The following is a 71,743-nucleotide window of genomic DNA, read 5'->3' as shown; positions in this document are numbered from 1 at the left end:
GCAAAAGTTGAGGAGCTAATTAGAAGGATTAAAGATGTGGGTTATGTTCCTGATACTGAGTTTGTATTGCTCGACGTTGCAGAGGAAGAAAAGGAGCGGGCTCTTTACTACCATAGTGAGAAGCTTGCAATAGCTTACGGGCTAATTAGTGTACCATGCCCTTTGAAAATACGGATCATCAAGAACCTCAGAGTCTGTGGTGATTGCCACAATGCAATTAAGTACATATCCTGTATTACTGGACGGGAAATTGTTGTAAGAGATGCAAATCGTTTTCACCATTTCAGAGATGGAAGTTGCTCTTGTAAAGATTATTGGTAATAACTGTAACTGTTTTATTTCTTAACCTCTTCATTGATAATGATTACTGTAACTTGTTGGCTTTTTCTTTCATGTATTCTCTTCTTTATTTCTTCAATATCTGGTTTTCAAGAAAACAGCAATACCAGTTATTACAATTAAGAAGATGCCATAACCAGAATTTGGTTGAAAAATTAGAATATGTGCATTTTATAAAGGAATAATTATTAGATTGTTTCCCCAAGTCATCAGGGGTTTGCGTGGAAACGCCACCCTGTGTTCGTGATGCCCTATACAATAAACTCTATGGTTTACAGCAGGGTTTTAAAAAACGCCGAGTAGAATCGGACTCGCCCGGTTCTGCACATAAAACGGGAATCGCTCGTGTCCAGAGAGAACCGGGCAATTCCCAATAGTAGACTCGTGATTCCGCCCGAGTCAGATCGAGTCACCCGGAAGAACACGGGCTGCACAGTGTTCTTCACGGGATTTCGATTTTTTTTGTCATTTTGTGATCGATTTTCAACGTTTTCAGCCTTATGAACGAATCTTACAGACTTTAATTCAAATTTCGAATCATTTTCACTCAATAAAAAGAATTAAAACTACTGTTTTTTATCAACAAATTTGGATCGAAGAGTGAGTTTTAGGGTTTCCGCCATTTCAGTGATTTCAATCGAAATAAAGCTTCATTTTTTGTAAAATTTCAAGCTGAGTGATTGTAAGAGTGTTGGTCAGAATTTTGTGTTCATAATTTGTGATTATCGTGGAGGAATACATATCAATTTTGAGTTTGAAGGCACGGATACACGAAGAACAGGTAAAAACTCTTCTTTTTTTTTCCACTATGCGATCAAATCAAGTCAATATTTTACAAATCATGTATTAAATTTATAGGGTTTTGATTCTTTGTAGTGTTATTTATCATTAGATATATTCAATTAGATTATATTTATTCAATTGGAGTTGGATTTTATAGAAAATAAGAGTGGTGTCTGTTTAAAAAAAAGTGGACTGTTTTTTTTTTTTTTTTTCCGCCATTTGATCAGATCCAATCAATATTTTACAAATCATGTATTAAATTTATAAGGTTTTGATTCTTTGTAGTGTTGTTTATCATTAGATATATTCAATTTGAATATATTTATTCAATTTGAGTTGGATTTTATAGAAAATAAGAGTGATGTCTGTTAAAAAAAAAGTGGACTGTTTTCTTTGTAGTGTTACTTATCATCTCATGTATTCAATTTCATCTGACTTATTCAATTTGAGATTGATTTTTGAGATTGAATGACTGATGTCTGTGAAGAACTTTGTTTTTTTTTTTTTCCCTCAATTCAATCGATTGTATTTAATATTTTGATAATAATGTGTTAATATTATAGGGCTTTGATTCCTTATAGTGTTGTTTATCAAAACATGTATTAAATTTGATGTAATTTATTCGATTTGAGGTGGGTTTTTTAATTGGAATGACAGATGTTAGGTTGGTCTGTGAAGAACTGGGTTTTTTTTTTCATAATCAATTTTTTTGAGAAATCGTGATTTTTCGAAAAATTGTTTTTGATTATCATGAGGAATTAAACAATATTTTTAATTTTTATTGTTAAATTTCTAGTTTAAAAAATTGCATGTTGATAGATTATTTATGCAAAAAATGCATGTTATTATATTTTTAATGCAAAACTGTATTTTTTAATTTGTTGTTAATGCAAAAAAATACATTAACAAATACATGCTAATGAATGTTTAAACGAATTCAATCAATGGCACCTGCGTGACCAAGAAGAAGAACGACGTCGTTTGTCATTTTATTTTTTGATCGTATGTTACTAATTGTATGCTTTATTGTAGTTCTTGTATGTTGATATACTTATTCCATGATAATTCTATATTTATCCTTTTGTGTTATGTAAATTAAATGGTAAACAGTAGTACGTGCAGGGAAAGAACCTATCAATATTCGCATATTCATGCAAAGAAATGAAAATTCTTAATGGAGTAACCTCATTTCTTATTGAATTCCTAAAAAATAATATTTATAATGAATTTTAATAATTTTTTTTAATTTTTTTTAAGCTTTAATCTGACCGATAAATCCTATTTTTCGATGCGGATCGCCGATTCGACGATCCGGATCAGTTTTTAAGATGCCCGATCCAAATCACCGATCCGCTTTTTAAACCATTGGTTTACTGTCTAGACGAGTTGATACTTAACTTTATACTTTAATAAAATAAATTGAACCATTTAAGACAGAAAATAATGATTGGATGGTCAAACCTTCAATGTGGGCCGACAAGTCGGCCGATGCCACACATTGGCAAGCAAATATCTTGGGGCACCACTTCATCGATCCCACCATGCCCGGACCTTTCCACAAGTTCCTCCCAACAGCAATAGTGGTCCTCGGACAATCCCACTCAACCGAGGTTACCCCACTGATGGCTTTGAGCCTATGTACTATGGTATGCAGTGATTACCACTGTCCCATCAATGGATTGGACGATGTAGGAGGAGATGGTATACAATTTTGAATTGACGAATTGTATGGCTTAATTCTATCTGCATGACCATCTAGTCATTTAATTGGACAACTCTAAGCCTTTCAGTCATGGTCATCAGCATCAATGCATGGATCATATTATACTTTTTGAAATATTGAGAAAGAGAAAAACCAAACTATGAAGCCATCTCATGAGTTAAGACCAACAAGGGAAATTTGGCCATATGCAATTCTGGTGGTGCAGGAGTTGGTGTTTTCGAAGGGGTTTGTTACTGTCAGCAGGCACTTTATTGAAAATATTTAATTAGATTTTAGGAATTCCAACAAACTACACCTAAGATTTGAACAATTGCACATTTACAACCTATGCTTCTTTTATCTAATTTTGAATCACTGGTCATTCTTTTGATCGAATTTGAAATATCATTATCAAGTGACACGTCAAAAAAAGTTTTGAAATTTATCGAAGTACTTACCCAAATTTTTTTTTATCAAAGTGCACCCGGATAAAATGTTAAATAGATCAAGTTCAGGCGTGTGATAAATTCCCTTTGTTTGTCAACTGTAACAAGGAAATGATTAGTAAAGGAGATATGAAGGTTAGCAGTAAGAAATTTCCTTTTATATGTTTCCCCTTTTTTCTCCTTTGTCTGAATTGTGCATATGATCTGCTCATTGGTTAAGGATGAGAAAAATGTCCTTTAACTCCTAGCAGGAAATAGGCAATGGAAAGAAAAGCGTATAAGGTCGATTTACATATATAGAAAGGCTATTTTAGCAATTCTACCTAATAGCAATGAAATTAGTGATTAAGTTCGCTTATGCATGGGAAGTCCTTAGGACTATTTTTCTTTCTTTTTCTTTTTACATTTTCTTTACATGTTAACAGGATAGGAGGAATTATTGACATCAAGGTGTTGCTCTTCTACCACCTAGAGTTTATACAACTTTGGCATCGGATCAAACGAGGTTAAACTATCGTGCAACACTATGGATTGGAAGAAAATAAGGGCTTTTGAATTTAGTTTTTACTCGTGGGAGAGAGAAAAGATGAAAATGACAGACAAAAACTCTTATGTAGTAGAAAAAGAAAGAAAAAAAAGGTGATGCAACATTTTAGAGTTAAAGTGAGAGGGTGTTCCACACCATCTAGTTTAGTTGGACGATCTATATCTGACTTTTCTTTTAAGGCAACGTTATTAAAAAAAGTGTTACACCTTTGAATAACTGAGGATGATGTAGATGAGCTACAAGGATTCATCCACTTTCCCTATTTGTGTGTCCAAAACACTAAGACCCAGGAAATATTCCAAACAATTAATCAGATTTCAAGTTCGAATAAACAGAAATAATTCATAAAAGAACTATGATATTATGATTGAAAATAAAATTAAAGCTAACAAGCCTATCTATAGCTGCTTTCCAAGCTCCAACAAATTCCTAAAGAATTATGTTTGGAAGACAATAATTCACTCTAAATGAAACCCAGCTACAATTCCTATTTATCGAATTTATTTGGACTCCCTAATCCTAATGTGATTAGAATTTCTAATCATTTTAACCTTTTTTGACACTTTCGCTTCTAAGAAAAGAAAATAAGATAGACTATTCCAAAAAATAACACTAAAAAGTACCCCTAATTTAAGAAAGCCACGACTTTTCACTCTGATGCTGAAATTGATATCTATGATCCCATTTCAAAAGTGGCAGCATAAACTCTATAATAGCAAAACCAAGTGAACTAGGCTGAAAAATACTTCCCAAGGTCCTGATATCAGCCCTGAAGTTTGCTATGTATAATCAGCCCATATCATATATAAATGATCATACACTTTCTTACTCAAAAGGGCATTTTTTAGTAACTTAGCATTTCTAGTGTGGCATTAAATTTTTTTGACACTAATGCTAAAGTATTCAAGGACGACTTTTCCACATTTTATACTAATAGTGCCCTCCATTGGGACCTGATAAAATTGATTCTATTTACCTTAATGGCTTTCTTCAACAAGTTTTATGTAATCAAGTATTCTTTTACTTAGGTGTTTAGGCTCTAATTTTGGCAATTCCTCAAACATCAATAAGATTTGGAATCTAACTTGTGGCATTGACTTTCAGTTATTATTTTTCGAATTGCATCAAACCACTTCCAGTTTCCAAGACGTCCTTCCATTTTCCAAGAACTCCTTCAGCTATATTGTCTGAATCATAGTTATCAAGACCAGATCCAACTTGCCGATCCCACCCAAATCCTTACACGATCTTGTCTAAGAAGAAATAGGATTTTGGTTGAAAATAAGTCAAAATTAACTTTTGACTTTAGTTTAAAGAGTTAAGCCTCTTTTTTTTTTTTTTTGGTGTTAGGTATTAGCAGGATTAAAAACCACAACGTGGTAACTAAGTATGGGGTTACTACCAGAACGATGCAGCCGTCTATCTATTTGATATTTCCTAGCAAATATCTCAAGTATCCGAAAATAAGCAACAAGATATTTTCCTGATATTCAAATGTGCAGAGTGGTTCTTTAGAGGCTCACTAGCTGGTGTTTCGTCCCACTCTGACAGTTCTGACTCTTGTTTGGTGGATTCTCTCTCTCTCTCTCTCTCTCTCTCTCTAGTAGGGCTGGTTAAGATAATGAAGTGTAATGTATGATCTGACCTTGAGCTCATTCTAGAGTTGTATCGGAGAATGGCCAGCTTCCTCAATTATTTGGGAGTGCAGGCTACAGTTTTTAACGTTTGTTTTGTATGCGGTCCACACTTGAAACCCATGACTTGATACAAAGAGGATAAGTAGGTTATGTATATTTCGGAATTTAGTTTTCGTCCTCACAGAATTACTGCCGGTGTTTCAAAAAATCAGACTCGGGCCCTGTGCTTCAAAAATTGCAATCCGGCCTTGAAACGTTGGATTTGTGATTCTTTTTTCTTTCTTTTTTTTTATTTTTATTTTTTATTTTTATTTTTTTATTTTTATCGTTTGTGTAAATCAATAGGAAAAGGGTCACCCTACCCGTTTCATTAATCCAAGAAAGTAGACAGTAAAAAAAAAAGAGAAGAAAGGTCAGCTTTGTTTTGGTTTTTTAGGCCCGGACCATTCTTTGATTTATCTATGTCTAACAAAAATAGTGAAAAGAAAATTAAGTGATTCACATACAGATCTGAAAATTTTACCTAAAATGCGAAATGGGGTAATTTTGGGCTAAATTTATGAGAAAAGTCGATTAACCAACAATTTTTTTTTACTTTCTCTAAAATTGTCCCACATTTTAAATTTTTTTTATTTTATTTTTTCTTTAGTAGGGCAGTCCCTCAAGCTTTAGGGGCAGTTCTCAGGCGGTCTGAGTTAGAATCCTCAGACTGCCCTCTAGATTGAGCAGGCCTCAGTTCATGAGCAGTTCGAGGTCTCCATCCTCAAATTTTTTTTTTATTTTTTGAGAAAAACAGCAATCTAAGGTCCTCATCCTCGAACATCATTTTATTTCTATTTTTTCCAGAAAAATAGCAGTCCCAGGATGGAGTCCTCAAACCACTCTCTGCATTGAGAAGAACTTAAACCACGCTTTATTTCTTAACTTTTAAGAAAAGCAACAGTCCCGAGATAGGGACCTCGGACCGCTCTACTATGGTTTTGCGGTGTTCGCAAGGCGGATGAGGATTCTAACCTCGGACTGCCTAGGCACAGCCCCTAAAACTTTGGGCACTGCCGTACTAATACAAAAAAAACTAAAAAAAAGAGTTAAAAAACAGGTTGACCGACCTTCCTTATAATTTTTACCTATAATCGGGTAGTAATTATTTTGTATGTAATTTACTCAAGAAAAAATTAACTAGTTTTTGAACGACTGCACTCGATGCGAGGCCTCCATGGCATTTTAAATCATTGGCTAACCTCCATGGCATGTTAGGTTCTCGAATAATGTTAGATACATGAGAACCTTGGAAATTCTGATGCATTATGAATGTCCTTTCTCCTTTGTGAGTGCTTTTGGTGCTTGAGTTGTATACTATCTTGTTAATTTGCGTTGCCCTTTGAATGATATGTACTTCCATATAAGTGCTATGCATGAGGGAGAGAGAGTATGCAATAGCCTCCATGTGCCCACTTTTATAAGGTTAGCAACTTAGGATTGCGATTGGAAATATGTATTTGCTACATAAGAAATCTAGAGACAGATCTTCACAAATTTAGAACTAGAGGGAGTTAAAGAGAAAAGTTTAGGGCAAATTACATATATTTTTCAAAAGGACAACCTACCTACCCCCAACCAAGTTTATTTTTAGCAACTTTTCTTTCAAATTGAATTTTTCTAGCAAACACCCCCGAATCAATAAATTCATTTATTTTTTTTACAAAAATACCCATAGAGCCGGACCACCCTCATTTTGTGTCAGATCGCATACCCAAAGTGCCTGACCGCTTCTATTTTGTGCCGGACCGCATGCTTTCTAAAAGCAAAGTGTCGGACCGCCCATTTTGTGCTGGACCATATGCTTTCCACAGGGTATTTTGGTCTTCAATTTACCCTTTTTTTTTACTTGAGAGTATGAGCTAGGCAAGTTAAAATTGGGATAAAAATTACTTAAAAAAAATAAATAAATAAATAAACTTGGTCGGGGAAGTTGTCTAAAAAGTATGATTTTGGGTAATTTTTCCAAAAAATAGAATTTATGGGTACCCCGAAAATCCGCCAAAAAGCTTGTTGCGTTGATGTCGGATGACGTTGTAGTTGACCATCTCGAAATGAAATAAAAAAGAGTTCCAAGTCCTACATGTTTATAAGAGAGAGAGAGGTTTTTCAAGTTTAAAAAATAGAACAACTTGGTGCACATTGGGCGGGCCTCGTAAGAGTAAAATTGGTGTAATAATAGAGGTAGAGAGGGAGAGGAGAGGGTGTTTTGGGGAGAGAAAGTGATAGAGGGGTATCGTGGTCAGGCTAGAATCTTAGGGAGCTCTAGAGAGAGAGAGAGAGAGAGAGGATATCGTGGAGAGACCAGGATCGCCGTTAAAAGGAGTATGGGTCCATGTAGAGAGAGAGGGAGATTAGTCTTGGTCATGTGGCTAAATCATTTAGAGAGAGATAGACTACACTTGGTCGTGTGGCTAAGTAAGTATTTGTAACCTGACACGTATTCGACTGACGTAACCAGTGTCCGGGCGGTGGTCCTCCTCATATCATTTTATCTACATCACAAGGCCAAGGATATCTCTGCCTCATCCCCTCTCTCTCTCTATATATATCTTTCTCTCTCTAAATAAAAAATATAAAAATATCTCTCCACCCCATGACACGAAAAGGATATTTTCCTAGGATACTTCCTTTTAACCAAAACCCTAGAAAAAGATATTTTCAAAAATTACCTAGAGATAATTTTTTTGAGGTAATTTAGAGAGAGAGAGAGATTATGGGATAGAGAGAGAAGGGCATAATTTAGAGGAGCTACAAAAGAGAAATCCTCTCGTTTCTTCTGCAAATTGATAATGTCAAAGGGAAAAGGTTTCTTTTCTTAGATATGAGTGAAAGCTGAGGAAGACATCCCTACAAGAAACACTAGAAAAGGTGATGGAGAACACCACTTGAACTACTTTCTAGCAAAAACCTAGAAAAGTATAACTTAAGAAAGTTAGAGGTTGGAAAAGGCAAAAATCAATCATGGAAAATAAGGGGGTCTCAATCACTATTTTTTGTGTTCAAACTTAGAAAGCCATGCCCTAGAGCTACATGTAGAGAGAGAGAGAGAGAAGAAGGGAGAGTATTTCCATGGAATTTTGAGAAATCATTATATACCCAAATGAAATATTACTTGGAGAGAGAGAGAGAGAAAAGGAGAGAGGTATTTCCATGAAATGTTAGAGAAATCCCTAATACCCAAATGAAATATTACTTGTGGGGGAGGAGAGAGAGAGAGAGAGGGGAAGAAGAACGGAGAGTATTTCCATGGAATTTTGAGAAACCATTATACCCTAGTGAAATATTACTTGGAGAGCGATAGAGAAGGGAGAGAAATATTACTTGGAGAGAGATAGAGAAGGGAGAGAGGTATTTCCATGGAATTTTACTTGGAGAGAGAGAGAGTAAAAACATCGAGTTGGTTGAAAAAAAAATGGAGAAAACAAGATTGAGAGAGAAAGAATAAAGGATGGAGAAAGACAAAAAAAAAAAGACAGACTTTCTCACTCAAAAATCTGGAAATGCTTATCATTTTGAGAGCAATCGATTGATTATCCCCTCCCCTCACTAGGTTTTGGTCTCATCATCAGGGATTGATGCCAAAGTGCACAACGTATTACACTCGTAGGCCACACAACACAACTCCAAACCATGAAAACTGCCTTCTCTTTCTCTCTCTAAACTGTCCTCTCTTTCTCTCTCTTCGTATTCTTCCTAGGCTCACGTGAAAACTCCGCCATCCAATAAAGCGCAAGCCACGTCAGTCTAAAAATCGAAGCTAACCAATAACGATTTGACACGTAAGCAGATATCAAATCCACACCCTTAGCTCCCCAAATGGGCTTATATTGCAGGGGGTATGGGCCATGATTGTCTAATTTACTATAATGGATGGGCATTGGCATATTGACTGTAATGCCCTTTGTTATAGGGCCCTTTTGAGTAAGTTAAATATTTAATCAAAGAAAAAAAAAACTTGTTTTCTCTTTTCCAAAAAAAAAAAAAAAAAAGGGTGCATGTTTTTTCTTTTTTCTTTTGGAAAAGTTAACTTTGTAGATATTTGCTGTTGTTTCAGTAGCGACAATTCATTAGTGTTTGAATTTAGATAGTTTTGATTGCTGATGCTATCAGCTCATCAGTTCTGATTGAATCCGTCTAATTTATTTTAAAATTTTAATTATTTTTTTTAGAATTTGGAATGTCCATGCATCGAACTAGGCGTCAATAAAAAATTAATTCAAATTAGAAAATTGATCAAAATACCTTTGAAAGATTAAAAATATATAGGTTAATATTTATTTAAAATATTTTTATTTTTATTGGTTGTACCCTAGTATGATGCACAGATGCTCTAAATCTTATGTGAAGAAGTTTTGTAAAAATAAAAAATTTAATTGTGACCGTCCAACTGCCCTGGTTCAATTTGTGTAATATGAAATTTAATTGCGGCCTTCTAAGTAATTTAAATTCAATTTGATCGTTGGACGTACAAGGAGAATTGGCTTATTTAGAGTACCCCGTTTCGAATTGAGCAAAAGTCCAATTTGGATAGGCAGTTTTTAATAAGAAAATTGAAAGATTTTAAAAATTTTTAGGAGGTTCAGCGACCATAAGTTATTCGTTTCATAGTCCCCTTGGTCCAATCAACTTGAGCGATTTTAAATGGGCTTGACGATATTTAAATCATTGGTTTTGTTGGCCATGGTATACCATCTAAACAGATATGTCACTGAAAAATGTTGGATACAGATGATTTCATAAAAAATTTAGAAAGATTCTTTTCCTCAAAAAAATGTGGTGAAATTATAAGAAACTTGTGAAAATTTACAAAGAATTTAAACAAGCATAGTTAAAGAAGCAGGACAATCTTTAACTTATGTCATTTTCGATCTGGATCGCCAATTCGAATGAGAATTGGTTGGGACTGAATAAGTTATGGGATGGTTTGGTCTCGGCTTGGCTACCCCAGAAAACCCCTTTTGTATGATTTTTGCTTTTTTTTAAGCTTTTCTAATATTTGGTTAGGTCATTTTAAATCTCCACCCTATTAACTTTTATTATAATATTTAGTTATTTTTTAATATTTTTTAGATCAATAATTTAGACTGATACCGATCCAACGACGTGACACATATTTGTGGATGAACAATTCAACCCAACCATCCAAATTTTGAAATACTGAGCAGGAGAAAGTGCATCATGCCAGCCGTTTGCCGTCCCCAGTTCACATCCGACGGCTTGGGCGAGGTGTTCCCTCTCATGAAAAGGAAAAATCCCCCAAAAAGATGGAGGTGTGGACCGCCGCTTTACTCTATTTGGTAAAACCACTGCTCAAAACCTCACTCAATGTACAATTTTGGCCTGGGAGACCCTTGTGATGGCATGCAAAACTAACTCTGCCAGGTTTTCTCAAGCGGGTCATGCCTGCCCCAAGCTCGGAGAAAGGTTGAGAGTTGTGTTATGTTGGCAGGTGGTGGAAAATTTTTACTACATCTTTTTTATCGACTTGATAAATTGCAATGGTGGATCAATATTCGTATAGCCGACCCTAATTAGTTGGGATAAGGCTCGAGTGATTATGATAATGACCATGATCAACCTAGAGTTCAAAATAGTGCCGAAACAGCGGATCAGTGATTACTTAAAAGAAATGTTCCCAAAATGTGTTGCACAAGAACCATTTTTTAGGGCTTAGTCCATCATTATCAAGGTCAAGAAAAACTTACTTTTAGAGTTTTTTTTTTTTTTTTTTTACAGTAGAACCACTTTATAAAACCATAGAATACTCATTTCAGAAAAAAAAATAAAAAAAAATAAAAAATAAAAAAAATCTTTAAAAAAATAGAAATTATCATCTTCATTCCAGCTTTATCTTCATTATTTGGGTTTGGTTCTCAAGGAAATAGAGATCACCATTAGTTTACTGAAAAATAGCAAACCGAATGTCCATCCTCTTAACAACGCAAAGGATAGGCTTGTAATATCTTAGGCAGGTTGGGGATAGATCTGTAACTTTCCTTTCTACTACCAAAAAAAATGGTGCACTTTTCCCATGATACAGATGCATGCATAACCAGTCCAAGAGGCCTAGCAACTAAGTGGTCCCTGCGAGCTTCCACAAACCCAACCGATGAAGCCAGCTTTGTCACTTCTCCTGTCTGCCTTTCCCTTTGATTCTTTCAAGAAAGAGAAGGCAGAAAAAAATAAATGATAAAATCAGATAAATAACAGTAATAAGAATATGAATTATACTATTTAATGCGGCATTTCCCTGCAAATTCAGACCTTTTTGTACTGCACCCCCCGTGAACATACCCAATCTTTTGAATCCATGTATTTCATTCCCAATTTGGCATTATTTTTCTCTAACTTCTCAGTTCTCACCACAAGTGTTACAGTTCCAAGAGTCTTTCTCTAGAGCCAAAGGACTCTATTGGGCAGTTTGTTTTTGTGCACTTTGTATTGGGTTTCTCTCCCCTGTTTCTCTACCTTGAGTGCGGAATTTCAAGGCCTATTTGTTAGGGATGCATCAGATGCTTCACAAGTAGAGTGAGATTTTTGGTGCTTTAGAGCCAACATTCTTTAGGTTTGTTTTTTATGTTAAAAGTGAGTTCCCATTTTCTAGACACCCATTTGGGCTGGTTTGAATTTAATAGTCTGATATCTGAGTTTTCAATTTGTGGACCCTTGTATGTTCTTTGGCAACATGAAGCCTTAGATTTGAGCTTTCAAAGTCTATTCTAATTCCCCATGTTGGGTTTCTTGAGAACCCGAGGTTTGGTTCTGTACTTTTTCATTGTGCTATTACTTTGAGTTTGGTTTTGTAGATCCAACTGCAGTTTCTGGTTTTCTTCCTGGCCGGAATCCGGTGAAGGTTCAAGATTCAGACTTTCTTCAACTGTGGTTTCTATGCTCTTCTCAATTTTGAAAGCCCATTTAGAATACTGAATTTTTTTGCCAAGAAGCTGGGTTAATTCAACATTCATTCTGGTTCTACTAGTATTTGTTCCCCTGTACTTGCTCATTTGTCCCAATTTAATACTCTTGTTTTGAGAACTGGTGCTGGTTTTAATGGTCCCACCATCCTTCAAATTGGCTTCGTAAAACCCTGGGGCATACTGAATTTCATGCCAAGAAGAAGCTGGGTGAATTCAAGATTCACACTGGCCCTACTTGTGTTACTTCCCTGTGCTTGGTGTTATGAAGCTATTTCTCATAATTCAATACTATTAGTTTGAGAACTGGTTTTCTTTCTGATACCTTTCGCTACTTAGTTTTGAAAACCCATTTGAAATTCTGAATTTCCTGCCAATAGAAACTCTGTGAATTCGAGGTTCATTCTGATTCTACTAGTGTTACTTTCCCTATACCTGGCTGTGGACCCTTTCACATAATTCAATTCTATTATCTTGAGAATCGGTACCCTTCCCAGGTTCGGCTCCCATCACTAGCCTACTCCACTTCAAAGAAAAATCTTGAGAATTTGGCACCCTTGCACTTGAAATTGAAAAACCATTTGGTGTTTCTGATATTCCTGGCACTAGGAATTACTGAAGTAGATTGAATTCGAGATCTAGATTGGTTATTATGATGTTGTCACCATTTCTATACTTGGTTTTCTAGATCCATTTTGTTAAATCTGATACTAATAGGTTTTCTAGATCCATTTTGTTAAATCTGATAGTAATAGGACGTATTTTGGTGGTGGTTCCATGGTGATATCAAACTTGTACTTGGCTCTCTAAACCCATTTTTAACAGAACCCATTAGATGTCTTCCTGCATAAGTGGAGGCAGCCGAACATATGGATTCGAAAGGGGGCGCCCATCTCCCCTACAAAGCATCGCAAAAGCCCCAGTTTCTTCAAACCATAGATCCCCTTCATCCTCCTCCTCTACGCTCTCAGACTCTAACAATGCTACCTCCCTTACCATCTCCACAAAGAAGTCTCGAACCCCTCGAAAAAGGCCTAACCAGATATACAATGAGGCAGCTGTGCTTCTCTCTACTGCATATCCAGCCATCTTCTCTCCCCAAGCTCATCGACTCCCCAAGCTTTGCAAACAACCCAATAGGCCATTGGTTATCTTAGAGACTAAAGACTCTGAATTGCTAGATGAGCCAAGCCCTCGACCCTTCTCTGATTCATGCTTCATCCTCTTGACACCTAACCCACCTGAACCCGATGCCCTAAGTCCATGCCCAAACCCAGCTAGCTCGGGGTTTGAGTGCAATTTCACCCCGAACCACAATTCTTCAGTTGATTCCCCAATGTCAGTTGGTTCAGATCCCGAACCCATATGCCCTACTGTCCCTGAGCCCAAGAGCTTGTTGAATTCTCACAGTGAATCGCACTTTGAAGGAGATTTTGATACTGAATCTCTCTTGGATGAGGAATTGGGGTGTGGGATCGATAGTATATTGGGAGAAGCCCTATCTCACTATGAAGATGAAGACAGAGACGAAAACTGCAATTCTAAGTGGTTTACTAGCTACAACAATCAAGTGGCGCAGTTTGGGTGGTATAATCCAAGTTGGTCTGACTGGTTTGAGGGGAAGATGAATGCGGCACCTCTTAGGCGTGGAAATGGAGTGGAATTCTACCATTTTGCGCCTAGGCAGAGACTAGTTGATAAGATAATGGCAGATCAAGAGATGAGTGCATTGTCTTTTAGTTCATTGGAGTGGGTTAAGAGGGATGAGAGCCAATCGAGGCTGTGGTTAAAGTTAAACCATGAGGATGTGTTGAACACATGGTCAGACCAGGCGCCACTCTATGCTGATGAACAAAGGGCCGAAGCTGCAAATGCTGAGTTGCCAACATCTGCCGATGCACTTGTATGCCCTTTTATCTTAAACACCCCTCTTGGTGTGCATGTGCGTGTGTGGGTGTGTGTCAAGAGAGAGAGAGAGAGCATTAGTCATGTTGAGTTTCATTTCAAGAATAATTGAACTGATGTAGCTATATTGTAATCTGAGGAACTAATGAAATAGACTCACAGGGAAAGAGAAATCTAAGGGAACAGGGCGAAATATGAGTTAGACGGGTTTAGATGGACCAAAGTTTAAAGAGAGGTATAATGTAATTTAGAGAATATAGAAGTCATAGATCTAATATGAGTTAATCATATTATCAGTATTGATTATATTAGCTGCAGTTTTGGTAGGTTAGTTTAGATTAGATGGTTTTAGCTGGAGCAAAGTTTATCAGGATGAACAAATGAAATAGACCCAACAGGAGAAGCAAAAAAATTACCAATTAAGTCATAAGTTGCATGTAAACTACCATTAGATGTACTTGAGAGTTTTATAGCTAAAATATGTTGGTATATATGCTGTTAAAGATTAATATTGCTAGATTTAGTTGTTGTAGAATCAATAAGTAAATTTATGAGTAAACCTTCAACCATGTGAATCCCTCAACACAAATTTATCATGATGGCACCCCTGAATTCTGAACTGGTTCTTGGACCTCGTTGCGGACTAAAGCAGGTGTGCATGCTTGTGTGTTTGTCTATGTGATTGTATCTATGTATTTATTTATATGTCTGTCTGTTCATCTATCTACATGTGTGAGGGAGAGAAGGAGCAGATTTTGGTTTTGTTGATTAACGTCTCTACTGTGGCAGGCCAGGCTCACGCAGTTTGATGTGTTCCCAGAGTTGGGGAATTGGAGGCAGTTGAGTGAAGAGGGTGGGAGCATGAGAGAGGCGAGCGTCATGAGATACAAGGAGAAGAGGAGAACAAGGCTCTTCTCCAAGAAAATACGCTATGAAGTTCGCAAAGTGAATGCGGATAGAAGACCCAGAATGAAGGCAAGTAGTCCAAATGAGGCTTCCTGAACTTTTCGATCTGTTATATTACATGGTATGGCCAAAATATCGAAGAATAGCTAGTTTATAAACTATTTAAGCAAATCCTTCTTTTTGTTCTTGTTTTCAAGTTTCATAATCTCTGTATAAGACCACCTGAATCCAAGGAAAAATAAACTGAATCCAAGTTAATCCTTCTTTTTGTTCTTGTTTTCAAGTTTCATAACTTTTTGATCTGTTATATTACATGGTATGGCCAAAATATCCAAGAATAACTAGTTTTATAAACTATATAAGCAAATCCTTCTTTTTGTTCTTGTTTTCAAGTTTCATAATCTCTGTATGAGACCACCTGAATCCAAGGGAAAAAAAAAACTATCTTTTGCCTTTTTTAAGGCAGTTATGAGCCTGATAATCTTTTGTAGCTTAAAAGTGTGAATAAGATATATTTATATTGCATCAATTATAAATTTTCATGAAACTTCTAAAATCCCTCAAAAAAAATTTTGTTTTTGAATTTTTTGTTTGTGAATTTTGAAACTACTGTTCTGTCCTGGCTGCCCATACATAATGAAAGAAAAACAATCATAGGTACATAATATTGAAAACAACAAATCAGAAAAGAAAAGACCACAGTTTTTTAGACAATTTTGGAGATTGAACCATTTACTTACCTGGGCTACTCATCATTTCAATCAGAGTTTCTCATATTGCTTAGTTTTCATTTTTTCATAAAAACATATGAAGGCTCCATAACCTTGGGTATGGTGCAAAGAAATGGTACTGTGATTTCAGAAAAAAAATGAAAATAGGATAGAATTAGTAAGAGTACCGAAGCATTATAGGGTGCAAAGGCGAAAGAAAACATTGTTTCAGGCAAATGAAAATGAATAAATCATGAATTAGTCTACACATTTTCTATTATTTTGGCACACTGAAGGACCCCAGGGTTATTTGTCAAAAAAAAAAAGGACCCCAGGGTATTTGTCAAAAAAAAAAAAAAAAAAGGCCCCGAGGGGTAATTTGGTCTTTCCTTGGATGGAATAGAGCTGGTCTAATACTTGATGAGCAGGGATCATTGGAATCTAATGAGCCTGGATGATCAGAACCATCATTGTTTGGGTGTGAATGATCTGGACCATCAAATCAGTGGGTCCCCTTTTTTTTCTCCTTTTGTTGGCCCTTTCTGACGACCTGAACCATATCCCACTCAAAACAACAGTCCAGCTTGGATGGCTCATTTTAAGCTCAGTAAGCCTGGCTCATATTGAACCTCTCCATTTCATAAACCCTTGGTTTAGTTAGATGTCAAAGATGCCCCTCTGAATTATATTAAATATCGCAAGTTACCCTGTCCTATGAGAATGTCTAAAAATGCACTTTTCAAGTGATTTTTTTTGTCCTCGTTTTCAAATAAAAAATATTCCGGTTTGATTTTTTTCTTGCATGCATTTGAGTTCCTTATATTTTTGCTATTTTGCTTAGTACATGTCATGGGTTTATCAAACACGATAAGGGATAGTTTGAAAAAAAAAAATTTATGATGTTGCTTATTACTTTCAAGCTGTAGTTTGTTGGATGCACTAGTTACGAAGAAAACTACTTGTGCTAATAAGCAGGCTTTCAAGCCAGCAAAGACAAACAAGAAAATAGATACGGGTTAGCCTAATGGCTTTCATGCTGATCATTGTTTGTTGTTTTCGAACTGTAGTTTGTTGGGCGCACTAGCTATATGTAGGGACTACTAATATTTTTAGTTTAGAATTTGAAAAAAACGAAAAAAAAACTAATCATGAATTTGACATAATACTAAATTGAATGATATTTGCCTGTCTCATTTAGCAAAAAAAATTCTCTCAAACACTTTCTTAAAAATCCCCGTTAAGTAATTCACCGTTCTTTTGTTGATCACCTTGTAGAAGAAGGTAAAATTGTCATATTGATTAATGTATTCACCTCAAATTCTTAAACATCTACCGCTATAAATGTGCACTTGGAATATTTATTTCCCTAGTTTAATAATCTTCATGGTATGTTCCCACGCGAGAATATATTGTTCACTTACTCCCTCGGATGAAAAAGTTGGGCGTTTTTTCTTTTGGGGTACTTAGGAGATTATAGATATGAAATTGAGATCCACTCAAGAATTACTAGATAATTATTAAAAAAAAAAAAAGATAGATTTTGAGTACTTAGATGGGGCTATCAAAATATTTGGCGGTCTATATTCGATTTTAGGAATTTACTTTTCGGGCGGGCTTATGGAAAATGAAATTGAAATTTTCCATCCTGAAAATTTGGGGTCCTTGAAATGCTCCTACAATGAGATTTATTTTTAAAAAAGTTATATGTTTAACTAGATTATACATGCATTTAATTAGTTTATATGTTTGATTATTTCATTTAAGTTTGTGTTTTGTATGTATAATTATTTTATTTAAGTTTGTACTTAATTAGTTTGATTGTCGATAGGAATCTCTAAGATGTATGTTTTCTTGGTGCAGGGGCGATTTGTTAGAAGGCCTGCTCAATCACATAGAGAAAACTCCAAGGGGCACTAATGATGCAAACACTAGTCTAAGATGGTTTTTTGATCTCTCTCTCTTTTTCGTGATCAATGAATTGGGCGACTCAAAATTGGGTGTCTCCCATTCATTGTTGATTAGACCCTTGGGGCTCTAAGTTTTGCTCTCTCTCTCTCTCTACCCCCATAAGTGTGGGCATTTGATTACATTGAATTCCTTAGGCTACCTCATCTCTTGTTTTTTTAATTGAGAACCATAAGTATGAGCCATTCATTTCATTCAAATTTTGAGCTCATAAAGAGAAACGTATAATTTGTGGTAGTGGCATCTAATAAATGGTAGTTCAAATTTTTGCCTTATTTCTTGTACCATGAAAACTTTCTTTATTAAATGCAACGATGGTGTATACTTTCAGTTTAAACAGCTTTGATGCTTTTCACGGTGCGGTTCGGTAGGGCCGAGAGCCCGACGAGACCTATGATACTTATTGAAATCACATATGAAGGCTCCATAGCTTAAAATTTTATTTCTCGCCGAATTACAGATTTTGAAGCTTTAAAAATGATTATGAATACTTGATGTAGATTGTTCACAAAACATGTTAAGAGCATTTGTAAGGCTTGAAATCCTTTTTTATTTGTCAATCTCATAATTGTTGAAATCAAGATGATCAATTTCCATGTTTTGATATTCTTTCTATCAGTCTTCTCGAACAGTTAGAGAGTACAAAGATTACAAGTGGTGCTGGTTTCACTGTATGCACTCTTTTTTCAAAAACTCTTCATTTCCTTGTATTGCTCTCTACCTATCTGTTTTTTGTTTTTTCGTTTGTGTTGTTCCAAGTGTACACTCACCTTATTGAACAATTATTTACAAGAAGGGATTGTATAATATGAGGCCATTTAAAACACCCATAAAATGTCCGATGAAATATTTGGCCACTTGTGGTGTGTCACAAAATTTGAGAAAAATCATTTTAGAACTTTGGGCCCGATCAAAATTATCGAGCCCAAAGCATACTGCCACACAACACAAGAGGGAATGTGGTTGGGATAAGTGGTTAGCGGGGTGGATGCTTCCACATAACGTCCCACTCTCCATTCTCACCACTAACGTAAGAAAAAACAAAAAAAAACAAAATGTTACATGTATTGCTGATCAAGGCAAGAAAAAAACGATAATGTTGTTGGGGCTGTGGTGGGTACTACTTGTGCCCCAGCTAAGGTCTAAGCTTTAATTTTCATCAAAAACTACTAACAATTTAAAAAACGGGTAGAGGCTTGTCAACCCATTGAATTACCAAAAAAAAAAGGAAAAAAAAAAAAAGACAAGAAAAAAACAAAACCCCTCTTTCACCGCTATCAATGGAAAAGAAAATGAAAAAAAAAAAAGAACACTTTTGTCTGCCGAAGCGGACTGCTACAGTACCCACCTGAAGGTGAATAGATGGGATGGCCCACAACTGGTATGAGCAGTGGGCCGCATCTCAAGATGAATTAATGTTACCCAACTATCGAAAGATTCCTCTATTTAATCATACATTGTAATGGCTGTTTTATGATCTAAAGCACATAATGTTGCCTTAAAAGTCCAGGACCTCTGCCTTTGAAATTTCAATCTCCAGACCAATGTTTTAAAAAGTGCCCTATCATTTTTCAGGGAGCCTTGCTCAATAGATCAAGACTCGACATTTTTTATTAAGACCAACGATTTTGTCAAGGAGCCGAACAAACTTGGTAGCCTTGCTGACAATTTAGAAAGGGAGTACTTGATTATTTAGAAAAATAAAAGCATCCTAATATCAAAGAAATTTATGGTAGTGGGCCTCCAAATTACCATTATGTGAAGAACTCTTTCAAAAAGTTTGATTTTACATTCATATCCATTTCCCCTTTATTTCTTGTCCATATTGTACCTACATCGGACCTTGAGTATCTGAAATTGTATCTTTTATTGATCATAAATTGTTCAAAATATCCTGAACCTTTAAGGTCTGGAGTTGGGTTTGTAAGATATTTTATTGAAAGTTTATTTTGTTGGATTTTGTTCTAACCATCAACTTTGACCTTTAAAGTTTGAAGTAAGATTACTAGTACAAAAATATCTAACTTTAGATATTCATAGTCAAGTAGGGGCAATATGGAAAAATTAATAAATAAAATAGGGTTATGAACTTAAAATCAATATTTTCAGAAGAATTTTTATAAAGGGAAAGGTTTCTATACTTCTTCTATAACAGAGAAGATCTATGCTTCCCCTATCATCCAACCGTCCAAGTTTGATCAAGAGAGCCACTCACCGTTTGATCTTAGATCTGATGTCTCAAAGTATTTTTATTTTGATGAATATTGTATGAATATGAAATTTGGTATGTTCCATCATCTCATTGGGGCGCACCTATAAAAAATATTAAAACTAATTTTTCGATAAAATATAATATCAAAATACGCCTTTAAACTTTTAGGGGTATTTGGTTCATTGTATTTTATTGAAATATATTTTGCTAGTGCGAGTTTAATAGAGGATTGGACGTCCAAAAATTTGTGTTAAAATAGTCTACATAAAAAAAATTAAAAATAAAATAGTTTAGAGACGTGACATTGCGATTGGGGCAATCTTAGCCTTCTATTCAAAACGGACGGTTGGATAAGGGGAAGTATATAAGTTTTATGCGGTAGGGGAAGCATATAAAGCTTGCCCTTCTATAACACGTAATTTATAGAGATGCTATAAAAATTAAAAATAAAATAGTGTACATACATGACATTGTGATTGGGGCAATCTTAACCCTCTATTCAAAATGGACGGTTGGATAAGGGGAAGTATATAAGTTTTATGCTGCAGGGGAAGCATATAAAGCTTGCCCTTCTATAACACGTAATTTATAGAGATGCTAAAAAAATTAAAAATAAAATAGTGTAGAGAAGTGACATTGTGATTGGAGCAATCTTAACCTTCCATTCAAAATGTACTGTTGGACAAGGGAAAGTATATAAGTTTTATGCGGCAATAGAAGCATATAAAGTTTGCCCATCGATAACATGTAATATAGAGAGATGCCAATATCATGTGTTGCTCCCACTTCCGCTTGTGCAAACTGTCCATTTGCTCATTTGCTCCCTTGGGTAGATATCAAAGGAATATTTGTAGGAAAGAGTTTAGTAGAGCTTAGGCTCTTGACAATCAAATTAGAGCTACCTCAAAAAATTCAATAGAAGAGGTTGTTTTGATGCTCAAATATCCTCAAAAGCTTTGGACGATCATTTTTCAAGGTTTTCAAATTTTCATATATCCGCTCGATCTATGCTATTTTTTAAGCTTTAAATTTTATAATTAAAAATAAAACTACAGTTTAAGTTATCTCAAAGATTTCTTGTATTAAAACCATATTTCTCGACACTATTTAAAAATGTGTTTTACTTTGATTGTTTAGAGCCTCTGTCCAAATAGCACTCAAGATCCAAGATGTTAAATAACATGTTGAAATCGTATATTCTATGCACTTTTCCCGAGAGTGAGCAATGGACATTCAATTTCGTAAGATCCAGGTGCTAGGTGCTGAAGAACTCAAAATATATATTTACAAATTTAAAAGGATCATTTAGTCAATTTTAGTTGGATCCCAAAAACTAAGAAAAAATCCTTCCAATATATCTCTTTTTCCGAAGGGAATTAATGCACAATCTGCTCTTTTGGAGCATGCTTTAAACGCTTCAGAGATCTCAGCTTAAATTTATATATACGATGCTCCTATAGGAGCATGGTATGCATCTATTCTCTCAATTACAAAACCACTTGAGAGACTTTTTCAGTTCAGAAATTTGGCAACCACGAATTACTAGATGACTATTTTCAAAATAAAACAATTGAGTTTCAAGTTTTAAGTTTTTTTTGTTGCCACTTAGACGCGGCTTCAAAAATTGGACGGTCTCTTGTTCAATCCCGAGCCATTATCTTGTCGGAAAAAGAACAAACCTCCCTCTCTAAAATTATAATCTCAAATAATCCTCTAGTTCTATAAATATCTCATGAAAACCCTCAAATCGAACAAAAAAAAAAAAAAAAGATAATTAACTCACTCCTTAACTCTTGTTTTTTAACTGTCAAATTACAAAATTTACCATTATTTTTTTCCTTAATCACCCTATTATAAAAATCCTGGAAAAACTAGCGTTCTCTTTCTCTTGCTTCCTCCCTCCATCGCTCTCTAGCAACGTCTTTGAATACTTATCTCTCTCATGTCATGAACTACACAAACAAGTTAAAAGAGTCCCGATTTTTATAATGAGATTAATAGAAAAAGAAGAAAAAGAAGAAGGTTAAATGTATACTTTGGATAAAGGAAAATGATTTAAGTGTTGTGTTTTTTGTTTAACTGGGAGGATTTTATAGGACGATGAGATAATAATTTTAAGAGGGGGGATATACATATTTTTCCCTCACACTACACTTGACGCCGATGATCGAAGTTGAAGTAAAGCATGTTTGTGAGAGTATAAATAACCCACGAGCAATAATATTAAACATTTCAATAAAGATTTTAGAGTACCAATGGAAACAGCCCTCTCCATCGGGGGACCTCACTCCTCCCTAGGCTTCACAATCCACCAAGCTCTGGAATAAAACTCCTCAATAATTACATTAAAAATTGGACCCGATTTTCAAGCCCGCATATGTAGAAATGCGGGCCTCTTAATAAATCTATTTTTGAGATGGATTTTAAGACTTAATTTTTAAGGACTTGTTGTAATCTATATCATGGAGATCATGAATATGAAAAAATAAATAAATTTTAAAAATTAATAATAGTAATAATTCTAATAAAAGAAAATTATGACCCTTAATTTCCATTGTTTTTAAATGGAACACCTACTTGCATCAAGCTTTTAAGATGAATGCATGAAACAATTTTCCTTAAAACTTATTAATTTGGTATGTTATTATTCATAAATACTTTTAAAAAATTAAATTCCCTTTTGACATAATATGTAGGGTTATGCTATAGAGGTAGATCCATCAGACACCAAATTCTCTCTAACCAAATGTTGTGAATGAGAGTCATTATGCACAGAACAAAAGCAACACACAAATTGCTCTTTTGAGATTCAAAAGAAGCATCGGCCATCTTTTATTTCAAGCACCACAGGACAAAATTAAAAGAGAGGAAAATATTAAAAAATATATCCAACAGAATAAAAAATGATTCCCCAAAATATAGTGAAGGTCAAGGGCATAAATAACAAAGAAAAAGAAAGGAAGCACGCACAATGGTCCGTCGTGGCCTAACAAAAACAATCAATCATCAAATATCAAAGTAACCCCCACTTCAATGCTTCTTCTTATGTAGTGCTCCCATTTCTGGCTATGGCTTCAACCATGCCATCCTCAAAACTGGCCCTCCAAAAACCAGTTGAAAACGTGTTCAAAATTTTATTAAATCATATAATCAACAGTTTTTTAACAATTAGTAATTCCAACTAAATTACCTTAGTTGCATATCGTGCTTTCTAATCCTATTGACACCTTTGAAAACCGAATCATTTAAAAGATGGATAGGAGCCTTTATTTACCATTGCTTACCCAAAAAACATTATACTGAAGAATGGCTCCATATTGATTGGACAGCTAGCCACTTAATATCCCCCCAAAACAAAACACACATATTCATAAAAGCAAAACTTTGGTTTTGGATTGGAGTGGGCTCAAGGTTAGGTGATTAAGGTGGCAGTGGCAATAACTATATGTGGGGGACTACTACTTTGTTGAACTACCCAAGAAAAAATGAAAAAGAGTTGATGTTTTGAGTGGATAACCAGATATTATAATGTACTATAATCCCACAGGAGCAAAATAATCCATATAGGCATTTGGGCAAATTAACTACTGAATTGACATGTTTTTTCTGTTTTATTTCTTAACTTTGGATCAGAAATTAAAAGCTACGCACATAGATCTGACCTTCTGAAATGTGGGGATTACTGGGTAAATCATGCAATTCCATTAAGTTATTCAAGTTTTTCTCCTCTCATATCCAGAATTTTGGTGTGAGTTTTGCTGAAAATAGCATGTGTGCAATTCTGTTTTTCTGGGAATTTTTTGAGTTTCATCTAAAATAAAACAAGCAGACTTTAAGTAGTTGGGAAGAGGCTCGGATGATAATAATAATTTAATAATAAAGCAAAAAATTATCTGCTTCGCGATGTCTTGTGCAAAACCCCATCTAAGAGTGCTAAAAGTACTTGTAACTTCCCATGACCCACCTCAAAAAAAAAAAAAAATCTCAGTACTCACTTTATATGTGCAAACCGTCCAAGATTTTGGAATATGACAATCATTTTTTCTTTTCTAAATTCTCCTAGGGAAATTTATAAAAATTCATGCTTTATTTTTTGTATTTAAAAATAGTTACACTTAAATCCCATTTATTTTTAAGTGCAAGAATTTATTATTATCTCTAATTATAAAATTAAAAGGGTGTGGTTTGCATAAGGTTGTAACCTTAAACAATCAAAGTAAGGTATACCTTCAAACTTTGTGAGATACAATTTCGCTCTAAAAATTTATTAGGATGGTGCAATAATCTATTATTATCTCTAATTATAAAGTTTTTAACTCTAAAATTAGTTCAAAACAAGCAGATTTATAAATGTATGAAAGGTCTTGAAAATGGACCGATTTAGATAATGTGTTGTAAGATGTACTATTTTTAAGACCTGAAATCTCATTTTTTCTATATATATATATATATCCTTGTTGAAATGATCAAGTAGACATTTTTTCAGCATCAAAACAAACTTTTCCAAAAGATTTTAGAGGTGCACTTTCATTTTATATTTTAAGGTGTCAAACTTAAATAAATTTTTTGTTAATTAAAATACACTACACGCTTTCAAAAAGTGAGTGTAAAATATGAAATAATATATTTGAAATCCTAAAATACAATAGAATTTTACTATAAATATCCTATTTTCACATGGTGATTCGAAAATGGAACTAGAATCACAAATAGAAGGGGAATATATCACAATACTTATTCGAGATGAAGTATTTAATATTTGATCTATGTGCAACGATTCCAACTCTTAACTCAAGAAAATATAAGAAAGGGGTTGGGATCATGGTGGTAGCATCCCCACATCCAGTTGCCACATCGTGGTATTCATTCTTACTGCCCAATTACTACCTTCAAAATGTAACTCCCCAATCCATTGAAAAAATGGGTGGGGGCTTGTCTTCCCTACTGAATTACCCAAAAAAAAAATCTAGAATTAAAGTGCACATAATTGCATGAAAATTTTACTAGTTTTTAAAAAGTATTAAGAACTTAAACCAAAATATATAAAGAAATTATCGCTAATATACCCATATTTTTATAAAATCGAAAAAAAAACTCCAATTTTTCAAAACCTCTCCACACCCTTTTGCCTCATTTTTATGATTTTTTAGATGAAAATACCTTTTACGGTAGTCTTTCTACCGTAATGCCATTATAGAATAGTAATGCCATTATAGAATAATAATAATACTCATAGTACCGTAATAATTGATTTACGATACTTAGAGTATCATAATAATTTGAACAAGTATTATGGTACTTGGAGTACCGTAATGGTCTAAAAACATATTGTTGTACAACTTATATGGTACAAATTCTAAAAACATAACACAGCTTGTACCGTAACACAAGAAAAACAAGAATTTATTCTTATGATGTCCTGAGATTCATTTATTCTTTGGTGGGTTGACATCATGTTATTAGTAGATTCTTTTGTTCTTGGTAAACATTGGGAATTCTTTAAATTTTTTTACTTCTTCAATTATCATTGACAATTCTTACAAACTTCATTAGGCTACTTATTTGAAAGATGTCCTTATGTTGTTCATTAAGAAAGTTGTGAAAATTGGAAGGAGATAAACTTTTATTTTCTGTTCATTAAGAATGACCTGCATGCTTCTCACTCTCCTTTTAATCTTAAATGGAAAGGTTCAAAAAAAACATATAGGTGTTGGGTTTATCTGGCCTTTATGAATGTGTAATAAAAACATTTATTAGAGTGAAACATAAACTCAGTAAGAGTGTGGTCTCTCGGAGACCATATTAAAGAAATGATGTTTGTTGACACCGAATTATGTTTGACGATCTAGGCCAGTCGGTTGGAAAACCCAAAGTTTATGGGTATAAAGAAAAAATCGAGAAGTGCATAAACCTATAAACACTGAAGCAAAGGAAATTGAAAAATAAGACGGAGATTCAAAAAATACCACAATGTTAAAACTGCTCCCAGAAAATACAAGACCGGAAAATATTGAAGCAAAAGAAGGTGAAATAGCATAAGCACGTTAATGCTTTTCTTCCTCTGATGATTAACAAGCACCTCATCGGTTACGTAAAAGATAAAAGAGAAAAAGAAAAACCAAGTACCAATTTATTTGGTCGAATTGGTGGTCCCAATGACAGGGAACTCAGCGCAGCATTTGACATCAACTGATGCTGCTCTCAGGCCTCTACGCTTTTTAGAACACTGTTTCCATAATCTGGACGTGAAAACCAAAGAAAGTGGGTCAGCTATAATAACAGTGAGCAAACTTCAGATTAAATTAGTGTTTCTTTTATACAGAATCACAGTCACCCTTCTATATTTTTTATTTCAGGAAGGCACATGATAACTGTCCTTTATTCACCAGTCCTTTATTCACCAGACACCCAGATCACTGAAAGAAACTAATGCATAAAGTAGATTCACAAAGTTCAGAACCTTATGATAAGTTTTAGTCTTGCATTGTCAGCTTCATCTTTCTGATTAACCATTTCAACCTCATTGTCAACATGCTCGATCAATGCCATTGACCTTACTGGTTCTTCATTGGTATTGTTGATTTCCAAGACCTTTGAAGTGCCAAACTCTGGAGCCTCATCTACTTCAGGGAGATACATATGTCCCACTGACTGATCCATTAGGTTATCATCTTCAGTTAATTGGCACTCATTTGTAATTTCCATGGCCACAAGCTGAGAACCATCTTGATCTGAGGCAAACTGGGGTGACTCCACCATATATGTATTGGCTATGAATTCACTATTGATTGGCAATGGTGAACTATTAACCAGTAATGGTGCTTTAAACATTGAGTCATGCTGATTGTCTTTGTAAAAAATGCCAGCATCACTATAATGCATTCCTTCATCCGCTGAATCAACCCATTTAGATTTTATCAAATGTCCAATTTTCTTGTGAGGCTTCTCCATGACATTGCCTGTCCTTTTCTCAACTTGCAGGTGTGTCACCTGCTGTAAAAGATATATAATCAAGAAAAGTTCCCCATCAGACTTGAGCAAAGGTAAAACTGGACCACAGAACCCTATAGGAGGAAATGAATAATGCAAAAAAATTAAAATTAAAGAGGTACACTTCTGAAAAAATATATATAAAATAAATAACAAGGGCAAGTCCTTTCTAGCTCTATAACCTTATTAGAAACAACATCATCAACAACTTTGGCTGACTTTTTAAGGTGAACAAGCCGTGAGCACTTGGTCACATAATCCCTGTCAGCATTAAGAAAGGGGCCTTCCTTCACCATGTAGGCATCTTCAAAGTGTTTAATTAAAGACCCATGATACTGCAAAAGGCTTTCAATATCTTCCCCCTGAGAGTAAAAAAAGAATAGGCAATGCAAGGACTCAGTCAATTTCAATAAACAAACAAAAGCCCAGATAAGACTACAATTGGAGGGACTCACTTCCATGCCTAGGAAGAAGAAGATTATAATTTGAATTTTTGGGAATTTCTGAAAAGTTCAATGAAGAAGTAAAATCAGAAGCATAGGTTGAAGAATGTCTGGGGCAATTAGAATTATAAAATTCGCGAGATTCAGAAATTCTTGCCAAAGAGAAATAAGTTGAACAATCTCCAGCACTAGAGCTTAACTTTTCAGCATTTTCTCCTTAGACATCATACTCATAAAAAATAGGAGGTTGGGACTAGCCTACCTCCTCATCAACCTCATTATCACCCTGCCAATCTTCATTAAGAATCTTTTCTTCTACTGAAGGTCGAAGCTTGAGATGGTCCCAATCATCTATTTCAATTTTTTTGTGGATCACAATGGGAATTATATGAATGGGGATATAACAGTTACGGTGGTTTGTTTCTTCTATGTGGACCAGTTTTTAATAACTGTCTCTTCGATACAAATCATAGAAACTTCTTCCGCATTGCACTATTTCATCAGTCAGAAACCTATCATTCCATGCTGATGATCCTCTAATTTCATGGGAATGAAAGTGTTGCTCAAGGGATTTGTCAGGGATAAAAAAAAGGGGTTCATGCTACCCGAATATGTAAGGAGAAGGGAGAGAATAGCATGCCTATCATTTCATATTCAAAATAATTGCAGCCTTTACATCTTGTACTCCTGATTGGAATGTTTCCAAGAAAATTTTCTTCAAGGGTAATAGGCTGGCCATTACTGAGGAAACAGTTTTTTGCTCAAAGGAACCCAGTTGTTGAAATATTGTTTGATAATTTATTTTAAACTCGGGCTCAAAAATAGACTAAGACTTCAAGATTTCAATTGTGAAGTAGAAAATATACAAATGAGTAAGCCTTTGCTTACAAAATGCATGGGCAAATCTTTTATCAGACGATTAAAATGAAGTTTTCCGATTTCATCAATTTCTGTTTTACAGTGAAAGCAGGCTGATCATAGTGATACCTAGGAATTATGGAAATGAAGACTCCTATTCGCAAACCCAAGCATAATTATGCATCACACGATGTACATATATATTGACTCATGAGCATATTACTCATTCATCTATGCAAAGTAATTTGGAAGAATATAATATACCTTGGCAAAGTGAGCATGCATCAAGCATGCAAGTAAGCTGTCTTTCTGGCAAGTCGGAAAAAGGCGATAAAGTTACCCATCCAGCAAGCTCTGAAACCATATAGCTAAAATGCATCAACCTTCCCAAAATATCTTCAACAATGAAGAAATAAAAGAAGAAGACCTTGCAACAGCACGAGCAAACAAGACTTCAGGCAAATTTCTTATTTCAGGAGTCATCTTTGCTAGATCAAGGGAGAGTTCTGCAGGCTCCACCTAACAAAGATACCAACATGACAACATAAAACCATCAAACTAATATTCAAGTACGAATCTTACAATTACTCCAGAAAAATATACCATAATTGAGCATAGTATGATAAAAATAGAACAAAGCCATAAACTGTCTGGACAACAGACAAAAAAGCCTAAGGAGAACCATACACCATACTGCATTATCGTGTACTTTCCGAAGATAAATTACATTGTAGCCTGTGTGCTTGTCTAGCTAAGAAGAGCATAATAGCCCCTGAACTCCTCAGTAGGCACACTATTTTTATTCTTTCTATGGTCATCATACATTTGAAACAGCTCCACCGATGTCTTGTTCATTTGTTCAATATTGAGATGTGCTTCAAAGCCCTTGGAGAATCCCTCTCCCTCTGTGTACTCACACAGCTCATGCATGGCTATAATATGAAACCTTATCTGGCACAAGCGGGCATAAAATTGTTGAATTGTTGTGGCCAATATATGAAATGCATCACTATAAACTATGGTCATCATGTCTCACATTGATAAACAATAGTAATCTGGTAAAGGCAGAAACCTTTTTTTTTTATTAGGGGGTTGGGGGAGGAGAGAGAGAGAGAGAGAGATAGGCAGAGAGAAAGAGACCTTTTGTTCCTGCATTAATAGTGCATCTCGGTTGAAGATATGTTGCTTCCTTAGGTCCATTCGGATTGCTCTCATCCTATCCCACAAGAAGTTATACAGGCCAACAATTGGTCATCATAAGGCTGATTCATGCAAATTTAGAAGATAATTTACAGTCTTCTGCAAGACTGGCATGGGCCGTATCAAGTGAGCTTCTCTGTCGGCTGTCCTATTATACTGAACTTACCAGGAAAAAGATATTAATGATGTTTTCCATTCAACATTAATCAAATGAAAGTATACTAAAACGATGGACAGTATTCGAGAGCATGGGAACATCAGAACATCACAGGGCCCTATTGTTGAGTCCCACTCTCTACATCTGCCAATCATTTTCACTGGAAAAAGATGACAACAACTGACAATGGTTTTTCATAGTCCAACAGATCATAGTTTAAAATCCTGCAAGTTGGTCAAAAGCAGACCTTTTTCACAGCCAAAAATTTGGATGTTTGGTTTCTATCTCCGTTGAGATGTTCATACTTGTCCAGATCACCTTTGTGCTCACGCTCTTCCCTTTCGGGTTCTGATAAAAGAGGAAAGAAACCACCACATAAGGCAAAATTATCAAACAGAATACATTCCAAGAAAAACCAAATAACAATAACATAGTAGTAAAGGAATTATATGACAATGAATGAAGTATGGTCTACAATACTCCAAAGTGACTCTACATCACACATGTCGAATGGAAGCTCAAGTTTAGCCATAATGGAACCCATTGGGAAAACACATGGGTGGAGCTAATGTCCACCATACATCATCAAGGATGGATGGTGGATACGCCTTCCAAGTAGTGCATGCTATGTTGCATTGAACTATGTGTACTCTTCCAACTTGCTAAGCATTCTACTGCAACCAATAAAGAAAAGCAGGCAGTGGAAGAGAAGATGCGCATTTCAAGTTACTCAGGCTATGAAGGCAAGAAGGCATAACAAAGACAAGACATTAAAAAATTACAAAATGATTTCAAAAGAATTCTGGAGATTTTCAAAAGCTCTGGTGAAATGGAGAAACTCCCCTTTCATCTTTACTCAAAGGATCAAAACTACCTGATTCTTTCCCAAATGGCAAATATCTATAATCTCAGACTTCCTGTATGTGAAAACACTACCCAAGCTTTTCCAGAAAATAAAACTTACGAAAAAAACACATGAACAAAAAAGAGAAGATTTCAAGCTACTCAAACCGAGAGACGAGAAGGCATAACAAATTATGGGAAGTTAAAGAAATTACAACATACTAAGAATTCTATTGGGGAAATGGAGAAACAGACTTTTCTCTAAATGATAAAACTACCTTGACATTAATGCCATTTACCCCTAGTTGGGAGAAAGTGGATGAGAGATGGTCACTGACCATTTCACCCTACTCCACCATCATACCTCGAATTTGCCGGTTTACGAAAACTAAGGTTAATTCAGTGATAAGTTTGGAACCATACCCATTTGCAATTATAACTAAATCAATGATATAACAGTAGTTCACCGATCAGAAATGAGGTATGTATAGCAAGCACGCACAACGTGCACACACACACAGAAAATAACATACCTGGACACATATCAGGACGAAGCCCAGCCACCCTGTAAGGGCCCCGGATCAGATAAGGGGGAAATAGTCCCTGCAATTGGCCTAGATTTCTCTCTTGGATTTGATAGAGCTTTATTTCCCATAGTTCTAGAGGTTGAAAAATCAGGACTATATTCTATGTTCTCTTTTATTTCATCTTTAAAACGATCAAGCCGCCTAGCTTTTGTTTGCAGTTCCCTGCACTCAAGAAAGCAGTTGAAAATAAATTTTATTGAATTGGCAGCAGTTCAAAAAGTTCAGCAAACTATAAATAATTATTAGGAGAAAAGTTCCCATTAGAAAACTTAACTTTCCATCTCATTGCTAGCAGAATGAGAAGAGCATGAAGTAACCATCCTCATGAGGATTAGAAGGTGATCTGGTCCTTTTGGAAGCTTGGGATCCAGCAGCCAAAGGTGGAGACTTGGTTCCACTATACCATGCATCAATTGTGATGCCCATAAGGAGATGTTGATTTGCGTTCAGCTTGTGGAGTGGTATCGACTAATGAAGGCTTCAGCTGATTTCCATTTGATAGAGCAGACCTGGATAGTAAAAGTAAAAACATTAAGAAAAAAGAAGACAACTAGGTACACTTGATCATATATTTACCAACAGAGAGAGGGATAGCAGCGCTGCAGCAACCCAATCAAGTCCAATAACAAATGGATAAATGATACGAGAAGCATCTGTATAGTTATAACTTATAACTTATAAGATTTGTATGGTTTCTGCAAACTGCCAAGAAAAAGATGGTGAATTTTGTAGATATTGTCCATTTATTTGTGTATAACATGCTTATTTTTGTGCATTTGCATTTTCACTGCAGTACTAAGAGCATCTGTGTGCATGACTTAAATCAATACAAAATGGAAATCATGTTTAAAGATGCATGCCTTGATCCAAAATATTATTTTCAATTATATTAATAGGCATAGCCAACATGTGTTCTACATATATCTATCCGAAATATAAACTTTATGGAGCTTTTCCCTGTAAAGATGCACCTCAAAATCTATCCGAAATGTTGTTTTAATGTTGAAAACACCCTCTTATCGATCATCTCAACATTGAGATGTATGAATATGAAAAAAAAAAAGTTTTTGAGTCCCAGAAACAGTGCATTTTGCAACACATTTTCTAGACCGTCCATTTTTATATATTTATGGATCTACTTTATTTTAACCATTTTTGAAATTTAAATTTTTTTAATTAGGTATGAAAATAGATTTTAAGATAATACTAAGAATTGTTTATAACAAAATTACATGTTATGATAAAATTTTAAGGTGCGGCTTAATTGGATTGTTTGAGGTTGCAACCTTATAGAAACCTCAACCATACTTATATGGTTTTGTGAGTTTTAATGATTTTTTCTAGCTTTCTCTATATTTCCTTTTTTTTTTAAAAAAAAAATTCTATTCAATTTATTTTTTAACATGCAAAAAAACATTTTTGTTCTATAATCTTTTATAACTTTTCCCACCGTTTGTATTTTCTTCTTTTTTTTTTCCCGTATTTAGCAACTTTTCACTAACGTTTTCCTTGTTTTTGGGAAGGGTTTTGTGCTTTTTCATCAGTTAAACGCAAACTCGAGCAAGTCGCTTCAGAGCAGGCCGAGTGACCCACAAGCAAGTTCAAAAACTTCATTTAAAGCATTTTTAGCATAGTAAAGTGAAAAGGAAACCATAACTAAAGAAACGACACAGAGCAATTTGATTTAAAATTTCATGAAATCAAAAGCTCAAACAAGAAAAGGATGATCTTTCTAGAGTACACACCTAGCATGAAAGGGGGTGAAGACAAAAAAAAATTAAAACCAACAAGAAAAGGTGAATTAGTTTTCCCACATGTTCTGTTTCTGGTAAACACTAAAAGAAAAAGCCTTTTCGAAAGAACTAAAGCAACTTTCTGAGGCACGTTTGGATAAAAGGAAAGGGGAGCTATTTCCTCATAAAAAAAATGAAGATCTGAAGAAATCTAATGAAGACTAGTTTTGAAACTACGTAGTTAGTGTCAATTTCTTTTCAAATATAAAAGGTTTATAAAAATGAAAATGTAGGAACATCATGCCAAGACGTTGGAAAATTAATGCTCGAAAAATTCAAATCAATTGTAACATTTTCCATTCATAACATTTTCTTATATCTTTACCTTTTTATACTAACTTTACCATATTTTTTAAGCACTTCTCCATATATTCCACCGACTCAAAAAGCGAGTCCAAAAAGCAATATAACTCGAAACACCTCTACAAATCATGAAAACAAGTTAATGTGTTATCAACAAGTCATCATGACCCAGACCCGAGGAGTTGGAAACTCGGCAAATTCATAGAACCTGGATTAATGCCCCTAGCAAACTTCAAATTTTCAGTGCTTCAGAATAAAAACCATAACAGGTCAGTGCATATTATGAATGAGATGATTTAATCGAGAAAGAGATGATTGAATCAAAATAATTCCTTCTTAAGTTTTATTTTTATCAGGGGGGGGGGGGGAGGTAATATGAATGTTCTACCATGTTCCATCGACACACTAAAAGGGATATATCTATCCAGTGTGGAAGTAGGATAACATTTCGGAAGGCCTTAGTACTTATCACTTCTTGGGTCGTAATTGCTATCTTATTAGAACCTCTACGGGGTTTCAGCCACCCTCTCTCTCTCCTCTTTCTCCCTCTCTTCCCCCTCTTCTTCTGTCGTCTTATATATAAACTGCATACAGTGTAAGGGGAGTCTATAACCCCATTTTGATTTTTTTGGTATATGGTCGTAAGACCCATTCTTTTTTACCAAGGACCTCGGCTCTAAGGCCTCCCTGCATATCACCTTGCACCTCTCTTCTCTCCATCAATACAATGGTCAACAATTCTAAAAAAAAAATTGCTATCTTATTAGGAGCAATCAATCACTTGCAAATAACTTCCCTAAAACCCTTATGCCCCATTTGGTTCCTTGGAAATGGGTATCCTAGGGAGATGCCTCTCCTAGTGTATCCTGAAATTGGCATCTCCTAGAATATAGGTGTTTGCTGCTTGTATAGCACCTAGTAATAAACTTGAAAGATGCTTGTCCACTATTTGGATTGCTGGAAAACATGTCTCCCAAGCATTATAGAGTATAATAATATGATATTACATATATTATTTTATATTAAATATACTACTTCTTGTATATAATATATATTAGTTCTATATTATTATATTAGATATCTATTATAATAAACAAATTACTAATATTAGTAATATATAACTGATTATAATAACAATATATTAATTAAAATAATATATCTTATTTATTATTTAGATACATATATTAATTATAGCCGATCCCAATTAATTAAAAAAAAGCTATGATGTTGATGATAAATATATTAATTATAATTATTACAACCTTAGGGTTTAAGGTTCTTTTTTCAGGATGACCTGAACCTACTACATTGCTCTCGTAGTCTCCTAGGATCTGAATTTCCCCTTCTTTCCATTCTACTGAAGCACCCTCTTTCATTTCTCTATGGACAAGCTCCGCCCACCCGAAGGGTGGGCTTCGCTCGACACGTTCAATGACCATCAGTTGCTTTCTAGTAAAAAGGTTCCTTGTTCCTTTGTTTTTGTTTTGTTGTTATAGCTTATTGCTTCACAGAGACCCTAATCACTGATCGTACTTCCTTGAGAGCCTCCTTCAAGTTCCTCGCCTCAAATGAGGAAGACTAGAAGGCGGTTGCTTCTACTTTCTGAGCCCTAAGCTGCAGCGAGTGAGGGAACAAGGCGAGTAAGGCGAAGACGAATCCAAGCTACTACCCCTGATCCTCGAGAGAGGACACCCACTGGAATACCATTCCATTGCTCCGCAAGTTTTTGAGGCCTGCGGCTCTCTTTCAATTTCTCGGAATATCAATTCAACCTATATCGGTGGAATTGGCATTTACACAAAAAAGGCTTACAACGTGGAAATCAGTCTCAATGCTGAAATGACACTCCTTGCTGGGGAGGACATCCAAAGAGCATTTACGATCGATTTCCATGGAAACGGGTCTCCAGGATATCCATTTCCAAAGGAACCAATCAAGTCCTAAAAGAAACTGTGCCTTCAAAGTGAACTCCCATGCATCTAGTTACAGACCTGCTGCTCCATAAAACAGTATGCAACACCCCCTTTCCTTCATGACATGGGTTTAAATGCCTAACCTCATGTTCCCAAATACAAGTGTCCTCCAAATTCCAATTGATCAATGTGCTCGACCGAGCACTCCATTTTATCAAATCAAAGTTAGCCATGATAGCAATAAAGATGCTTTATAGTGGAGACAAGTCATTTGATTGAATGGCCACATATGTAACTACTTGGGCCAATCCTTGGAATTTCATTAATAACTTCCTCTTGATATCAGTAGTTTCTCAGAAAATGACACATTTGGCATGTCTGTCCTGTACCTAACATATAAACTGCATAATCTTTTATATCACTGAAAAATTTCAGCAAATTATCTCGAAAGAATCATGCTTCATAACACCACCATATATGCATGTTAAACAAATACAATCCCCTGGAAAGCTAGTATAGATAAATTTCAGTCAATGATGCTGCATCCACAGCCTGAAGCTTGATTCTGAGAAATGAAGATTGGGGGTCTCACTTACTTCACTGAGCCATCAAGTTGGTTGGTGGGTATTAAAGGGATACTTTGTAGGAACTCCAGTTAAAAGGGAAAAGAATACATAACAAAAAGATAAAAATAAAAGGGAGGGAAAGACCCGCAATACGAACATGTCATGTGTTCTACATATATCTATGTGTTGTGTAACCTCATAATGTTTATTTGTTGAGCAGCATGGGCTAAGACATCTAAACATTAGCTACGGCCTCCAATCCTTGTCCTCTAACACTCACTACCCCAACCTCATAATGGGCTAATAAAAACCTAAATGATGCAGAGATGGCGTAAAATTTTCAAATTTTCTAGGGATAATAAGGGCTAAGTTGTAGTCAGTAGTTCTAAGTTACATTCAGATCAGTTCTTGGGTTCTATGAAGAGTCTCAGTTGCCTAGGTCCCTTGTCTTAGTTGTTTAGGTTTCCTTATGTAAGTTGATTTAGGTTCCTAATGTGTTTGAAGCTTTAATCAAGATTAGGATTGGATCCAGTCCAAGTAAGATAGGAGTAGGAGGCAAGAGGTATTATGCATACATGTAAAGTGCCAATGGCCAGATAACGATGGATTCCACAAAACACAATACCTGCCATCCCTTCCGTCTATTCATGCCAATCCATAAGAATCCTAAAGCCTACTCACATAATCCATCATCAACCCAAATATCCTTCATCCCTTTTCCTTAACATCATCCCACTTACCCAAACCCCACTTTCACCCAACCAATTACACTCTGAGCCTTACATCACTAAATCTATTGGTATTCGTAGGGGAATTCAGAAATGTTTTCATTACTGACACTTTCACCTCCTATATTAATTTATTTATTTTTTTTGGATCAGCCAGCTATTTCACCACCCTGTCAAAACCTATTTTAGCACTGTAAAAACTAACCCATGTTATACGGCAACATTTTTTCTTTATTATATGTATCTCTTTAATCTCTATTTTTTTATGTTTATCTTTTATTTCTCTCTCTCATTTTTTTAATATTTATCTCTTCTTCTCTCTATTTTTTTAAGTGCCATATAACATAGGTTAATTTTTACGGTCGTAAAATGGGTTTTAGTTTTAAGTAGTTTTTACAATACTTACAATGTTGTAATTGGCTTCCATAGTTTTACAGTACTTAAAGTACTGTAATGCTAATTGAAATTATTATGATATTTTAAATATCATATAAAATGATACTTATTAAAGTATTACAATAACGTAATATATTTTTAAAGTATTACAATATTTCTATTAATGCATTTAGGGTAGAAAGAATACCACATTTTTATCCCAGTAAAAATTGGAAAAAAGGGTATGGATAATATTTTGGAAAGTTTGTGATTTTTTTCAATTTTGTTAAAATTAAGGTATATTAACGATAATTTCCAAATATATAAATATATTCTTCAATTTTGTATATCTCATGGATAATTTGATAATTTTTTGAAATGGAAAAAAATTATATCGAGCAGATCTCTAAGCGTACAGTATGCTGCCGCTGGAGTACGGTCCACCCGCTCATGAAATTGGAACTTCGAAAGTCGTAAGGAATCCAAATTCCCCGCCGCCACAGAGCCCGCCCCCGCCATAATCATCTCTCTCTCTATAAAATGAAACCATCTCTCTCTAGCGCTCTCTCCCTTTGTTTGGCACCGACCAGCTAAGAGCTTCTGCGTTCCCGGTAATGGTGAGTTTTCTGCCATCTTTCTTTTCGCATCGCTCTATCTCTATCTCTATCTCTGTCACCAATGAATAGCAAGACACGCAACTCAGAATCTCCTAGTGCATTTGTCTAAGTTATCTTTTCTGATAACCAATAGGGTTTTTTTTGGTAGCAATGGGTATATTTTCTTCCTTTTATTGAGAAGCCCGGGATCTAAATTTTTTTTTTTTTCTTGGTGGAAAATTATGTCTTTTTATTTTGGTTGATTGATCTGCCTTCTCTCTATCTCTCTGTGTTACTGGACGAGTCTTATATCAGGTTTGTTTCCCATTCGAAATCATGTTTTGATTGGTGATGTGAATGTGATGTTGTTGTCTTTTGGACCCCCATTTCTGTTACAGATGAAACCATAATCTAGATTCAGCTGTGTTTCATATTTTGCGTTGAATACATTTATGGGAACAACGTATAGATTTATTTATTTGTATCCATGTTTTCATTCATCACGGTACTTAATTTTTCATCAATTTATATATTTTTATCATTATATGTATTATTTTGTTAACTGGAAAATTATCAGATCCCCCCACTCCCCGCCCCTCCTCTCTCCGAGTGTCTTTTTTCAGCCACTAGCTGATGGAACATTATCAGCCCAACGGCCCAAATTAATCTGAAATTTAATCTGGTCGGATGCAAGATTGTGTTGGCTATTTCTTTTTTTTATTTTTTATGAATGTGATGGGGCACTGCACGGTGTTGGTGTACCCAAAAAAAAAAGAAAAGCAAAAAATGGATGAAAATACTCCCACAAGTTCACCAACAATGGCGTGGTATTTTGGTCCTTTTTTTGTATGATTTTTTTATTCTTATTTGGTCCACCTAGTGGAGGCGCTCATGTTCCCACAATCCAGGTCAAATGGAATTAAAAAAAAAAAAAAATGTTTATATACACTGTTCATCAGACCTATCAAGATTAAATATGGGCCCTTGGCTGATACTTTTATGTTGGCCAGCTGGCTAACAAAATTGTTTTACACATGCATGCACACAGATGTTACATGGTGATCAGTGTCAATCTATGCATAACAGGCTCAGTAGTAACAGTAGAATATAACTGTTCTCCATGGTATTGGATTTTAGAAGAATGATTTGTTTTACATATTGCACTATAATTTTGCTACATTCAACCGATAATGGATTTTATTGGTATCCTATTTGGCTGAAATAGTCTTTAACTTATTCTAAGGCATTGATGATAATTACCAGATGCAATGCAATCTGCGCCCAAGTGATACAAGAAATATCTAAGCATTCTATGACTGATCTTTTGTTTGTTGATGTTTATGACTTTCTGTATGCTACTTGGTCGGTCCTTAATCATTGTTATAGCTGTTCATAAACTAGTTTGGTTGCTTGTGCTGTTCAATTTATGGTTTATTAGTACATTGTAAATGCTGTTATTTTTGTAACTTGCACAATGTTAAAAACTTAAAACACTATCAAGATAACTTTCAGACTATACCTATGATGGACATTTGAAGTTTGTGAACCACAATTGGTCTGTGTTAGGTGTCTTGGGCACTAGATTTAGTTTTCACATGTATTTTAATTTTTAAATCCCACACTAATTTTCTGGCATATTTCGATTTTCGTTTCAGGCTGAGGATGCATTCCCAAGGTGTTGATGTAGTTTTGCTGGTTGAGGTTAGAGTTATGGAATATTTTTTGGACTAAGGTGCCTTCTACTCTTTTGGAGATGGAGAGAAGTTTTATGATAGCCTCCACATCTGATATTTCATGTCCTTGGACAAGGAGCATTTCATTTCTGAAAGATAACCAATTCAAATCAAAAAGTAGGTTTAGGCTTCAATGTATAAAAAAGCAAGACCGTGGTAATGTATGGCATGCGGATGGAGTGCTAAAGGTTCCCAGTCCTCTGATGCTTGGGCATCTTGGAGAAGCTTATTTTGGAGAGACTCACTTTGGCAAAGAGACGGTTTTAGCTCGCAAACTCGTGAGGACCTTGTTGATTGACAATTACGATAGTTACACATACAACATATACCAGTATTTGGCTGTTATAAATGGGGGTAAGGCTTTTCATTTATTAGTGAATTGTAAATTTGGATTGTTCCTTTCACTAAAATTTTATGCAATGCTTTTGGAGTTCTCTTGTATTTTATTTCTCTAAAAAATGAATTTTTTTGGAGTTCTCTTGTAATTTCTCTCTCTAAGACATGAATTTTTATTATTTCATACTTCAGATCATGGTGAGTTTCAAGGTTTTTGTTGGAGGTCGCTTTCTTAAATCCTGTCTACTTCGTATTCTTCTTTGTCATTCCAAAAACTTTCTGATTTATGTGTCTACATCTAGCAAATATCATTACTTTTATTTTCTTATTTTAGATGATACTAAAATTCGTATCTGGATTGAGCTAGCAGCTGCGACAAAGCTACGTGGTTGTTCTAAAATCTGTATTATTCATTCTATAGTGCGTTATATATCTATTTGGCCTGCTTTGGAAGAGGTGATGGGAACAATTTTTTAAGAATAAAGGTGATGAGAACATTATTAGCTACTGTGACCCACTTCATAAATTGTTGTTTCTGGAGATTGATTTGCTTGAAATGTTTCAGTCTTTAATGAAAGGGACAGTATATAATGAGATCATTTACCTTTAGTACAAGGTGGTCACAATTGATCTCGACCATTGGATGTAAAATTGAGTGGCTGCATTTATTTCATTGACCAAGCTTAAAGTTCAAAAGAAATTTTCTGGAACTTTGTGACACACCCAAGCTATATTAGATTTCACATCAGATAGTTGTGAGTAATTGTGAATTTGTGACTATACAAAGGTAAATGGTCTCATTGTATGCCTCCCTTATTGAAATGATGCCAAAATTTGCAATTGTTTCTGGAGATTGATTTGCTTGCAATGTTTATGTCTTTATGGAAATGATACCAAAATTTGCAACTTTTTATTTTTGTTTTTGTCTGTTGTGTAGTTCCTCCCGTGGTGGTGCGCAATGATGAGTGGACATGGGAGTACATTTGGCAATGCTTATATCAAGAAAGGGCTTTTGATAATATTGTTATATCACCTGGCCCAGGTTCTCCTACATGTATGACAGACATAGGTTGTCAGCTGCATTACATCTAAAGCATTTGCAAATGTTCTTGTTTGTCATTTGTTTTGGTTTTTCATCTACTTGTTTTGAGTTTCTTATCCACAATTGCAATCAGAAATTTGTTGGGTTTTTTATTGATTAATGTATGAGGTGATCACAATAATGGATAATCTATGTGCAGGAGTTTGCTTGAAGATCCTGCTCGAATGCAAAGATATTCCAATCTTGGGTGTTTGTCTAGGCCATCAGGTGTGCCTTGTATTATATTAAATGATATTTCTTTCTTTGATTTTGAATTTGAAATGTATGTTTTATGCCTTAATGAGGTAATGTAGGTCATTGAATTGAAATGGATTTTTGTTCTAACTAAAATTTTGCAATGGATATGCTTTAACAAGTCAATTTGGCTGATTGACTATAACTTGGATCCACAAGTAGGGTGGATCCACTAGTAGGGCCATGATTAATAAGCCATGTTATCATCTTCTTTGCCTTCTCTCTATTTATGATGTTCCTTTCAATGGATGGCTATCTTCATGACTTGACCTGCTAATGAAATTTTTTTTGAAAAACAACAAAAACAACAAGGAAAAAGCCGAACACTAGCAATAACTTGGAGAAACCTATGGTTTCCTCCTTACCCAAGCTAGGGTTCCAAAAGCCTTTGTTTTTCTTTCTTTTTCAATTCTAAATATCACGTGGAATGACCCCCTCAAGGCCATACCAGCTCTTATATATTATAATTAAATATTTAAAGACATTAAATATCCATGTATTAATTAATATGACTCAAAAAGTCCTAACATAAACACAAAATTTGCAATATGATAGTTTTACCACTGTGAACAATGACCTATGCACAATACTCGTGAATAGTACCTGTGAATAGTAACCAGCAAATAGTATGATAAAGATTAGAAAAAAAACACTAGAATCCTAAAAAAATTTTAAAAAAATAAGTTCTAAAGGTTCAATTAAAATATACATCTTTTGAAATTAAAAAATGTTAAAAATAGGAATGATTTTTCCCTCCATTGCCTACTCTATTAAATATGCCACATCAATAGAATTGGAGAATTATTTAAGTATTACTGCAAACAATTAGCCATTCACCCTCAAGTTAAAAGAATATCACCGAGATAAATTTTGCCTGAAATAAGATCTGGGAGCATATATCTCATGATAACTGTAGCAGAGGGTACAAAATGGAAGTTTGGAGTAACTGGGAACATGCTTCTTATGATTATGTGTAATGGATCGGGTGACTTTTTGCAGAAGGCTTTCTGTTTGCCTTTTGACAATTCTAAGTTATTACAGGCTTTGGGATATGCTCATGGTGCTCATATAGTGCATGCGCCTGAACCAGTTCATGGTCGTTTGAGGTATGGGAAAATGTCAGCGTAATTTTCATTTTGTTTGTTAGCACAAAAAACCCCAATACCTTATGTTCAATTTTTTTTTTTTTCAGTGAAATTGAACATTCAGGTTGCAATTTATTCGATGGCATTCCCTCTGGCCAAAATTCAGGGTTCAAGGTCAGTTAGATTCATATTCTTAAGATAACTTTTATACACTTCCATGTACAAGAACTATTGTACATGCATACACACATACATACATACAACACATATCTTTATGTATGTATTTCTTTTGTTTTTATGTATGGATACGTGTATGTGTTTATACATTTACATACTTATGTATATGTATATCATTCATCATCATATATAAAAATAAAGATGCATGTATATGTGTATCATTACCTCACATATTTTTATACATTGTATCATTACCTTTCACTTGTGGTATTAAACTCTGATCTTTCCAAAAAATAAAGATGCATGCATACTATGTACAACAACTATATTGCTATAGTAGTTCTCCCAATGAATTTTGGTAAGATGTTAATTCTGATACATTATGATCAGGTTGTACGCTATCATTCATTAGTGTTAGATCTGGATTCTCTTCCTATGGAACTTATTCCTATAGCATGGACATCTACTGGTACTCATCCTTTTCTAGAGAGTGAGAAATCTGATCCACTAGGCATATCTGAGAGTAAGAAAGGAGATCCGCCATCTATTAGCCCAGAAAATAACGGAAGACATCAGTATTTTAAGGTCTCAGAAAAGGTGCAAGGAAAAAAAGTCCTCATGGGTGTGATGCACTCCACCAGACCTCACTATGGGGTGCAGGTGTGTTTTAGCTATTGTGTATGGTTTCGTTGAGGGCTACTTCTGGTCTACATGATAAATTTGTTTTTTTTTTTTTTTTTTTCAGTTTCATCCAGAGAGCGTTGCCACTTCTTATGGGAAGAAACTATTGGAGAACTTTCGGAATATCACCATTGACTATTGGCTAAACCCAAGCAGGAAACATCAAAGAAAGGTTTACAATAGTGGTAAACTTGAATCTTTTCATGTTTCCTATCCTTTTAGATTTTTATGCTATGCTTTTTCCTAGGGTTATACATGCATGCTCTGCCTTTTTGAAATTGTGCATTTAATGAAAAGGCCCATTTAATGGTTTTACATGTTGCATGTTGCATTTATATTGTCCCCTTGATGAATAAAGTTAAATTATGGTGTATGTAGGTGTTCCCCACATGTCATCCACAAGAAGCTTTCCCAAGCCAAAAGCTGCCAATTAAAATAAACTCAGTGGTAAACCATTTCAGCAGTTGCACCCTGCTGGAGGGTTCCCATAATACGACAGCTTGCAGATCTTTGAAGTTGCATTGGAGAAAGCTAAAGGATTTGGCATCTCTAGCTGGTGGCTCAAGAAATATTTTTTGTGAACTGTTTGGGGATCAGAAAGCTGAGGACACTTTTTGGTTAGACAGCTCTGAAACAGACCAGGTAAAGGTTTATCCTACTATCTTCCTGCAACTGGATTGGTCAATCCTTAATGTAGACTTCCAATTAATATGTGTTTGGCCTTTTCACTTAGTGTGTGTCTTCTACATAGGCTAATATCTTGAGAAAATTTCGTACAGACCCCTAATTTCCTATCTTATTTCACGGTAGACCCTCCTTCTATTTTTCTTTCAAGCGGCATAAAAAAACCCTCAATTATTTCACTGTATCCCCGCATCTCTTCTCTCCCACGTTTATTCACTTTTGGCTGCAAAAACTAGCCTCAACAAATTGTTTTATTCCATCTCAATCCAAAAGCTTTTTTGGGTTAAAAAGTGCAAAATAGGGTTAAAAAATCTTTTGAATTAAGATGGAATAAAACAATTTGTTGGGGCTAGTTTTTGTGGCCAAAAGTGAATAAATGTAGAAGAGAAGAGATGAGGGGGTAGGGTGAAATACTTGAGGGTTTTTTTATGCTGCTTGAAAGAGAAATAAAATGAGGGTCTACCGTGAAATAAGATGGGGAATTAGGGGTCTGTACGAAATTTTCCCTAATATTATTGTCTCCAAAGGTCTCAAATATTAGAATGGTTATTTTATGTAGCATCTACACATGGCACTCCTTATCTCTTTCTAGAGACCATTTATGAACATGTTCAGGGTCCTTTTTCTCATGATTTTGGTTGATGGTGGTTCTGGTAAACTTATTCATTAACACCAGTTTTTCATATTTCTAATAGGGAAGGTCACGCTTTTCATTTATGGGTGGTAAGGGTGGATCACTTTGGAAGAGAATTGCTTTTCGGCTCTCAGACCAAAGGTCTGTATCTTTCAAAGGAGAACAATAAGAGAATATATTGTTTCAACTCAAAACTTTTGACCTTCAAAGTTTTCTTATAGTATCATAGATTATGCTGCCTCTCATTTGCATTTGTCCTCATTTTATTAATCGACTTGAAAATTATGGAATTACTTGACTTGAGTATTCCTTGGTACAAGTGCTCAAGGTGGTGGATCCATGTTGATTGATGATGGTCAAGGTTCTGTTCGAAGCATGTCTCTAAAAGATGGTTTCCTTAATTTTTTGGACCAGGTAACTTCTGTTATGCGAAATTGCTAAGTTCTTTCCGTGCTAAGAAAACCTCCTTTTGGAATATTTCCTTGATAAATGTGAAAGCATTCTGCAATGTGGCTAACAGGTCCATTCCTGCATCCATCCATAATTATGCAAAGAAAATATATTTAAATATGTACATGCGGGACGCATGTACAGGTACACACATGTATATCTAATCTTTTATTTATATGTGTTAGTAAAGGAATAATGATTAAAGTCAAAACTCAATGAGGACATTAAGGAACGTAAAATGAAAATCATATCTGGATATGCTTATAAAACACTGTAGTTAATCAATTAGACACCTAGTTTGTTTCTGTTGCCTCTAGATCAATAGTAAATCAGCCTTATAAAATGATTAAAGTCCTGCTCCACATTCCCAAACCGAGGGATGCCTCTTTAACCCTGAATTCTTAAATCGCTTTTGGAGTATTCAATGGATACTCAATATATGATGAGACAGTGACTCAATCTTCAACTCCACGAGGTTCACATAACGTAAAACAGTCATAAAATTGTGTTTCTGTGAATTTATAGATGTATGTCTGCAAAAAACTACATATTTTAAGTTATATCTATGTTAAAAAATTACAAGGCTCGAATAAGGTAGTGGGGACCAGTACTGTAACTCCATCCCTGAAAGGCCAAAACATTCAGTTGCCACATCTGAAATTAACTTTGGCTGCTGTGGATTCTTATGGAGCTAGAGTGCCTCGTGATTCTTAGAACAAGTGATATCATTTGCTTTATCCTGAATTTGGAAAGGTTATGCGCCTCCTCATAATTTAAGTTTGTATGGTTATTTTGCTCAACTATATAGAGCCTTCTAGGCAGTCTATGAATAGTTGCCTGACCTTATTTTAATTCTACACCGGTTTTGAACTGATGCAATGTTTTAGAAGTTGAGGTCATGGTGTTATTCTGCATCATGGCTTTATGTTAGTTGTCTTTGGAGACAGAATGATGTGGACATTGCTTCATTTAGTTTGGCATTTATATCATCATCATCGTCATCATCATTATTATCATTATTAGTGAAATGTACATACCTTTTTTCCCAATTCTACAAGTTTCTCCACATAAAGCCCCCATTTGAAAAATTGTTGTTTTGTTGTTATCCACCCCTCTAGTCAACCTTCAATGGCATTTAAGACCAAACTGTCCCTCTTCAGTCAGCCAATTAAATGATACAAAATTTAGCTCCTCTCTCTTCCTGGGCTTCTTTTTTTTTTCTGGATGCAGCAAACAAGTTAGCAGAGAAGTTGAAGCTAATTCTAGTAAATTCCTAAATCCAAATGGTTGCCACCCAAATGTGGTCATTTTTTTGGTTGGCCGGCCATGGTTAAGGGTTCGCTTGAGAAACAGGGGAACACAAGGAATTCTCAGCAAGTTATGGGTTTTCCAGCCAACTCTGCTAACCTGGACTTTCCATGTATAGTCCAGAGCATTTTTTGGTCCTGAAATTTTGGGTTTCTCCCTTTGAAACTGGGTCTCTCTCTCTCTCTTCATTGTGCTTTTGGGTTTGTATGTTGCAGCATAGTCGTGCGAACCTTGGGGATAAGGCCACGCTCCCACCTTAGGAACTCAATCCCATGGTTCCTGTAGGGGATATTAGAGGAAGCTTGGTTTAGAGAAATAGGGATCTCGCTTCCTATTAAATGGGGGTCTACATGCTGTAGGACCCCTCCAAGGAGAGGAGCTATACTATTAATTAAGCTATTGTTCCTCCTTTGGTATTATAGATTTATTTCTTTAGAATTGATTAAATTGTGGTGTGGCTTTCTTTGCTCATTGCCACCTCTGCCATAGTCACGAGAAGATGTGTAGCCATCAAAGCACTTGCGACTATGGCAGAGGTTGCTCGTTGCTAGAGTGCTTTAAGGAACAAGAAAACCAATAATCTCTTTCTTGTCCTTCAACTTAAGGGGCATATTACACTGTGGTATACCAGTATTATGGTATTAGAAAACTACAGTTTAATATTGCTACACATGCTATTGATATTGTTTAGTCATACTGGATTACTGTTCTTTAATCTTTTGACAAAATTTACAACATCTACTGTTGCTTCCATGTTGTTTATGCAGGAACTTCAATCTTTGCTCTGTGAGAAAGATGATTACAGAGGACTGCCTTTTGATTTTTGTGGAGGTTATGTAGGTTTTATTGGGTATTCCACTTTTCAACCTTCATTTGCTTCTGTTCTGTATTTTTTTACTATAATTGACAAAAATGTCACATATAATGGACATGTTATGGAGTTAACTCTTGCTATTAGATAGCATGATTTTGAGCCCATTCATCATTTTTTAACGGTTGGAGAACTTATAGAACAAATTTTTGTAATTTCTCTGAATACCATCAGTGTGTATCAAATTAATTTCAGTGGCTTTGCAAATATTTACCTTCTTGCTCACTTACCTCAAAAACTTGGTTTAATGAAGGAATAAATGTATCTGACTTTCATATCTTATAAATGCATGTTTTGCTTTTTGAAGTGCTTTTCCAATCTTCCACGTGCGCATAGTTGGAAATACCTGATAAAATTTCTGACTTCCAATCTTTGGATGCCTTATAAAACAAAAATAACCGATATATAGCTTCCAAATCTCACAAGGATCAGAAAAATTTTCTTCTTTTGGTGTTCCATATTTGATTGTGTTTTTCCATTTTTTTTAATGTGATTTAGTTGATTATCACTTTTGACTCCTCAACAGGTATGACATGAAGGTTGAATGTGGTACGGCATATAACCATCACAAGTCCAAAATTCCAGATGCATGTTTCTTCTTTGCTGATCAGCTTGTTGTGATTGATCATAGTAACAATGATGTCTACATTCTCTCTCTACAAAATAATCATCCTGCAGAGTATAGTAATGGTGGGTTGCCTAAAAGTCACTTCCCAAGCACATGGTTGAATCAAACCGAGTTGAAGCTATTAAGCTTGAAATCAAGAGCTACTAAAACGCATATGAGAGAGCAAAATCGTGTTATTCCACATGCTGCTTCTAAGGATGCTTTTGTCATTGAGAAATCCAGAAAGCAGTACATAAACGATGTTGAGAAATGTCTAAATTATATCAATGATGGTGAGAGCTACGAACTGTGTTTGACAACTCGGATGCGAAAGAAAATTGAGAATATGGATCCCCTTGGACTCTACCTTAATTTAAGGGAACGCAATCCTGCACCATACGCTGCTTGGCTTCATTTTGCCAATGAGGACATTTGTATCTGCTGCTCATCTCCTGAAAGATTCTTGCGTTTGGACCAGAATGGCCTATTGGAAGCAAAACCAATTAAGGGCACCATTGCTCGTGGTGCAACACCAGAAGAAGATCGGCGGCTTCTATTGCAACTTCAGTATAGGTCAGAATCTAACTTTAACTTATTTGCTTTGTCATCTCAGTTTCTTTTTGTTGAAATTAAGGTGGTGTATCACTGGTCAAGGCAAAAGCAAGTTGAAGTTGATGGGAAATTATCTTCTGATTTCTTTCAACTTCCCAGGGATCAACGCAAAAGCAAGTTGAAGTTGATGGGAAATTATCTTCTGATTTCTTTCAACTTCCCAAGATCGCCTGAGTTTGGCAACTTGCTGAAAATCTGGTCAAATTTTATAAGCCATCCCTACTCACTAAAATTTGAATAAATATTCTGTAAATAAGGGGCCTTTTCTACACAATACCAGGAATGCTGTTGCCTGTGGCATTTAATTTTTGTGTAAAAATGGTATATGTTATTCTTGAAATTGAGAGGGTCTCTTTGTTTAGCAGCAGTTTGGCTATTATTTTAATTACCGGAAAGCTGTTCTACCCAGAAATGGAGAGGAACATGGACGTATGCACGTGGCAGTTGGCAATGTCTAAAGAAATAAGACATTGGGACAGGTCATTTTTGATAAATAAACATGTAACATATCAAAATACTTGTAATACTACTGAGAAACTTGGGAGGGTTCAACTGGAGTTCTTGTGGAAAATTCTCTCTTTTAATGTTTATTTATGTATTATCTCGTTTGCTTGTTATTTCTCATATTTTTGGCTGGCATTGCAACTAATCTCTTTTAGTTTTTGTGTTTGCGTGTGGGTGATCCCTTTGGAATGAATGTATACTGGTAGTGAGAAGGACCAAGCTGAAAATCTAATGATTGTAGACCTCTTAAGGAATGATCTAGGCCGTGTTTGTGATCCTGGTTCTGTTCATGTACCTAGTCTAATGAAGATGGAGTCGTATGCAGCTGTTCATACTCTGGTGAGCACGATTAGGGGTAAAAAAAGAGAGAATCTGACTCCCATTGAGTGTGTTAAAGCCGCTTTTCCTGGAGGTTCCATGACAGGTGCTCCAAAACTTCGTTCAATGGAGATTCTTGATTCAGTAGAGGAAAGTTCAAGGGGGATATACTCGGGGACAATTGGGTTCTTTTCTTGCAATCAGACTTTTGATCTGAACATTGTGATCAGAACACTTGTCATCCATGGGAACGAGATTTCGCTAGGAGCTGGTGGTGCTATAGTAGCCTTGTCAAATCCAGAAGATGAGTACAATGAGATGATCTTGAAAGCAAAAGCCCCTACAGCTACTGTAATTGAGTGCCAGGAAAATTCCAATCCTTGCTCCAGCATTTCTAAGAAGGATATGTGATTGTGAGTGTTCTATATTTACTTAACTGTGCTTTAATTCTTTTGGGACTGTCATTTCCTTGTTATTTGGAAATTTCTTCTGCTATTTTACTTGGGGAGATGGACACCAACACAAACAATGCTTATCCTATGGTACCTTGTGAATATCATTTTTTTTCAGTCTACATATTTTAGTATCAAATGTAATAGTTGTTCGGCAATTAAAATTCCTGCATGTGTACATTTAGGTTCAGTGTTTACACCCATGATATCTATGTCCATATCTCGTGGATTTAAAAGAATGTGGCGTAATGCTTGGTGACATCATTTTAAGTACCCTTCACAATTCTTTTTTTTCGGATGTCAACAATTTTCATGTATCAGCCTGGCTGCAACCAAGAGATGCACCGAAAATTTTAATATAGAATCAAGTATGTAAAAATTAACTACTTCATCCTCCCACTGTAACCTGTTATCGAGTTCAAAACTTCTATTTTCACAATTCATGCATGTTAAACAAATGAAATCTCCGTTGTACTGTGATGCTCATAAGTTACCAAGATTGTGTCTGTGCATGCTGGCTTATTCATGAAACAGGTAATATCATTGCTGTAGGATGTGGTAGAACTTTCGAGAGCTCAAGCCACATGCAATGTTCATCTGCAGCAGATAACTTCAGGTCATAGTAATGATGATGCTTTATTTTCTTGGTGCATTAACATGGTTGTTATGGGATTGATAGAGAGATGCAAGCTTTCTTGTGAGATATTCTTGCAGAATAGCAACTTCATGAGCTGGTGGAAGGATTTTGGAAGTGGGTTACATGAAAAAACAGGACTACAAAAAGTACATTTGAAGAATGCATGCATGTAAAACGATAACATGGGTTATCCATATATAAGAGAGACTTTTGTAACTCCTCTGATAAGAGGTGTCATAGAAAATCAAATGGGGGTGTTTAGGGCAGTGATTTCATGCAACAGTTGAATCATAGTATGATGCAACCACACTTATAGAAAACCATGTTTTGTAGTATTTGTGTGATCCAAAATTTTGTACACAATTTTTTCGTCTCAATAATCAATTCCTCCCCCCCTTCCCCTCACAAAAAAAAAAAAAGTTCAATTTGAACTCTAGATGTGGTCAAAATGAGTCCTTTCCAACAATGAATCTAGATCATTTATTTGGTGATTTTAAAATTCATAGTCTTTACATACTCCATCAAAATGGATGGCCTATGAAAAATTATTTTCTAGGTTCTGTTTTTTGTTCTTTTTTTTTTCGTGATTGTTCATTAAAATGAAAAGAATGTATATTTCAAAATTTGGATAAAACAAATAACCTTTACATGATTTTTGAAGGTCATTGCATTGTATTACTATGCAACTGTTGTATAAAATCATTCCCCGGGTGTTTAATATATCATCTAAGAGGTGGTAAAAACCAACCTCCTTATAAAAGTTAACAGCAAAAGATGGTGGATCTAAGGTCCATCCAAATAAAATTGGACCATGAAAATATTTAACAAATTGTTGTTTTAAAACATTTTAAGTGAAACATTTTAAGGGAAGCTATAAGTTATCAATCAATGAATATTGGAGAGTCAAAGGTGATATGGGGAGTCAAGATGATATGAAGGGTCCAAAAAATAGTTATTTAAATTTAAAAGTTATAGACCTATCATCCTCTTATAAGATATAATGTTATTTTATGACACATCACTTAATGTTTATATTTACTTTTACTTTATTAATCTATAATTTATTTATTAAGATTTATTTATTTATTAAGATATAATGTTGTTGTTGTTGTTGTTGTTGAAAAGTGAGCTGATTATTGAAGGATTGAGTTCTAATGGCATCATCTCAAAAATCCATCTGAAAAATAAAAAGATTTTAAGTCGCAGAAATAGTGCATTTTACAACATATTATCTACACCTTCCATTTTCAAGATTTTTATATGTTTATAGATCTATTTAATTTTAACCATTTTTTAAATTTAAAATTTTATAATTAGATATAAAAATAGATTTTGAGATAATCTTGAGAACATTTTACATCAAAATTATATACCATGATAAAATTTGAAATGTACCTTACCTCTACACCTATGGAGGCGTCTGTATGCAAACTGCACCTTTATTATAGCTTGTCTCATGATAATAAGTAATTACATAGTTTAATTTGATTTTTCTATTGAGGGTATAGCTTTTGATGGAGCAAAATAGAGGATTAGGATCGTGTAGTTGACCCCAAATAATTGGAAAAAAGCTTTGATGATGATGATGATTTTTTTTCTATTCTTATTTTAGCTATAATAAAAATTAAGTTGTGACTTGATGGACTCATTTAAATTAATTAAATGAAATGAAATATTGTAAAAGATGTCGTTCTTTTAATGTTTAAGAACTACCTTCATATTATTTTATAGCTTCATTTTTATGGCGCATCTCAAAAACCCACCCTCCAATTGATATCTTGGCACTAAGATGTATGGATATGAAATGAAGAGAATTTGATTTCAAGTCACTATCTTGTAACACAGTTTGGACTGTACATTTTCAAAAGTTTCAATTATTAGTAAATCTACTTATCTACACCGGGCTTCAAATTTTATAATTGGTGATAAGAATACATTTGTAGGCCATGAAAAGAGTTTCTGGCACCAGGACCATCGGCGCGTGCAATTTATGGGAGAGGAAGGGCCTCTCCCCATTTATTACAGTAGAATTTCCATCATTTTTTTGATGGATGGGCGGCCTTCCAAAAAAGGGTTTTTTACAGTATTAAAGAAAAGAAAAAAAAAGAGGCATCTAGAAGGGTGTGAAATGCCACCCTTCCAAAATCTCCTTGCTATCAAATGTGGGAGTGGGATGTTCCACTCCTGCTTCCAAAATCTCCCTGTCATCAAACATGCCCTACCTCTTCTGGCTGCGTATGGAGGTGCACCTTAACTAAGGTTGGGGCTATATGAACCGCACCCTTTTGTAACTCATCTAGAAGGTATATATGATGTCAAAAAAATGGCAGTTTTTATTTGGGGTTCACTCTGTTTTGGCAACTTTATATCTTTGGCTTATGTAATCAAGGCAAGCAAATGAGGAGGTAGTGTTAGCAATATGGCCCTTTTATCTCTAGAATTTATTTTTCAATAATGATATAAAAGCCATATTGAATAGTATATGTGAAATTTCATGTGGTTAACATGAGGCAATGTCATATATTAGAGATGTGTTTTGGAGCTTTATAGGATGTCGTACTGGAGGGAAAACCCAATGTCACTGGAGGGAAAACTCAATGATGTGTTTGGATTCATTGTAAGATTTTTTTTATATATTATAGATGTACAAATTATTTAATTTCTAAATTATCTTTTTTTTTTATCAAGTTGTAGGAATGCTTGGATGACATCCTATTATGAGTGTCATTAGTGCACTAATGACAAGTTTAGCTCATTGCATAGGATTAACAATTAGATGACAACTTGTTAATCCTAATTAGCTGCACTTAAAGAAATTAAGGCACTTGTTAATCCTAATTGGTTGCACTTAAAGAGTTATATTTGGATCTCATCTCCTATAGACCATGAATGTGAGAGTTATAGATTTGGTTCTCTATAAAAAGAGGTTAACCCCTCGAGTAAAAAAAAAGAGAGAGTGATGAAAAATTGGTGAAGGAGATTCACCAAGAGGACTCTCAAGGTAGCCTGTTACCGGATGGCTTGGTCTATAAGTTTTGGTATGGAATCTTAAGTCCCTCGTGTGATTTAAGGAAAGATCCGAGTAAGTTGTTTATCGATTTTATTTTATTTATTTATTATTATTATTTTTAATTGGACTAACAGATAGAGTCCTAAATGTTAATCAGCAACTGTTAGGAATCTGATTTCTTCACAGTAGCTTTGAGTCCCCTTAATTGAGTCACTCTAAATGAGGAGAACCAATTTTTTTCTGTCACCATTCTTTATACTTGTGTTTATTGTTTTACATTGATTTGTCTCATATATGCTGTAAGGGTTCATGGCAGATGATATAGCATGAAGATACTAGAAATCTTTATGGAAATCCCGATTTTGCGTCTTATGCATTTGATAAGAACAACGAAAATACACTTTTAGTGCTCATCTTCAATCTCTCGTGACTGGAGAAAAGGGATTCCAAACTCTACAAGAGGTTCCTGTTGAAGCTTTTTGTTTTTTGGACCCTCGATTTCAAGTTTTACACCACATTCAAGGTAGGTCATCACAATGTTTTTTTACGTTTTGGTTTTAAATCTCGATTTGTCGGACAGAAAACAATATACCTGTGAAATGAGTAGAGCGAAAATAATGTTGTTGAGATGGATGTGTGGCAAGATAAAAATGGATAGAATTCAAAATGAATCCATTCGAAAAAATTTGGGTATGGCACCAATAAAGGATAAGCTGTGAGAGAATAGACTAAGGTGGGCTGGCCATGTGTAATGCCAACCAAGTACTACACTTATGAGGATGTAGTTCAAGTGAAACGACTGAAAATGACAAAAGGTAAGACAAAAAGATGTGGTTGGATATAGTTCAAAAACATATAAGAACTTATAACCTTACTGAATATATGACCTTCAATAAAATAGAATGATGGATCAATATTTGTGTAGCCCAAGGGGGAGGCCTATTGTCCGCCCAACCTTGGCCTACTTAGTGTGCCCTTTTTATTTTATTTTCCTTTTGGCCCTCCATTATTGGGGTTGGCAAGGGCTTGGCTGGCCCAGCCTAGCCTAGCCTAGCCTGGGTCCCATCCATCTTTGGACCAGGCCAAAGGGGCTTGGGCGCATGGTAGGTTAGTCTTGGTCTAGTCTAATGGTTTTCTCTCTTAAATAAGCATGAAAAAAATAGGGCCATGCCTCAAACCCGGCCTGGCCTAGTCCGCGAACCTAATTTTGTCTCTTGCTAGGTTCAGGCCTAAAAAATCCTACACAAATTTATCCCAATTATCCGTGTACAATAAAGCTCAAATGAGATGAGGAAGTGTCCAAACCTTTTAAGGCAAATCATTCGCCCTCGCCCAAGACGATTCACACCAACTTAGGCAATTAATTCGCCCAAACGATTCACCCCAACTTTAACGAATTGTACATTCGTATTTATTAGGGCTGGCAAGGATTTTGTGACTACTACCTCTCGTGGTGTATTTCTTTAAATTTATATTTGACACTTAGCCTTACTTTTTGGGTGTTACAAACTTCTTTTTGTAATAGAGTTTGCCGCAATGAAGACATAAGGGTATCGAGTTGCAACTCTCAAAATGATTCTTCTACTCCAATGGGTACTTAGTACGTATTTTTTTCACTTTGGGTTGTAATTGAGGTCGCGACATTGAAAACATAAGGGTGTCAAGTAGCAACTCTCGAATGATTCTTCTACTCCGATGGGTTAGAAGACCTACTTCGTAGTAGATAATTTTTTCATTTAGGGCCAGTTTGGATGTACCCAAAATTACAATATTTTCAAATGATAAGAAAAAAAAAAGATTAAGATAGAAAGTAAGAACTGTTTGGATAACCTCATAAAAATTTCTTATTCATCCAAAAAGATATCACTTTACCCCGGAACCACAAGCCAAAAATATGCAAGTCGGACTCCAATCTTTTTGGCTTGAGCCGTGTTTCTCTTATAACTTTATCCTCTTGGGCCTCTCTTAAAACTTTATCCTCTCTCGCCTCTCTCTCTCTAATGTTCTCGCTTGTCTCTCTTCTCCCTACTTTCCCTCGTCTCCTCAAGGCTTTACCCTCTTTCTCCTCCTTGCTCCATGTCTCTCTCTCTAACCTGTTTCTATTAAAGTTTAGTAGCCTTTTTCTCTCTCGAAATAGCAGTTCAAGTCCTCCCATCGTCTCTTAAAGACAACCAAAAATCTCAAAAGACTCAATGTGGAACTTATTTTACAAAATAACGCATGTGCCAATGGTTTTTATCTTCTTTGAAAGGAGGCCAAGCCCATGGCTCTAGCGTTTGCATCTTCCTCTCTCTAAGAAAAGAGAGCAGGTGGCTTTTCCCTTTAGCTCTCCCAAAAACTCAGCAAATAAAAGTCAACAGATCTCCAACAACCATAACATGGTAGGACAAACTTACCCAATGTTCTCTGAAATATAAATGATTTGACTACCCCCTCTCCTCTCTTTAAAAACCTGGCAGCCCTTCTTTAAAAACTTCAGTCTGTTCTCACCTTCTACCTCTTCCCCTCTCCACAAAAACCCAGCAACAAGATGCAGGATTTCACATATTTAAAGAGGTGGTTTGTACAGAACATAGCATTATAATAAAGCAAGTTGTATTTGATTTACTCGCGAGATTATTAAGGATCAATCTTGCTAGTTTTGGAACATAAGGTAGGGTCAAGTCAATGGAGACAAGGCGATTCAAAATTTCTTGAATATAGTATATAATCTTGACATATGAAAACCCAGTGATGGCTATCAATAGATTTCTTAAAATTTAAGCCATGTTTCATATATTCTTCTCATTGCTCATCAATGCTAGCCACTCGAGCCCCAACTCGTCCTCTCTCCAACACCTCCCTTCTCTTTTCTTGTTGGGGTGACGGGAAAGTGTTTTCAAGTTGTCGGAAAGGAGGTGAGAGTAATATACAACTCTGAAAAAGCTGATGGATTGACATTATGACACCAAGGATCAATACTTTTAGGGACCCAAGATGGATGGTTTTTCGACAAATCAATGAATTAGTTACCCAGACAGTCTACTAACATGATAAAATAAAACGAAAATATTTTTCAATTAAAGTGAAAAAAACTTGCATTTTTTTTCTATGTGAATATTTTTTTCTTTGACATCCAAATTGGCCCTTATATTTATGGGATCCGCTTAAGAATCACTAGATGATTATTCTCAAAATAAAAAATTTAAGATTTGAGTTTTTCAAGCTTAGATCTCACCCTTGGACACTTTATATTGAATCTTGGGGCACTACTGAAAAAGAAGAAGAAGAAGACGCAACTACAAGGGGGCAATGGGGAGTTTTTGACAATAGGGCATCAAGACTTTTGCAGCTTCAAAGGCACTGAGCCAATGAGATATGAGATGAAGAAGAAGAAGTTGACTCGTCGAATCAAACTGCGTGTGACACCATTAAAGATGGGAGGGAGCAGTGTTCGATTCGGATAAAATCACTGATTCCAATCAAGAATTAGCCTGGATCGAACTGGCTATCTGTGCTGACTTGGTCCACCTAGAACCCCCCAAACAAATTTTTCATTTTTTTTTTTTTAAAGTTTATTTAATTTTTTTTAGGTCCACCCTAATTAGAAGACGGTACACCCTAAATTTCACTTGAAAATATTGTGTAAAAAATTAGAAATAGCGTCATAGCGTGTGATATGAGCAATCCCAAACATCCAACAACTGATGGTGGGGTCGTTTTCCCATTTACTTTATATAAACTATTTGAATTACGTGTATTGCAATTACTTCTTACATATTAACTAAATATGCAATGATCAAAGAGATATATTAATTAAAAAATTGATTAATCATGAGTCAGCTCTTAACTAATAATAAAAATTTAACTACAATAATATGGAGAAATAGTTTTAATTAAAAAGAAATAATTAACAAAAATTTATAATTTATTACAATTTTTTCTTTAAACAATATGAGAGGAAAATTTGTGGGTAACATAAATACACAATATTCGCGTTATTAATATGATATAACATAATATTATATAATAGTATATGTTATAGGGAAAATTACATATATATCTGTTGTAGTTTCCGTTATTAATTGTATGTCCGTTTTTTATGTCAAACTGAAAATAACAAAAATAAAAAATAAGAAAACAATTTTACCTTTTTTCGGTTGCTAAACAATTTAATTCAATATATTTTCGATTGTTGAACAAACGAAAATTAAACAATTTTTTGTCCTTCAACCGTCGAAAATTCACAATTTACTGCCGTTGAAAAACCGAAAATTTTTGAGAAGACAAGGCTTTTTAGTTGTTAATTTCCGGTTATCTAGTCGAATTTTGTTGCGGCAAAGGAAGACGAAGGCTTTCTTCTTAGTGAGCTCTGTGAGAGTTGTTTTGACATTGCGAGGAGAGGGAGGGACTGTTTTGGGGTTTCAGAGTTTGGTTCTCTCTCTATAGTGGAGGGTCCTTAGCTCTTTCATGTTTCGTGTGTGCAGGAAAACTGAACTAACTTCTCTCTGGAACTGAAGTGAACTGAACTGATAAAGGTTTTGGGTTCTATTAAGAATTTTGTTGGGTGTTTGTTTTTTATCAGGCGTTGATTTTGAAGTACACGATTTTGGGTAGAGTGATTATATGTCAACATAAAGAGGTAAAACATTATCAGCAAAATTTGATGTCTCCACCTCTTGGCCATGTCGAGGAGGGTTTGGGAAAAGGGGTTCCCCCTCTCATATCGTCAGCTTCTTCAGAAAATCGCAGCAATAACAACAACTCTGGGTTGAGAGAACACAATTATATGAGATTATCGGATGCCTCTTCCTTGGAGAGCTCTGTAATAACATGCCCTTTATAGGAGAAAGAAGACTCCCTAAACCTAAGAGAGACGAGAGTTAAAAGGCTTGGGCTTCCTGGTTCGTTAGAGATCCAGAGCTGTCTCTTACCCCCTTTGAAATCAGACGAGAAGTCCCTCTTCCCTTTGGTCCCATCCAAAGAGAACACTTGAGAGGAGAAGAATGGCATCTTTTCTGGTAACAAAAGCGTTTTTTTTTTTTTAATGCTATTAATGATGAGTTTTTAGAGGCAAAAGGTGGGGTTTTTTCAGAGGTGTTCCTAGCGAGCGTTGGGTTAATGCTGTTGCTGTTAAGCAAGGGTCGGCTACCTGCCATACCATCGGACCTCTGGTATTGTGCCCTCTACGCCTCCTCTTTATGAAACACCGGTTAAGCCAGTATCATTCAAGGATTAATCACTGATGCTTAAGGAGGTTGCTCCTCCAAAGATGTCTTAGGATAGGGTCCGTGCCCACAATGAGCCGAATCAGATGAGTCCGGTGAATAATTATGTTGTTTTTTTTGTAAAAATTTTTGGTTTTTCAACAACCTGAAAATTGTGATTGTTCAATCGTTTATAATTGAAGTTGTCCGAAAATACATTGAATTCGGTTGTTCAACAACTTAAAAATAAAAAAAAATAAATAAATAAACAAAAGGTAAAGTTGTCTATTTCTTAAATTTTCGTTTTGAATTGAAAAAACGGATAGACAGGTAATAGCGAAAATTAGTAGGTAGTTTCGTAATAAAGGAAACTATAACGGATATGTGTTTAATTTTCCCTATGTTATATATAATACAAATATACATTAATAAAATATATAAATTACATTATATTATATATTTATATTGTTAATATATATATATATATATATATATTATTTTATCCAAAATTTCAATACCAAAAAACACAGCCCATCGGGGTTGTAAATCTTCAGTAAAAAAATCATAAAAAGAAAGATCATGAAAATAAATCATACCATTCTAGTACTTATCTTATCTTAATATAAAATATGCAAAAACTTGACAAAAATATTGGAAGATGGGTTCACCATAAATCGGTATATTCATCTTAAATAACTTTAATATTTTCCCATAAAAATACGATATGAGCTTATACCCATGCAATTTCAACTTTGGAGCACAATGATATTATATAAAGTGATATGATGCCCAAATTTATTAAGCTGATGCCAATGCATTCAGTTTCACCATATTTCTTTTGGCCTAAAATATCTAAGCAATAATATTGAAACATAATGATACTATATAAGCCAATGCCCATGCAGTTTCAGCTTTGAAATGGATTTGTAGTTCTGTACTTAGATACATCTCCATAATTCCACAAAATTTTGGAAGGAAATTGATTCATAAATCATATTGGGAATGAATTTATTATTTAAGTTAGGCTCCTAACAATTCTTTCCTTAGTGCCCAATGACAACAATAATAGGATAAGGAAATATAACTACCCTTAAACCCATCCAGTAATTGCTTATATATAAAGTTATTGCTTTTTGTATATTATTTTTTTTGGGCAAAACAGATTCTCTTCAATGTTTTTGAAAACAATGGCCATTGTTGTCATTATCTATGATGGAAATATATACATAAGTTCTAAAGATCTTTTAAAAAATTATTTTGTGAAAATAAAAAATTTGTCATAAACTATTTACAAATTTTGAACATTTTTTTATGGAAAACAACATTAAGTATTTTTATAATTGCTTAAAAGTGAATGAGACATTATTTTAAAAATATATACTATATTATAATTATTCCTTTTAATAATAAATAAAACATATTTTATTTTGATATTTCAGAATCTTAAATTCAAATTGTGGAAATTTAATTCTTTGTAGGTTGCAACTAAATAATGCAATCATGAAATTATGGCATGCATGGCTGGATGGTATGAAAATAAGTATTTAATATCTTTTTATAAATCTTAGATAAAGTGAAAACTAATCATAAGTGAATTTGAAGTATATAATATTCAAATGAATAAAAAGGTAGCAATAAAACAAATTTATAATAAAAAAGAAATAAAATTTTAAAATGCTGCAAGTTTTAAAATAGGCCTATATGGAATTCTCTCTCTCTCTCTCTCTCTCTTCGACCAACTTTCTTTCTCTTCAATTGCATTATGTAATCCTCCTCTCTCTCTCTCTACTCAACCAAATGTAATGTGTTATGACTTTTTAATGTGATATCCATTAAATGAAATTAATGTACGTTTTAATTAACTAATACTAATTTCTATGTTTAGATTAACTTCATTTCCTTTCAAAATTCCAATAGTTTGAGAGCCCATGCAATAGATGATCTTATGAAATTTCAAAAACTAAGAACTATACATACTCGATTTATTTGAATGTTTCTAGACAACCAAATATTAGAACTAAATACCATGTGAATTCAATGCTTAACAATTTTCATGATTAAATAGAACTTCCATGACCTATTGAAATTCATAGATATGTATCGCCACAAGTTTAAGCCAAAAAATTCAAAACTAAATAAATGACCATAAAAATAAACCAAAAATCATGAAAGTAAAGCAAAAAGGAATGTACCTCAAAATAGAAAAGGAGAAAGTAAATAAAGAGAGACCTTCAATATATAAAACACAAAAAAAATAATAATAATCAATAATGCTATGAAACACCCATTTGACAACAAATTGATTGTATGAAACTCTTAAATAAATAAATAAATACTATGAATATAGAAATCAAGAGCAAAGAACAAATAAATAGTAAAGAATAGAGTTCCTAAGAGAGGTAAACCATAAATTGCCTTCGTAGAGAAGTATTAATGTCTTACCAAGCCCAAGAGAGAGATAGCTTGAGCCCAATACCTTTATGTAACTTTAGAGAAAAACTATAAGAGATAGAGAGCGAAAGAGAGAGAGGGGAGGAATGGAGGTGGAGTCTAGGAGGGGTTGATTAACGGAGTCCTATATCCCAAAGGTCACTTTCAATGGTTCTGAGGCTGTTGTTGCTCCCGCTCGACGAATTGTGGCAGGTTCCTTTTGTCCTCCCCTAGAGGATCCTTTTGGTCTAGATGACTGGGCTAAGAGGGGATGGAACCTCTCATACTTGCCTGAGGTTTTCCGTTTAGGTAGTGGTAGGGTGGCTTTTATTTTGCGGTTGGATCGTGATATGGTGAGTGCTTGGAAGGAGAGGTTTTATAGAGTGTGTGGGTCTCTGATGACTTTGATGGTTTGGAGTCCGGCGATGCATTCTTACTTTGTCAATAAGGAATTGTTCTGGGTTCATTTCTGGGGTGTTCCCCTTCATGTGTAGGATGTAGCAGTGCTTAAAGACATTGCCAATTTATGTGGTGAATTCTTTGATGTTGATCATAACATTCTAACGGGTCCATATGCTTCCTTCGCTAGGGTACAAATTCATCGTATTGCAGGAATTCCTTGGCGAAGACAAGTCAGATCATAGGTGGGCCAGGTTTGCTTTTTGATTGACGTGGTTGTGGAAAGTACAGATATGGGGATGATAAAAAACTTTGAGGTGCCAAACAGTTCTAACATGCTCAAAAGTACTGTAACGCATATAGGTCTAGTGGAACCAACTGGTAATATGGAGGCTACAGGTGCAGGGAAAGATTGGACCGAGGTGCGTCGGCGAAAAGCTCCAGCGAGATTCCAGTGGAATCAGCAAAATAGTGGAATTTCGACAGCGGAGTCTGGGCTTTATCAGCGGAAAATTTTAAAATGGGCAGAAAAATCTTTAATTCTGATCGACATGATTTTAGGAATTGGAAGCCGGTTTCTAAACGTTTTAAAATCACACAAAGATGGGTTTCAGTAAGGCATTTATCGGATTTTACGGTAAATTATGTCAAGTCGGCGGCGAAGATCCCGGAGGAGAGTCAATATCATGTTAGGACTATATTGAAACCTCATATTACCGTGGGTTCACTAGATGAAGTTGGTGAAAAGTTATGTTGGTTAAGGACGGTGAGAGTTGAGAAAGTGGCAGAAGGCTCAGCCAGGTGATTTCGGGGATAGATGCTACTGGGGAAAAAGAAACTCAAGGGAAAAAACTATTCCTGATTCTTGCTCTGCCTGTTTCTCTGGTTTTCGCAGCGTTTAAACAGTTGACTGGGATTTTGATCTGTGCAATCTTGATGGTGGATAGACTAAGATTTCTCCCATGTCGTAAAGGAGCAAAGAAGCGCTCTGCTGTGGGCGATAGACCTCGTTTTGATCCTTTGGAGGTGGATGAGCAAGCCATTGTAGTTGTTTCTGGGGCCGAAGTGGAGCTCGACGTACATTCCCTGTCTTTTCATAATCTGGGTTTGGAGGAAGATTTGGTGGAAGAACTAAAAAAAAGCGCAAAGAACTTTTCGTCGGAAATGGTTGTTGAAGTACAGGACGGTGTTGTTGCTGTGTTGGCGGATGATGGAGTGGAAGACCCCTTGTCGACATTGGTGCCCATAGAGCCAGCAACCCCAATTACTTTCTTACCTTGTGCTCTGATGGGATCAATGGGGGTTGATGATGCGGAATGTAAAGAGATAAGGGCCATTTTGGATGATATGGGAGCTGAGTTAATGAAAATGTCCCCATTGGTGTGATTGTCTAAGCAATCAAAGAGAAGAAGAAGGCTACAAAGGTAGGTCTTGATGGAATCTCTGTAGCAGATTGGTGAAAATCGAAGCCTAATGGTGGTCCTAATGCTTGTGACGGTGCTGAAAATCCTGAGAATGTGGAGAAATCGCAAGCCCATTATAGTCTAGGTCCCCTAACGAACAAAGGAAAGAAGTATGCTTCTGTCAACGGTAAAGGGAAGTGGTTTGCTGCTTCGTCTAGGTTCTCTAGTAGGCTAAGGTCCAGGGGTCCTAATCTGGTTATTAGGGAGCCGGAACTGAATGTGAAAGCCCCATTTGAAGTTAGCTCGAAGTTTAGCTCTGGTGAGGATAATGGTGATGGTAGCTCTCATGGTAAGACGGCGGGACCTGCTTCTGAAGGTCCAGGTTCTTCTTCTTACTTTTCTTAATGTCAATTCTTTCTTGAAATGTTAGAGGTTTAGGGGATGTTAGTTGTAAGAGGGATGTGCTTTTCTTGACTAAGAAATTTAAACCTGATATTGTAATTTTACAATAAACTAAACTTCCCAACCCTAATCTTGTTGGGGCTCGGGGTGTTTGGGGCTCTGGAGCAATAGGTTTTGATGGGATTGACTTTAATGGGCTTTCTGGGGTTTTATGGGTGTTATGGAATAATCAAATTTTGTATTGTTTTGAGGTTTTAAAAGGGGAAAGATGGATTGCTACTCTGTTTGAAAGTCCTAAACCAAACTGTGTATGGGGTTTAGTGAATGTTTATGGCCCAAATGATGCTTCTCTAAAATTAGGTTTTCTTGATGATTTATTGGTGCTTTTGTTTGGGTTGAATATACCTTTCTGTGTGGGTGGGGATTTTAATTTAATCTGATGGCCTAAGGAGTCTTCCTCAGGGTGTAGGATTAATTCTTCTATGCGGTTGTTCAACTGTTTTATTCAACATCTTTATTTGGTGGACTTGCCGTTGCATGGTGCTTTATTTACTTGGATGAATAATTGCCTTGAGAATTTGGTTATAACCAATACATATTCTTGGTATCTTGTGAGCTTTTTGAAAGTTTCCCCTTGACGTTGGTCAAAGTATTGCCTAGGCTATCCTCCAACCACACACTTTTGTTGTTGTGCTTGAGGTCTCAGTTTGGAGGTCCTAGGCCTTTTAGGTTGGAGTTAGGTTTGTTATTGGAGGAGGGTGTAGTAGATCTTATTAGAAGGACTTGAGAAAGTGCTATCACCTTTGGCTCTCTTGATTTTCAGATGATATTCAAGCTATTGACCACAGTATTCAGAATGGTGGTGTTCTCCCTGACTCAGTGGGTAGGAAACGAGTAGAAAAAATTAAATCCCTCAATGAGTTGCACATCTTGAAGAAATATATTGGAGACAGAGGTCTCGGATGAAGTGGCTGAAGGAGGGCGATTTGAGCACCAAATTTTTTCATGTTATAGAGAGTTCGGGTAGGAGACACGGGATAAGCTCCAGGACCTGATGGTTTTTCGATTTACTTTTTTCATAGGTTTTGGCCGATGATCTCTGGAGAGCTGCTTAGCATGGTTCGAAGCTTCCTTGAAAGGGGTGAGCTATTTAGAGGGGGGTAAATGCCACTTTCATTGCCTTAATCCCAAAAAAATCAATGATTAAGGAACTGTCTAACATTAGACCTATCTCGTTGTTGACTAGTCTCTACACAATTAAGTATTGGCTTTGCGGTTGAAAAGAGTTTTAAGTGGTTTGATTTCAGGTCCTCAAACTGCTTTCAATAAGGATAGACTTATAACAGATAGTGTCCTAATTGCCCAAGAATGTATTCACTCTAGGAATGAGAGTAACGAGTCTGGAGTCGTTATTAAGCTTGATCTGGAGAAGACTTATGATAGAGTGGAATGGAGTATATTGATGGAAATTATGAGGTGCTTAGGATTCAGGGAGAAGTGGTGTAAGTGGATATTTTGCTGTGTTTCATCAGCTCACTTTTCAATTCTTATTGATGATTGTCCCAAGGGATTCTTCAAGTCTTCTAGAGGCTTCCGTCAAGGTGATCCTCTTTCTCCTTTCCTCTTCACTATTTAGGGAGAGTGCTTTATTGATGATCTATAATGTGGTCAATAAGGGACGATTGACACGTTTCTCTGTGAGACTCAATGGACCAGTCATTTCTCATCTGCAATATGCCGATAATACTTTGTTCTTTCTGGAAGTAAAAAAGGATTATATGGAGTACTTAGGAAACTTCTTGAGGTGTTGTGAAGTGGTTTAGGCCTGAAAGTTAACATTTCAAAAACTTCTTTGATAGGGGTGAATTGCAATGGAGGCTTAGCAGAGGAGTTAGCACAGGTTCTAGGTTGTAAGGTAGAGCAGTTTTCGATTACTTATTTGGGTCTTCCAGTTTCTTACTCCAGATTGTGTATCTCTGTATGGGATCGAGTCATCCAACGTGCGCAAGTTAAGTTGGACCTATGGAAACCCAAGTACTTGTCACTTGGTGGACGTATTACACTGGTCAAGTCGTGTATGGCTAATCTTCCCATCTATCAAATGTCCATTTTGAAGATGCCTTCCAGAATTGTTAAGAAAGTTGAAAAGATGATGTGTGCTTTTCTGTAGAGTTCCTTTGAAGATATGAAGAAATTCTACCAATTACGATGGGATAGAGTGTGCACTCCCAAAAGTGAAGGTGGTATAGGTATTCGCAGGTTGGCTATCATGAATGAAGCTCTATTGACTATGTGGTGGTGGCGTACATTGATGTTCAAATATCAGATTTGGTATAAGGTCCTCATTGTTAAATATGGTATTGATAGGTTTGGTGGTGGTAGCTCCAGTGCATCTACATCGGCTTTTTGGAAATATATCTTTTTGTTCAAAGCTTATCTTCATAGAGATATAAGATGGTGTGTTGAGAATGGTGCTTGAGTTCCATTTTGGCATCAAAAGTGGTTGGGTGATAGTCCGCTGAAATCCTCCTTCCCAAAACTTTTTACTAAAGCTTCCTTCCCTAACGTGTCGATTAGCGAGATTGTTCAAGGTGGGGGTGAGCAAGTGGTATAGGATATGCAGTTGTGGTATAATCGGGTCTCGGATATGGTGGGTGATATGGTATCTAGCCTACTTTCTAAACTTAATGATGTGGTCTTATTTGAAGATGTGCCTGATGAGCTTATTTGGGACCATAGTAAGGATGGTGTCTACTAAGTTAGTGTTATGTATTCAGTGTTGTTTCATGACCGGCCTAGATGGTCCTTACTTCAAATCTCCCAAATTTAGAAGTAGTCAATCCCTCATAAGGTTCAGTGTTTTATGTGGTTGGCTGGCTTGAATAAGGTGCTCACGATCGACAATCTCATTAAGAGGGGTAAAATATTGCCAAATGTTTGCTTACTTTGTAAAGAGGATGGGGAGTCCATTGCGAATTTACTTATTCATTATCGATTTGTTACTAATGGTTAGTGTTGGTTTTTGGTAAGGGTTAGTTTTAATACCCCTTTGCCTCAGAGTGCGTTAGGCATTATTACCCAGTGAGTATTGCTTGGCGTGTCTAAGGTGGGGATCAAGTTATGGCAGATTATTAGAGGTGCTATTTGTTGGGAGTTATCGAAGGAGCGGAATAGACGGACCTTTGAAGGTATTTGTCTTCTTTTGGAGAGTGTGATCCAACGTATTGTACATACATCTTGGAGCTGGCTGTCGGTTCTAGCGGAAGGGAGTCAGATAAGGGAGGTTAATGTAAGGCTCAATCTAGTTGAGCTGGTTTTTATGAGAAGTGTTAGGATGAAACCGATTGGCAGTTGGACACCCCTTGTTTTAGGTTGTTTGAAGCTGAATTTTGATAGGAGCTCTCTTCGTAACCGAGGTCCTTCGGGTGTGTGGCGGGGGGGGGGGGGGGGGGGGGGGGGGGGGTTGTCCGCGATTGGAATGGTGTGTAGTTGTCTTAGCTTACACGAGACCTATTGACACGGCTACCCCTAATATAGCTAAATTCCAAGCTCTGCTTGTCAGTTTAAACTTCATCAGATATAAGAAATTTGGTCCACTGATTGTGGTTGAAGGAGACTCCCTTAATGTAATTCAGTGGTGCAATAAGGAACAACGTGTGCCGTGGATTTTGCACTCGGTTTGGCTACAGGTGCAAAAGCTTGCGAAGTTTTTATCCTTAAATTTTAGGCATGTGTTCCGGGAATCCAATGAAAGTGCAGATAAGTTGGCTAAGAGAGACGTCTCGATGGATGAGGTTTCTATTCTTAATGATGTAGGGGTTGTATGATGTAATCTGTTTTATTTCCTAAGTAATAAAAATGATAATTTTGGTCCAAAAAAAGGAGAAATTATAACATACATGGATGGATGGTATGAAAATAAGTATTTAATAACTTTTTAGAAATCTTAGATAAAGGGAAAACATTCTATCGCTACATGCAATCCTCTTTCTCTCTATCTTCAACCAACTTTTCTTCTCTCTTCAATTACACAATGTAATCGTCATCTCTTTCTACTCAACCAAGTGTAATGTGTTATGACTTTTTAATTTGATATCCATCCATTAAATGAAATTAGTGTATGTGTTAATTAACTAATAGCTTATATCCATCCATTAAATGAAATTAGTGTACTTGTTAATTAACTAATAATTTTCATGCTTAGGTCAGCTTGATTTCATTTCAAAATTCTAATAGTTTGAGAGCTCATGCATTAGATGATCTTATGAAATGTCAAAAACTTATAACTACACATACTTAATTTATTTTGAATGTTTCTAGACAACCAAATATTGGAACTAAATGTTATGTGAATTCAATGATTAACAATTTTCATGATTAATGAGAACTTCCATGACCTATTCAAATTCATAGTTATGTACCACCATAAATTTAAGCCAAAAACTTTAAAATAAAATAAAATACTATAAAAATCAACCAAAACTATGAAAATAAAGCAAGAAGGAATGTACCTCAAAATATAGGAAAATGAGGAAGTAAATAAACAGAGAATGTACATTCAATATATAAACATACGAATGTACATTCAATATATAAAACATAAGAATAAAAAATAAGTAATACCATGAAACACCAATTTGAAAACAAATAAATTGTATGTTACTCTTAAGGAAAAATGAAGAAGAAGAATAATAGAGCAACTGTGATATTAGAGTATGGAAATCAAGAGTAGCAAACAAATAAATAGTTAATAATCAAGTTCCTAAGAGAAATAAACCATAAATTGCCTTAGTTGAGAGGGAATTAATGTCTTATCAAGTCCAATAGAGAGAGAGAGAGAGAGAGAGTTTGAACCCAATACCTTTATGCAAACTTAAGAGAGAAACTATAAGAGAGAGAGATAAAGCGTAGTAGGCTTCACTAAGAGATTTTAGATATGTTTGAGAGATATTTTTGGAGAGTGATCCATGATTTATTTTAGAAAATAAATAATATCTCTTTCCCTCCTTCCCTGCCTCCCTCACTATGTGTAGTTGTGAAGTTTCTATAAAAATCTCTCTCTCTCTCTCTCTCTATATGATTTGGGGTTTGTTTGAGGATATACTTAGTGTTCCATAAAATATGTTTTGGGGTTTGTTTTATAACATACTTAATGTTCCATAAAAATCTATCTATATGATTTAGGGTTTGTTTTAGGATACTGTGAAATATTTTAGGAGATAAAGAATATGTATTGCCTAATATTAAATCTTTCAAAATAAAATTGAAAGATTTTTTTGCAATCCTTTTAAAATTTTCATATATGAGGAAATAGGTTTGTACTCTCTCTCTTCCCTTGAATATAGGTACGTGTATCTCTCTCTTCTCTTGAATATGGGTGTGGATATCTCTCTCATCTCTCTCTAAAGAGGGTACACATCTCTCTTCCTATATATCTACAACAATACTTTTAAATGTAATAAGAACCATATAATAATCTTTAAAGATTTTCTATCTTCTAAAAATCTCTTACTTCGTGATATTCTCTCCATATATCTCTCTCACACCTTCTATCCACGTCTCTCTTCTCTCTCTCTAAAGAGGATATGCATCTCTCTCTATATACTTAAAGATGGGGATAATGTGTCCTACACTCTCCACATAATTAGGGTCCTTTCTTATTCTGGTAATACATGTTAACCCCTTAACTGTTGCTTAATAATGTAGTATAAATACTATGTAGCAACAAATAAGTAATTATTTCTATTACACGAGTAAACAATTAGTCGATGCATTCATGAACCAAAAAAAAAAAAAAGATGTAAGCAAACAAAGTCTTATACTTTGATCTGACCATTTTATGTATGGCAAATGTCATCTTACACATGGATTTTGGATATGAAATACATCTTTAATCATTTTAAATGTATTTTTGTTAAAAATCCATGATGTCACAACACAAAAGATAATACAATTTTAATTAGAAAAGTATTTTGAGAATTTATTTTTTAATATAGATCTATGATCTTGATCATACAATGTATTTAGATTATTATAATATTTTATAAAGTATTTCGAAATGAAATTGTCGTTCTCTCTTCTCAACGGGGCACACCTAATAAAAATAAGGAAAAAATATATTCGATAATAAAATAACCAAAATGCCCTTATAACTTGTAAGTATTTGTTGGTTTTTGTAGCCATTAAAGGCCTTATGAGAGCATATAGTCATTATTTGATATAATGAAACAATAAACTCTATGGGAATATGGTATAGAGGGAAGAGATTATATGTCATAGGGATATACTCGAACTTGGCTTGTCGTGCTAGGCCAATTAAGTTGGAAAACTTTTAATTATATGGGCATAAATTACAACTAATGAGGGTTAGCAAGGTTCCTTTGGTGAGGTCGGAGTTGCCCATGGTAGAGAGCAACTTTGTGACATTTGTGTATGATGTTAGGCTTATAAAGACGAGGGTCAAATCCTTATATTTGAACCATTGCATGGCATGACATAGTTACTATTTTCGTTGCACCTCGTTTGTGTGGCATGGGACTTGTTTCTAAATGAGAATCTATAATCTATAGACTGACTCCTTAGCTGACTTTGGTAACCTAATCATGAGCCCCTACGATGGTTTGTGGGTTATCGGAATTACTTGGTAGGTTTGATAAAGTGAGTACGTATCATAGTACATAATAGAAGATGAAGTGCTTTAATATTTTTATAATTGCTTAACCTCATTAGATCCAAATCCCATCAAAATTATTTGAAATAAATTATTTTGATGTTAAATGATTTTTAGATTGATAGCTTGAATTTTAAGAAGTATATTTTATTTTTTCAAATTGGATTTATAAATAGAGAGATATTGAATTTTTAAATTTTAATGTTCAAGAGAAAAATTAAATAATAACCTTTCTTAAAAAATTATTTTCTTTGTTATAAAATTAATATTACACATGGGTCCATTTTACTACATGGGCCTCACTAAAATAAAACATGTGTGGAGATGAGTGGGGCCCACTTGGGGCTCCATAAGGAGCATGCCCTACATAAGACAGAACTTTCGTATTCTAGTGGCTTGTGAAAGAAGCTATGCACTTTTGATTGAAATTTAAGGAAAGTGTTTGTAGAGATTTTGATTGATACAATAAATGAAAGTTTTAAAAATTAAGAGATTTGATTTTCAAAATAAAGTATGTGTAAAGAGATCATAGAAAAGAAAAATATGATACATTTTTCATAATTTTATTATTTGATGAGATTGGCTTGAGGAAACTAAACGATAAGATTCAAGTACTTTCTTTTAAATCATGATGGTTGATTTAAAGATTGTATAGCTCATATCTCTCACACCACAAGTCTCTTATGATTAATGATCTGGATTTAATCTTGATAATGATAGCTAACCCTAAAAAACCCTAACCCTAGAAAAGTTCTATACAAGGAGATCAAATCTTTACCATCTTTATACTTCTCATATGTCTCTTCCGGTGGCATACATCATCTCACCTCTCTATAGTGTTGGTTTTATGTGGCCTTTAAAGGCATTATGCATGTGTCATGAAAAATATTTGTTATAGTGGAACATAAACTCAGTGGGAGTGTGGTCCCTCAGGGACCATACTACATAAACGATGTTTGTTGATATCGGACTGTGCTTGTCAATCTAGGCCAGTCGGTTGGAAAACCCAATGTACTTGGGCATATAGAACAAATCGAGAAGGATTTTAGGTTAGCCCTTGATGAGGTCGGAGCTTATGCCTGGATGAATGAGCTGAGAGACTGTGTGACTCTTGTGTGTGATGGTAGGCCCACAGAGACGGGGGCCAAATCTTCATCCATATTCCATCACATGGCATGCATATCGATAGTTCGTTTGGGAAAGTCAGTTATCCACCTTTGGGTGAAGCATATGCATATGTGAGAGATACTCCTATGCACTATAGAGCTATGGTTGCATCAGGTGGTGGTGACCTGCACTCGTCTCTATTTGAATACATATAATTTTATAGACTGGGATTGCGACCCCTTGGCTCATTGGTCAGACTTTGGTGACTCGCTAATGAGCCACTGCTTGGACCATGGGTGATGTAAAACACTGGTTCGGTTCGATAAAGCAAGTGTGGTTTGTAGTCCACAGTTGAAGGTGGAGTGCCCCATGATCACTGATGGAATTTCTGAACATATGGATCAATTTTCCATCATATTAATTTTAATTGTGTTATTTTATTATAAAAATTATTTTAGATTTATTATTTAAATTTTTATGAATCTTTTAATATTTTATTTGTTATTTTTGGACTTAAAAAATTGAAGTTATTGATTTTATAAAGTTAAAAAAATTCAAATAAAAGTTTTAAAATTGTTTTTTTTATTTTAAAAAGTTTATAAAATTACATGGGGAACCCATAGTGCACCTGGGCCCACCATGTGGCATGTGGGGCCCACATGTGCCGCTTGAGGGTGGCACGCCCCACTCATTGGATTCTCCCTGATCAAGTAATTTAAGTTATGGAAAGATTATCTTATGACATGTGATCTTTTGATCATATAGTAAATATTGACCTTATATTATCTAAATGAGGTGGCATATATTAACTTGATAATATTTGACATATTCTTATGGAATATATGAGATGGATCATGCTACTTTATGGAATGAACAATAGTTTATTAGATTTAATTTATTTATAAAATATTGATGGGAAATAGTTTGAAGAAAGGGGGATAATGGTCCATGTATCTTTCATAATGTTGATGGCCCATCTATGGAATAGATAGCTAAGATCTCTCACCCCACATATCATCTTGATCAACGATCCATTTTAAAAAAGACGCAAACTTTGAGAAATCCTAAAAAAATCCTAGACTTAAATTTTTCTATAAATAAGGGAGCTCTCTCCTCATTTTAACAAACCTCTTTCTCTCTCTCTCTCTCTCTGTCTCTCTCCTCTCTAATTTTCTCTCTAACCCTCTCCCCCCTAGAGATACCTAGGGGCACGCCCCAAACCCTAGTCTCTCTTTCTCTCCCTTGTAACCT

At 35.2% G+C, this 71,743-nt stretch overlaps 4 protein-coding genes across 49 annotated transcripts in view; 3 read left to right on the top strand and 1 right to left on the bottom strand.

Moving 5' to 3' along the window:
• LOC105421160 (Tetratricopeptide repeat (TPR)-like superfamily protein) overlaps nt 1-393 on the top strand; it is a 3,534-nt gene extending 3,141 nt beyond the window's left edge. The window contains exon 1 of the mRNA XM_020671087.2: nt 1-393. This exon is cut by the window's left edge and continues 3,141 nt beyond it. Coding sequence (XP_020526746.2) covers nt 1-321 — 321 coding nt within the window. The 3' untranslated portion in view covers nt 322-393.
• Nucleotides 394-12,671: 12,278 nt separating this feature from the next.
• Nucleotides 12,672-18,171, top strand: CIA2 (chloroplast import apparatus 2). Of its 4 annotated transcripts, none has more exons than XR_016042376.1 (3): nt 12,672-14,313; nt 15,110-15,290; nt 17,792-18,171. XR_016042376.1 is itself a non-coding variant. In XM_006850818.4 (3 exons), exons 1-3 carry the CDS (start codon nt 13,246-13,248, stop codon nt 17,846-17,848), a joined length of 1,311 nt encoding a protein of 436 aa, XP_006850881.1. In that variant the 5' UTR covers nt 12,672-13,245; the 3' UTR covers nt 17,849-18,171. The 4 variants fall into 4 exon arrangements, 2 of the variants coding, with proteins under 2 accessions (XP_006850881.1, XP_011625727.1); XR_016042380.1 differs by having other exon boundaries at nt 15,110-15,342; XM_006850818.4 differs by having other exon boundaries at nt 15,105-15,290.
• A 7,858-nt stretch (nt 18,172-26,029) lies between these two features.
• LOC110007810 (uncharacterized) lies at nt 26,030-31,830 on the bottom strand. Of its 7 annotated transcripts, XM_088849354.1 has the most exons (7): nt 31,133-31,348; nt 30,004-30,104; nt 29,540-29,755; nt 28,827-28,918; nt 28,664-28,753; nt 27,281-27,460; nt 26,375-27,101 (listed from the first exon to the last, which is right to left on the bottom strand). In XM_088849354.1, exons 5-7 carry the CDS (start codon nt 28,682-28,684, stop codon nt 26,562-26,564), a joined length of 741 nt encoding a protein of 246 aa, XP_088705480.1. In that variant the 5' UTR covers nt 28,685-28,753; nt 28,827-28,918; nt 29,540-29,755; nt 30,004-30,104; nt 31,133-31,348; the 3' UTR covers nt 26,375-26,561. The 7 variants fall into 7 exon arrangements, with proteins under 7 accessions (XP_088705444.1, XP_020526816.1, XP_088705447.1 ...); XM_088849318.1 differs by adding an exon at nt 26,030-26,347 and having other exon boundaries at nt 26,569-27,101; nt 28,827-30,104; nt 31,133-31,830; XM_020671157.2 differs by adding an exon at nt 26,030-26,347 and having other exon boundaries at nt 26,569-27,098; nt 28,827-30,104; nt 31,133-31,830.
• Nucleotides 31,831-37,344: 5,514 nt separating this feature from the next.
• EMB1997 (para-aminobenzoate (PABA) synthase family protein) lies at nt 37,345-50,248 on the top strand. 37 transcript variants are annotated; one of them, XM_011627427.3, is made up of 15 exons: nt 37,345-37,481; nt 39,116-39,547; nt 40,467-40,598; nt 40,771-40,838; nt 41,907-41,971; nt 42,058-42,124; nt 42,518-42,787; nt 42,873-42,980; nt 43,187-43,450; nt 44,188-44,267; nt 44,447-44,540; nt 46,652-46,734; nt 47,282-47,935; nt 48,685-49,209; nt 49,801-50,248. In XM_011627427.3, exons 2-14 carry the CDS (start codon nt 39,214-39,216, stop codon nt 49,205-49,207), a joined length of 2,742 nt encoding a protein of 913 aa, XP_011625729.1. In that variant the 5' UTR covers nt 37,345-37,481; nt 39,116-39,213; the 3' UTR covers nt 49,208-49,209; nt 49,801-50,248. The 37 variants fall into 37 exon arrangements, 12 of the variants coding, with proteins under 12 accessions (XP_011625729.1, XP_011625730.1, XP_006850882.1 ...); XM_011627428.3 differs by having other exon boundaries at nt 49,783-50,248; XR_016042307.1 differs by having other exon boundaries at nt 37,353-37,481; nt 46,652-46,715.
• Nucleotides 50,249-71,743: the final 21,495 nt, after the last annotated feature.

The sequence above is a fragment of the Amborella trichopoda genome, chromosome 1 (assembly GCF_054954075.1).
Source record: "Amborella trichopoda isolate Santa Cruz 75 chromosome 1, AtrichopodaSantaCruz75HAP2 v2.0, whole genome shotgun sequence".
NCBI lineage: Eukaryota > Viridiplantae > Streptophyta > Magnoliopsida > Amborellales > Amborellaceae > Amborella > Amborella trichopoda.
This window is presented reverse-complemented; position numbering and strand designations above follow the sequence as displayed.

Coding starts and splice junctions, on each gene's coding strand:
- CIA2 (XM_006850818.4), top strand. CDS start 13,246: ATGTCTTCCTGCATAAGTGGAGGCAGCCGAACATATGGATTCGAAAGG. Junction 14,314..15,104: donor CAACATCTGCCGATGCACTT/GTATGCCCTTTT, acceptor CTACTGTGGCAG/GCCAGGCTCACGCAGTTTGA. Junction 15,291..17,791: donor ATAGAAGACCCAGAATGAAG/GCAAGTAGTCCA, acceptor TTCTTGGTGCAG/GGGCGATTTGTTAGAAGGCC.
- EMB1997 (XM_011627427.3), top strand. CDS start 39,214: ATGGAGAGAAGTTTTATGATAGCCTCCACATCTGATATTTCATGTCCT. Junction 42,125..42,517: donor GCCAAAATTCAGGGTTCAAG/GTCAGTTAGATT, acceptor CATTATGATCAG/GTTGTACGCTATCATTCATT. Junction 47,936..48,684: donor CTATTGCAACTTCAGTATAG/GTCAGAATCTAA, acceptor GTATACTGGTAG/TGAGAAGGACCAAGCTGAAA.
- LOC110007810 (XM_088849318.1), bottom strand. CDS start 28,684: ATGCATGCTCACTTTGCCAAG. Junction 27,461..28,663: donor TGCATGCTCACTTTGCCAAG/GTATATTATATT, acceptor TTTTACTCTCAG/GGGGAAGATATTGAAAGCCT. Junction 26,348..26,568: donor AGACTAAAACTTATCATAAG/GTTCTGAACTTT, acceptor TTTCACGTCCAG/ATTATGGAAACAGTGTTCTA.